General features: G+C 40.4%; 3 protein-coding genes and 1 long non-coding RNA gene across 6 annotated transcripts; 3 read left to right on the plus strand and 1 right to left on the minus strand.

Moving 5' to 3' along the window:
• The first annotated feature begins 2,623 nt into the window (after window positions 1–2,623).
• Window positions 2,624–17,301, plus strand: LOC107797797 (uncharacterized). The gene is made up of 3 exons (XR_012710902.1): window positions 2,624–3,192; window positions 8,458–12,737; window positions 17,000–17,301. It is a non-coding gene; the product is annotated as an uncharacterized LOC107797797 (long non-coding RNA).
• Window positions 17,302–43,633: 26,332 nt separating this feature from the next.
• Window positions 43,634–57,412, plus strand: LOC107793740 (uncharacterized). 3 transcript variants are annotated; one of them, XM_075255817.1, is made up of 13 exons: window positions 43,671–43,963; window positions 49,453–49,659; window positions 49,745–49,820; window positions 49,910–50,770; window positions 51,975–52,268; window positions 52,355–52,617; window positions 52,699–52,962; window positions 53,029–53,276; window positions 54,119–54,324; window positions 54,405–54,497; window positions 55,312–55,410; window positions 55,495–55,855; window positions 57,173–57,412. In XM_075255817.1, exons 4-6 carry the CDS (start codon window positions 50,501–50,503, stop codon window positions 52,370–52,372), a joined length of 582 nt encoding a protein of 193 aa, XP_075111918.1. In that variant the 5' UTR covers window positions 43,671–43,963; window positions 49,453–49,659; window positions 49,745–49,820; window positions 49,910–50,500; the 3' UTR covers window positions 52,373–52,617; window positions 52,699–52,962; window positions 53,029–53,276; window positions 54,119–54,324; window positions 54,405–54,497; window positions 55,312–55,410; window positions 55,495–55,855; window positions 57,173–57,412. The 3 variants fall into 3 exon arrangements, with proteins under 3 accessions (XP_075111915.1, XP_075111918.1, XP_075111917.1); XM_075255814.1 differs by lacking the exons at window positions 49,453–49,659; window positions 49,745–49,820; window positions 49,910–50,770 and having other exon boundaries at window positions 43,634–43,963; XM_075255816.1 differs by lacking the exons at window positions 43,671–43,963; window positions 49,453–49,659; window positions 49,745–49,820; window positions 49,910–50,770 and having other exon boundaries at window positions 50,849–52,268.
• Window positions 45,190–46,185, minus strand: LOC107793741 (disease resistance protein RPV1-like). Its single transcript, XM_075255810.1, has one exon. It carries the CDS (start codon window positions 46,085–46,087, stop codon window positions 45,320–45,322), a length of 768 nt encoding a protein of 255 aa, XP_075111911.1. The 5' UTR covers window positions 46,088–46,185; the 3' UTR covers window positions 45,190–45,319.
• Window positions 47,073–48,164, plus strand: LOC142161601 (uncharacterized). Its single transcript, XM_075222812.1, has one exon. It carries the CDS (start codon window positions 47,073–47,075, stop codon window positions 48,162–48,164), a length of 1,092 nt encoding a protein of 363 aa, XP_075078913.1.
• Window positions 57,413–71,339: the final 13,927 nt, after the last annotated feature.

Genomic DNA, 71,339 nt, shown 5'->3' on the forward strand with positions numbered 1-71,339 from the left:
CCCGGGCGCGCCTCCGGTCCTAAAAAGTGTAGATTCGAGGAAGTTTGTGCAACGGCCGTTCCTAGAGGAAGCGACTTCAAAGCCTATTCTAGAGAATTTTAGAATGCCAAAACTCCCAAAATACAATGTGACCTCAGATCCCAACGAACACGTCACTGCCTATACGTGCGCGGTGAAAGGCAACAACATAAAAAGTGATGAGATCGAGTCCATCTGACTGAAGAAATTTGGAGAAACGCTCTCGAAGGGAGCCATGATGTGGTACCACAACCAAGCTCCCAACTCCATAGATTCATTTGCCATGCTAGCAGACTCCTTCATAAGGGCACACGCCGGTGCCATCAAGGTAGCAATAAGGAAGTCCGGTGTATTCAAGATTAAACAGAGGGAGAACGAAATGTTGCGAGAATTCGTGTCTTGTTTCTAAACAGAACGAATGGAACTACCCCCGGTCTCCGATGACTGGGCAGTGCAGGCCTGAATGAACGAAGCTCAGTGGCCTCAAGATAGATAAAAGAGAACCTAATCAAGTATCTCGCCGTAACCTGGTCGGACGTCCACAACCGATACCAGTCAAAGATCAAGGTCGAGGATGACCAGCTGGGATCCCCTTCGGGATCAGTATACCCAAGCAGACTCTTAGCGAAGGAGCCAAAATCAAATAAAGAGAGGTACCAGTCGTACCCTGATGATAGGAGAAACGCTCTGAAATGCAATCTGCCTCGCAACGACCGATTGGTAAATCGAGGACAGAACCCTCAAGGACCCCTCAATAGATGTGTCTTCAACGGGGACACAGGGCCAATGGGGGCACCCCGCCTATCGAAGTACAACTTCAACGTTGATGTATCAGACATCGTGTTCACCATTAGCAAAATCAGGGACGCCAAATGGCCCAGACCTGTACACTCGGATCCTTCTCAAAGGAACTACAACTTGATTTGCGAGTTTCACAACTCACACGGGCACCGAGCCGAGAATTGCAGGCAGCTCTGAGAGGAAGTGGCCTGACTGCTCGATAACAGGCACCTTCGGGAATTTCTCAGCAACTGGGCTAAAAACCAGTCCCGAGAAAGAGAAACAACCAAAAAGAATAATGCAGACGAGCCCCAACATGTCGTCCACACAAATTTTTGATGCTCGCCCTAGACGTATTCAAATAGAGGACCACATGGCAACCGCCAAACGAACGCCAAAACCCGAAAGCGCCATCGCCACCAAGGTATAATCACCTCTCCCTTTTTCTATCTTTTACTTCACAATAAATCTTGCGCAGGTCAGTGACCAAGGCAATCAGGACGCCGCTCCGGCTCGAGACCCTGAGGTTTCAAAGCGTTCATTGCACTCTTTTCCTTTGATCAATTTTTTATCCCAAAACGGGTTTTTGCCGGCAAGGTTTTTAACGAGACAACATCCACGCACTTCCTGAGAAGAATTCAATCAGCCTACCGAACTTTCTTTGCAATCAACCCCCTTCCGGGAAATGACAAACGAGGTTCTAATAAGAAATGATGTACCGAGTCAAACGGTCGAACGAACCGTGTTCGCATGAGCCGGGCTTACAGCAACCCAATGGCATGTATTCATGCCAAGCAATCAAAGAATATCCTTCACCAAAAGCGTCTTGTACTCCATAAGAAAGTTCAGCATGCTCACGGTAGGGGTCCCTCCACCGAATACGTCCCGAACTACTCGGAGACTTAGCGTCAACAATTTGGCACCCGCACGACCTCAGGGTCGGAACTCCGGGCTCATAAGGCCCCAACGAGACAACTCCGAACTCACGAGTAACGGTCTCCGGGCCTAAGCAAACTCAATGACTCAGAGACTGTCGTCAATCGCCGTACACTGGAAAACCCGAGGCCGTAAGACCCTGAACGGCAGACTCGATCTAGCCAGATCTATTCTACATAACAACAAAAACTGTAAGACCTCAACAGGCATGACAAACTGTAAGATCTCAACAGGCATGACAAACTGTAAGACCTCAACAAGCATGACAAACTGTAAGATCTCAACAGGCATGACAAACTGTAAGACCTCAACAGGCATGACAAACTGTAAGACCTTAACAGGCATGAAATTTTGTAAGACCTTACTACAGGCATAAAACTCAATCCCGGAGTTTAGGCTCTATGTGTAGACATATGATTTTTGACCCTCCCCAAGATTTTATATATTTTAGTGTGTAAATATTTAATTTAGGCCTAATATAGCTATTTCAACTCATTTTTACTCTTTCACTTTTATATTATTATAAGAAAACAAAAATTACAAAAAATAGGTTCATTAATGTTTTGTAGTCATTTTTAATCTTGAAAAAATACCAAAAAAAAAATAGTTTTGTTTTAATGGTCAGTCTTATTTTAATAATTATTTTTACTTAAGTAGAGCTAATTAATATTTTTGATAATACTTTTGGTTAATTAAGCTAATTTTAAACATAGCTAGTCATAAAAACCCATATTTTTAGCCCATTTCTTAAGCTCAATATCCAATACCCATTAAGCTAATCCTAGGGACCCTTCTAGATTCTTCTTTGAAATAAAAAATAAATAAAAGACCCTAAGAACTTAACACAAAAAGACCTAGGGACTAATTGACAAACTACCCAAAAAAAAATAACCTAAACCTAGCCCTATACACTAAAGAGAGTAGCGTCATTTTCATGGGAGGAGATGGACAGCTCTAAAAAAGGGAACGGCGACCTTCATCAAAACAGGGGCAGCACCCCAATTTCCCATTTCCAAAAGAAAAATCCCTTTACCTGTACTAAAAAATAGCTACACCCTTAGGGATCGATGATCTCTTTTTCCATTCTGTGAAGGAAATTCAATTCGGAAATACCTTGGACATTCCTCTAACATTGTCACACTACTTTGGGTACTGAAGAGTGCAAAGGAAAAGTTCCTGCAAAGGTTTGTTCATATGTCTACTGATTTGGCTAGGCAAATTGGAATATGACTTGATGCATTCAGAATACAATTTATAGCAAAATAGCTAGGGAAAAGAGAAGGCGTGATGGAGTTTGAGTGAGGTCACTTTGGTTTCGAGTTTTCGGGTGTCGATTCGAGATTCCATCCGGGTTCGCGTTTGAGATTTCTGTCGATTTGAGTTCCGATTGTAACTGTGTTCTGTTTTGGTCCGTGTAATTGTTAGACGACTTCATCAATTGAAAATTCCAATTTTCAGGTTCAATTCTTTCCCTCTTACTTTATTAATGGCGTTGATTTCTTGTTTTAGGATATTTAAATACTAGTAATGAACTTTGATGTTGGTTTCCATTCGTGAAATATTATGTACTGCCGAGTTTCCTCCATGCCTTTGATTTAACGTATGAATCCATCCTTTTTTTTTGCTTGCTTTGTTTTGTTGAATGCCGAATTCGAACAAAGGCATGATATTTCCTTTACTTTTGGTTGTGGGTTCGAATATTCTGTTGGGTTTTAGTCTAAGATATATTGAATTGGTATTTGGTAGGATAATTTCCGAATCTGCTAATGTTTCTTTAGTTACTTTTAATTGTGTTAATTTTAACATGTTAAATGGTTTTCTACGGAATTTTTAATGCTATAACTTGTTTGTCTGTTTTAGTTAAATTAGTAGATGTCATTATCATGTTCTCATATTTCTTTTGTTAAAATCAAAAACAGTGAGGAAGAAGAGGATAAAGATTTGTTTAAATAAAAGCAGACATGTTCGTATGAAAAGTGAGGTTAGGTTTGATGATTTTGAATCTGGGCCAAAATGTCTGTTAGGCCCAACGTCAAATAAATACCAATTACCTCTATATCTTGGCCAATTAGTTTAACGATCTAAGCCACCTTTGCTACAATTGACTTTCATAGTCCTCTCCTGCTTCACAATAATCTCAACTTAGATTAGGAAATAAATCGCAAACATCGTAGCTTGCTTTAAACGCGCTATTTTAATAATATTACCTTCCTAAACTCGGTTGTGCATTTCATGTGACCCAAATCTAAATCTTAACACCGTTGAATAAAATGTGTTTCAGATTGCGGGAACATTTCATGTGGCGCGGTCCAAAGACATGTTTTAGATGGCGTTGAAATCTTCCCTAAAATAATTAAAGGCGGTTTAAAGTTAAACCATAGGCTAAAACATGTATTAAAATCATATAATAGGCCAATTGTAACAGTTGAGAGACCGTGCTAGAACCACGGAACCCGAGAATGCCTAACACTTTCTCCTGGGTTAACAGAATTCCTTACCCGGATTTCTGTATTCGCGGACTGTAAAACAGAGTCAATCTTTCCTCGATTAAGGATTTGAACCGGTGACTTGAGACATCATAAATTATCCCAAGTGGCGACTCTGAATTTTAAATAAAATAATCTCGTTTCGATTGTCACTTAAATTGGAAAAAACTTCCTTATATACCCTTCCCAGGGTAGCAAAAAGGAGGTGTGATAGCTCTGGCGACTCTGCTGGGGAACAGAACCCAGAACTTCTGGTTCAGGGTTCAAGAATTCGAGCTTAGAATAATTGTTGTAGTTGGCTTTATTTATTATCTGATTTTATTCACATGTTTGGGCCTAATGTGCTAAATGCTGCTTTTTACCGCTTTGACATTATCTGAACTGTATATAAACTACTACGAAACCATTCTCTTCTCATCTTCGGGGATGTGCACGCTGGCGTGACTCCATATTCTGTTAGTGTCATACCTTGAATAAGAAAGAGGCTCGGACAAGTTACTAAGCCAGATGGCCTTTTGGTTCCCGGTACGTAGCCCCCTTCTCGACTCGAGTTGTCCGCTCGAGTGCACAAGTCTAGAACAAAATACCCAGGTTTTGAAACTAGAATAACTCAGCCTCATGCCGGATCCCTAGTAGGAACGCTTGTTTGCATCATGGGCATTTGACTTTGGGGACTCAACATAGGGGTTGGGTCCGTCTAGGACAGGTGTACCCAAAATAACACACCATCTTGATGCATCCTATGTGCTACATGTTGCATTTCTCCAAGGGTAAAAGGGTCATTTGGCGGACCAATAATAGTTGAGGGCAAATGAAAAAAAAAAAGAGGGTGAAATGTGAAAATAAAGCAAGAAGGGCCTAGTTATATTTTTTGTTACATTTTTATTAAGAAAAAGACAAAAAAAAAACATGAAAAATTCAAAAAGATTTTGCACTTTTTCATCATTTTTCGAAAATCAAAAATCAAAAAGAGAAGGGAAAAGAAAATCCAAAAAAAAGATGTTAGCATGTTTCATCATTTTCAAGGAAAAGACAAAAAATATATTTTTTCTAAATTAATTGTTTTGTTTTCATTCTCGCCCGTATCCAATCTGCCCGAACTACGCATACCTGATTCTCGTCTGCTTGCTCCCCCAACATTCGTCTGCTTGCTCCCCCAACATGTATCTACGAACCCCTTGAGATGTTTGTAGGCATTTTGATTCACAGCGCCCGTGAAGTACCCACGCTGCTCAAGTAAGGTCAACATCATATTGGTTATCTGAAAGTTGCCCGCCTGGATTCTGGGTGGGACAATAGCACTTGCATAACCTTGGTTCGGAAGTACTCGGGAAGCCACTCTTGGAGGTGGCGGAGGAGGGTCTAGAATATTATCATTTGGATTAGCATTGGCATTGCGGCCTCTACGTTGTCCTTGAGGTACAGGAGGCACCTCATCTTGCTCAACATCATCTACCTCCTCCCCCGCAATCATGTTTCCAAGAGGGTCATTAGCATTGTTTAAAGCCATATTGGTACCTGAGCAGTGACAAAAACAAATAAGTAACAAAGAAGGAAAGAAGAACAATACACAAAACTAACTAAACAAATAGCCAAAACCGTTAGCTCCCCGGCAACGGCGCCAAAAAGTGATCACAGCCTACTCCACACTACTAAAAAGAAGGAAGAGAGGGTCGCAATAGCTTTTACCCAATTTGTGGGTCGGGATCGATTTCCACAGAGAGCTAGGAATGGAGTCGAGTATCTATTTAGGTTGGAATTGTGTATTTGTTCCAAATATCACTTCTAATCATTTTTGGGTTTTCTTTATATTCTACTATTATCAAACTACAAATTATAATTGCTACTAGATTAATTACGAGTAAATTGCTACAAGTTGTATCTAATAGTTTAAAAGGTACTAGGGCAGTGGCATCCTCCTAGGTGGCCAATTGACGGGTAATTGAACCTAAGGCACGATTGACATGATTGGGGAATATGCTATAACTGTTGCACAATTTACCCACGCTTACACCTCTCGGTAGAGAGAATGATTTTGCCCAATTGACTTTCTCAAGACCAATAGGGTAGGCAAATTTGCTCAAGCAACTAGGGTTCAAGTCGGGTATTACTCTCTCGAGGTTTAACCCTTTAATTGGGATTATTAATTCTCTTGAGTCCATCCCAATTCCTTGTTGGGTCAATTTCGGAGACTTAGGCTCTCTTTCTCAAGAAGAACCCAGGTCAACTTAGCACAAACTAGTGTTTGCAACGACTAATTCATAGATTAAACCATGAAATTGACCCAAATAATAAACACCCATAGTCAATCTAACCTTAAATCACAACACCCATCAATTACCCACACTAGGGTTGAGCCACAACCTAGCTAATGTGTCTAGCTACTCATGGTTGAAGAGAAAAGCAGAGAAATAGATGAAGATAAAAACATATTAATTAATTGCTAAGGTAAATACAAAGATTCAATGATAAAAACTGAGTAAAATGCCCAAAATGGCTAAGAAATCTTCTCAAGAGCGCAGCTAACGTCTGATAACATCTGATGCCCTAAAAATGGAAAAAGGTTTTATTTATACTAAGTTGGAAAAACTGGACAAAATTGCCCCTGTGGGGTTAGTGTGGACCGCACAAAATGGTGTGCGGCTGCACTAGGCTCTTGAACTTGCAATCTTGACTCTCTGAACCCAGGCTCCGTGAACCGCACAAAATGGACTGCAACCGGAGGAAAGCTTTAGGGAGTTTGGGCTCAGTTGGAGGGAGCAAGCTGCTCAAATCAGTACCCCGATTGGTGAAAAAGAAATGGTTGAGCTTTTCCTACAAGCCCAGGGGCCCACCTACTTCAGTCATTTGATCCCGGCCTTGGGTAAGCCTTTCAATGATGTGTTTAAAATGGGGGAGATGGTAGAAGTGGGAATCAAGTCAGGCAAAATCATGAGTTATTCGGCATTGAAAGATACTACGAAAGGCATTCAGAACATCCCAGTAAGTTTGGGTGGAAGAAAGAGAAATAGAAAAGATGATCCGATGGGCCTTCATGCTCAACACTTCCAGCCTCGACATCGTCCCTGTAGATATCCTTGTGCACCAGATAACCCTCCCCAATGCTACTTCTCTCCACAGAACTCCCAAGTCGTACATCACTTTCCCAGTACCCTGTCCACAATGCACCATCATATGCTCCATACCCACAAGGCCCGCGATGGCCCACACCACTTCCTCAAATGTCTTACCTGCCCCCACGAGCCTACCGAAACCCTCCTGGATCAGGTTTCCGGCCCAATCAAGCATTTAAGAACGAGAGGTTGCAGAAAAGGAAAACCTTCACTCCGTTGGGAGAGTCATATGCCAGTCTGTTCCAGAGGCTAAGAAAATTGGACATGTTGAAGCCGATTCAGATAAAAATGCCAAACCCTCTTCCAAAGAAGTTTGATTTTTCTCAAAGGTGTGCATATTGCTCAGATGCCCCGGGGCATGACATAGAGAAGTGTTGGCATCTGAAGAAAGCAATTCAGAAGCTTATTGATACAGGTGACATTGTCGTGCAAAATCCAAATGTAGTAGACACTAGCCAAGGGCTATCGCCTGTGCGTAATGAGACGCATATGGTGGGTATGATTTATTTTGAAAAAGAATATGATAATTCTTCTGAGATCCTTGGAGGTCCACGCGCTACGAAGCTTTCAACACTATCAGAGGTTGATCCTAAGAATGAGCAGGTATATGGAACCCAAAAGCAATTTGTTAAGAACAATGTGATGGAGACTTATGAAGGTCCTAGTATTGTTGATGCAGAAGTCAGTGGCTAAGATGCTGAGTTTGGTGATTGGAAAGACGCTCTTTTCTTGGTTAGCCAGGGAGGAGTTTTGGTGGTTTATTTTGTTGTCATTTCTATTGTCCGGGTTATTTCCAGGGTTGTAATCCGGATATTGTCGTATGACTCAAACTCTTCTATCCTTTTATTTTGCCTAGTTGTTTAGTTGTAGCAGCTCATTTAGTGTTGTCTAGGTTTGTTCTAGGTTTGTAACCCCAGTTTAGTTTGCTTGTTTTGTTGTTCAAATCCTTTCACCAGCTGTCTAATGCAATTTTTTATTTTCTGTAACTGCTAGTCACTTTTGTTTAGTTCTCTTTTCTTTTATAGTTCTTTTCCTGTTGACTCTAGTGACATGACATGCACGCATAATTCTCAGCCTGGTTTTAAAAGTCAATTTAGTCATAAATCAATGAAGTAATTTTGAAGATGTAGGGACATACGAGGGGAAATAAGCAAAGACATTTTGAGATCACTTCAAGCCCGAATTGTGTGAAACTGGGGCAGATAGAACCTAAAAAAACCCTATTGAAATGCATCCTGCCGCATCGGGTCGAAGCTAAAGGCAAGTTCGCCCCAAATTTGCAGGGGGCCGTTCGTGGTAATAAGAGTGAGAGTGTTGTCCAATGGTGCTTTGTATTTAACAGATGTAGAAGGCAAATGTGTAGAAATGACTATCAATTCTGATGCGGTCAAAAGATATTATGTATGATTTCTTTAGTTAAGTTGTATTTGTTTGTACTTAGCATGTTTTGAAGATTGGAATGACGAAAGCATTTTGTTCTGCTATCTAAACACTTTATCCTTTGTTACCCTTTTTGAGCCTTATTTTTTTCTTTTTCATACCCCTCTTTTGAATCAGTAGTGAAGTTCAGAAACGCAAGTAAAGGACAAAGAGAAAAAGAGAAAGAAAAGAATGAAAACGCAAGTAAAGGACAAAGAGAAAAAGAGAAAGAAAAGAATGAAAAGAAAAAGAAAAAAATAAAAAGAGAGGAAAAAACAACAAAAAGAAAAACAAAAAGAAGAAAAAAAGAGAAAGAAAAAGAAAAGAAAAATCACAACAAATAAAGTAATTCCTATGACATGAACTACGTTCGACCTGTTTCCTTTTAAGGATACGTAGGCAGCCTCACGGTTCGGTCCCGTCAAAATAAAAATCCAAAAGTCCCCACGCAAAGAAACTGGGGCAGAAGTTGTGGTTGTTGTGAGAAAATCTGGTTCCAAAAGTTGTAATTTTGAACCCGATTGAGTTTGTTTTGAGCCTTTTTATATCTTTTATTTCTAACCCCATCCAAAAGCCCACATTACGGTCCAGAAAAAGACCTTCCAATTAGTCTTCGAGAGATGCCAAGGCGAGCAAGTAGATGTGAATCATATCAGGGGCAATATTCCGGTCCAAACGAGAAAAATGAAAAATGAGAGAGTCTTATTGGTGAAAACCCTCACGGGCACCGTAAGGCGATGAAAGCTAAGAGAAATCAAAATGAGAGAGTCTTATTGGTGAAAACCTTCACGAGCACCTTGAGGCGACTGTAAGTTGAGAGAAAGAACAAAATGAGAGAGGCTTGATGGTGAAAACCTTCGGGCACTACAAGTCGAATAGGGATTGTGAATTAGATTGGATAATCAGAGCATTGAAGCCCAGTTTCACGGTTTGGGGGTATAACAGGAGTTGAACATCAGACTTGCTTGACAGAATATGCATAGGTGCATGTCATGGTTATTAGAGTTGGTATCCAGATCTGACAGGTTTCTACTTTGTAGTTTTCTTATTAGGAATCATCTCTTTCCATTGTCCTTTACTCTGTTCCTTTTGTCTTGTTTACTTCCTTTTCTTGAGTCTGTTTGGTCAGAACAGGTGAGAAATGACTTCAAAATTTGCCACCAGCTTTCCAATTGCACAAAACGGGATCTGGCTAGCACATCAAAGTGTCATAAGTCAAGAAAGAACACAAGTGCACTAAGTTGGTAACAATCAACATGCTTTGGGATCCATGTGAAATATAAAGGTTTGGTATATATCAATTCATGAACAATGCAACAGATGGAGGGTGTTAAGTGAACGGATCAAAGGTATTTTCTGTGATAAGATTGACAAAAAAAGTGGTTAGTCAATAAACAAGCAAGGTCTTCGAGTGAAAATCAAAGTTATCATGGGAAGTGAAGGAGCAATCGCCCTCAAAGTCAAGGCCACAAACCAACCACCATATTTTTAAACTGACAAGATTTTTCTTTGATTGAAACAGGGGCAGAAAATTTTGTTTGTTTCGGAGAAACCCTCCGTAAGGAAAGGCAAGCACTAGACAGGTTTGACCGTAAATTCTCAGGACCTTCCTGGAAAATGGGACCTAGTTTAAAATTCAAAAAAAATCATGAGTAGTAAAATCTAGCATAAATATACCCCAAGGAATATAAGATGGTTTCAAAGTTTGCATGTTTGAGATATGATTCAATTAGGAGATGTAGCAGGGTATATTTATGCTAGATTTCCATTAAGATTTCCATTAGATAACAAGATGTAGCGGAAGTAATACCTTTAGAAGATATAAGTTAGATTTAAAACTGTCATTTAACTAGGAGTTGTCAGGACCTTCCTGGATAATGGGATCTAGCTTTCAAATTCTTAGAATATTTAGTAACATTATTCAATTTAACCCTCACAGATGTGCCCAGCTACCAAACTGGGACAGAAAATTTTCTTTGTTTTGTCTATTTTGTTGAAATCAGGCGCCCACCTAGAGAGCACGAGAATACAGTTCAAGTTGAGCAGTCAGGCGCCCACCTGGAGAGCACGGGAATACAGTTCAAGTTCAGCAATCAGGCGCCCACCTGGAGAGCACGAGAATACAGTTCAAGTTCAGCAATCAGGCACCCACCTAGAGAGCACGGGGATATAGTTCAAGTTTAGCAATGAGGCGCCCACCTGGAGAGCACGGGAATACAGTTCAAGTTTAGAAATCAGGCGCCCACCTGGAGAGCACGAGAATACAGTTCAAGTTCAGCAATCAGGCGCCCACCTGGAGAGCACGGGAATACAGTTCAAGTTCAGCATTCAGGCGCCCACCTGGAGAGCACAGGAATACAATTCAAGTTCAGCAATCAGGCGCCCACCTGGAGAGTACGGGAATACAATTCAAGTTCAGCAATCAGGCGCCCACCTCGAGAGCACGAGAATACACTTCAAGTTCAGCAATCAGGCGCCCACTTGGAGAGCATGGGAATACAGTTCAAGTTTTGGCAATCAGGCGTCCACCTGGAGAAAAGGAAAGCATCTCAGATTATAACCATTCAAGACTCAAGATCAAGCTTCAGAAGACTTATAGATAGGAATCTTGTAACTCGTAGTTAACAGGCTTAGCTAGTCTTTTTCATCTTTTGATTTTTTGATGTAACATCAGGACCGCAGACCGGAACTTCGACGGAACGGCACCTCGACCGGCTCTCCACCTCGGCATACTCCATCATCTCACTCACCTCTGAACTAGACGTAGCCTGATTCCTTTATAGCCAAGGATATGTAGGCAGCTCAGATACCAGGGCTCGGTCACATTCCCCTTTCTCTTAGTTTTGGTCTCTCCAAATAAGGGTCGGGTCAAAAAAACCTGTCTAGTCGTTCTTTGCCTGAAAACTCTTCGCGTTCCCAGTCAAAGAGGGACAGCTGTAGACATGTGATTTTTGACCCTCCCCAAGATATATTTTAGTTTGTAAATATTTAATTTAGGCCTAATATAGCTATTTCAACTCATTTTTACTCTTTTACTTTTATTTTATTACAAGAAAACGAAAATTACAAAAAATAGATTCATTAATGTTTTGTAGTCATTTTTAATCTTTAAAAAATACCAAAAAAATAGTTTTGTTTTAATGGTCAGTCTTATTTTAATAATTATTTTTACTTAAGTAGAGCTAATTAATATTTTTGATAATACTTTTAGTTAATTAAGCTAATTTTAAACATAGCTAGTCATAAAGGCCCAAGTTTCTAGCCCATACCTTAAGCTCAATATCCAATACCCATTAAGCTAACCCTAGGGACCCTTCTAGACTCTTCTTTGGAATAAAAAATAAATAAAAAGACCCTAAAGACTTAACACAAAAAGACCTAGGGACTAATTGGCAAACTACACAAAAAATAACCTAAACCTAGCCCTATACACTAAAGATTTAGAGAGTAGCGTCATTTTCATGGGAGGAGATGGACAGCTCTAAAAAAGGGAACGACGGCCTTCATCAAAATAGGGGCAGCACCCCAATTTCCCATTTCCAAAAGAAAAATCCCTTTACGTATACTAAAAAGTAGCTACACCCTTAGGGATCGATGATCTCTTTTTCCATTCTGTGAAGGAAATTCAATTCGGAAATACCTTGGACATTCCTCTAACATTGTCACACTACTTTGGGTACTGAAGAGTGCAAAGGAAAAGTGCCTGCAAAGGTTTGTTCATATGTCTACTGATTTGGCTAGGCAAATTGGAATATGACTTGATGCATTCAAAATACAATTTATAGCAAAATAGCTAGGGAAAAGAGAAGGCGTGATGGAGTTTGAGTGAGGTCGCTTTGGTTTCGAGTTTTCGGGTGTCGATTCGAGATTCCATCCGGGTTCGCGTTTGAGTTTTCTGTCGATTTGAGTTCCGATTGTAACTGTGTTCTGTTTTGGTCCGTGTAATTGTTAGACGACTTCATCAATTGAAAATTCCAATTTTCAGGTTCAATTCTTTCCCTCTTACTTTATCTAATGGCAATGATTTCTTGTTTTAGGATATTTAAATACTAGTAATGAACTTTGATGTTGGTTTCCATTCGTGAAATATTATGTACAGCCGAGTTTCCTCCATGCCTTTGATTTAACGTATGAATCCATCCTTTTTTTTGCTTGCTTTGTTTTGTTGAATGCCGAATTCGAACAAAGGCATGATATTTCCTTTACTGTTGGTTGTGGGTTCGAATGTTCTGTTGGGTTTTAGTCTAAGATATATTGAATTGGTATTTGGTAGGATAATTTCCGAATCTGCTAATGTTTCTTTAGTTACTTTTAATTGTGTTAATTTTAACATGTTAAATGTTTTTCTACGGAATTTTTAATGCTATAACTTGTTTGTCTGTTTTAGTTAAATTAGTAGATGTCATTATCATGTTCTCATATTTCTTTTGTTAAAATCAAAAACAGTGAGGAAGAAGAGGATAAAGATTTGTTTAAATAAACGCAGACATGTTCGTATGAAAAGTGAGGTTAGGTTTGATGATTTTGAATCTGGGCCAAAATGTCTGTTAGGCCCAACGTCAAATAAATACCAATTACCTCTATATCTTGGCCAATTAGTTTAACGATCTAAGCCACCTTTGCTACAATTGACTTTCATAGTCCTCGTGCTTCACAATAATCTCAAATTAGATTAGCAAATAAATCACAAACATCGTAGCTTGCTTTAGGCGCGTTATTTTAATAATATTACCTTCCTAAACTCGGTTGTGCATTTCATGTGACCCAAATCCAAATCTTAACAACGTTGAATAAAATGTGTTTCAGATTGCGGGAACATTTCATGTGGTGCGGTCCAAAGACATGTTTTAGATGGCGTTAAAATCTTCCTTAAAATAATTAAAGGCGGTTTAAAGTTAAAATTGAACCATAGGCTAAAACATGTATTAAAATCATATAATAGGCCAATTGTAACAGTTGAGCGACCGTGCTAGAACCACGGAACCCAAGAATGCCTAACACCTTCTCCCGGGTTAACAGAATTCCTTAACTGAATTTCTGTGTTCGCGGACTGTAAAACAGAGTCAATCTTTCCTCGATTCGGGATTTAAACCGGTGACTTGGGACACCATAAATTATCTCAAGTGGCAACTCTGAATTTTAAATAAAATAATCCCGTTTCGATTGTCACTTAAATTGGAAAAAACTCCCTTATATACCCTTCCCGGGGTAGTAAAAAGGAGGTGTGACACTATGTTGCATTTGTAAGACTCCCGAAAGGGCATACCCTCGATATAGATGCCTAAACTATTACTCGAAATCAAAAACGGCTCCGACCAAATACATATGGCTACAGTCAAAACGGCTGCACCTGCCAAATTAAGGCGACTCGGGGACACTCGATCGTCGCTAACAAAATCGCAGGTCATTACTTCGAATCTACTTCGAAAAGAACCGATTAAAATAGCCTACCCTCAACAGGCAAACGAGATTCGACCATGTCAGTTCCAAATTACAAGGCTTCGAGCTACTCAACCTACGAGCTAAACCTTCCGAGGTGCTCGGACATTGCCGCTAACGACTTGAAATCGAGGTTCTTCCCGAACCGACGACGGGTCAGGAAAAATTATTTCAAAAAGACCTTAACGAGAGGAAAACAAAGCCTACAATATGCCCATGGGCAAAAGCGTAAGAGCCATTATTGCCAGCCAAACGAGCCTCAGGGCCGCACACTAAAAGGTCGCAACGACCAACAACATAAGAGCCACTATCGCCAGCATGAAAATTGAAAACTTGAGGATTAAAATGAGCTCGAGTCGTAACCCGATTCGGAGACCGGATCCAAAATAGTTAACTACACATGCCTAAGGGCACAACGTAAGTGCCATCGTCGCCAGGTCCACAAGCCTCAGTGCCACATACATAAAAGGTCGCTCCGACCCAAGGCGTAAGAGCCATTGTCGCCATCCTGTGCAGACGTAAAACTTGAGGGTGATTTGAGCTCGAGTCGGAGCCCGACTCAGAGACTAAACCCCAAAAATGGTTAAAGTGCATACGCCCAAGGGCAAAAAATAAAAGCCGTTGTCGCCGGCCTAATGAACATCAGGGCCATATTACAAGTTCGGATATTTCAACCGATCCAAAGGTCGAATCGACCCGATTGAGATCTTGATGAACAAGAGTACAAAAGATATAAATTGCGGGGTTCCCCCTCTTATTTTTCCATACTGGCGGTTGTGAGCACGTGATTTTTTTACCTATATGAATTACTCCCATAAATTCAAGATAAATAAATCTTTCCATTATTTGCAATTCTGTAGGTTTTTCATAGGATTTTTGTTAATTGCTTGCATTTGTCTACACATGTTTAATTTTATTTAATTCATAAAAATACAAAAAAAATATTGCATCTGCATTTAGGATTTGGTTTTTGCATTTTTTAATTAGTAAATTAGTGTTTTACAAAAGTGGAAAAATCACAAAAAAATAACTTATTTTTTGCATCTTTAATTTTAGTTTTGAATTTTGGCAATTTTCTTTTAATTTGGCATTTAATTAGTTGTGGTAATTATTATTTAGAGTTAATTAATTTAATTTAGTAGGATAATCTAGTTTTGAGATTTAATTTAGGTTTTTATTTTTATTTTTATTTGGAAAAAGGAATAAAAAAGAATTTGAAAATAAAAAGAAAAGGAAGAAGAATTGAGAAGATTCGGATTTTGGGCCAAAATTTAAAATCCCTCGAGCCTAAATTAATTCCACCCCTCAATTTGTCCAAAACCCGTTCGAAACAAGCCCAAAACCCGTCCCTTACCCGGTCCAGTCCCGTTGTAACCCCAAAACGACCTCGTTTCATGCCTGTTTGATCACAGCCGTTGGATTTCTATCATCCAATGGCTCGGAACTGCTCTGTCATTTACCATATAATGGTCGGAATTAGGGTCAAACCCCCTAACTCATCTTCCCCACTCTCATCTCACCCTCTCCAGAAGCTGAACCAAACATCAACCCTAGCGCCGCCCTAGCTTCCTCCGGTGGCGCCGCCGCCTCCAATAAGCCCCAAAATAACACCAAGGAAACCCCATGGCTCCCTTTTCCTCAATCCCTAACTCTTTTCCCTCAAATCCCTTTGAAACTCGTCGAATCTTGAATCAAAAATCTGAAACCTAAAATTCCAAAGTCCTACGATCGGCAAGCTTAGTGAGGATTGAGGCCGAAATTGACCTTGTTCATGTGTTTTCGTTTGAGAACACATGATTAAGACCCATTTCGGTCAAAATCGATGGCTCGAGGTTTAACTTCAAGATTTGGCCAGTCCGGTTTTAGGTATTTTCATTCTTTTTGTTGTTTCTTTTCTTGCATTTTTCTTCTTCCTTTTCATCTCTTTTCTACCTCCTTTTTTCTTTTTCTGCGTTATGTGTTCATTTTTAATTTTGTCCGTTGCATAATTAGATTAATAACCAAACATAGTTTATTTTGTTTTGGGTTTATTATTTAAAACTAATTAGTTCATTTCCTTTTTCTTTTGGGTTTTGGTTTTCATCTTAAAGGTTTCTCGTTTTTCCCTTAGCTCGTTAAATTGGGATTTTGGATTAGGGCTCGATTTGAATTCTGAAATTAGAAAGCCTAAAAAGGGATTTGACCTGGGTTATACAGACCCATAACAATTTGATTTGGGTCAACTTGACCCATACTTGTCTGGTCTCTGAAGTAAAAATGGGGCTCATAAGGGGTATATTAGGAAATTTAATAGGGGAATCTCTTGTAACTGACTAAGGGAAGCTTCATAGAAGCTGGCTTTGGGACTTTACTGAAAATACTAATTTTAAGCTAGGGATTGAATAGCAAAACTGAAAATATCAAAGGGTTTAAAGTGCAAATAAGAATCCCTTTTATGCTGCCCTACGACTTGCCTATAAAGGCATCTTTTCTTCTTTTACAAGTCAGATTGGAGAGATAAAAAAACAATAAAAAAAACGGCTAGATCTTTTCAAGCTCTGAAAACATTGAAATTTTTGCTGAAATTTGGTTTCTAGCTTCTGGTTCTTGCTTCCTTTCTGGTTCCTTAGAGTTTTCTAAAAGATCAAAAATCAATTGGCTGGATTTCTTTGGGTTTGGTATTACTGGTTAAAATGGTTTGAGCTTGGGAATTTTAAAAGGTTTAGTTTAAGTCGATGGGCTCCTACACTGTTACATTGCTAATTTCTACTACTGTTGTTTCCTCTTGATCTCCAGCTTGATATTCTGATTTTGTCTTGCTATATTCAGGTATTTTCCCAACCATTGTCAACGAGTGTTTAGGAACATGTACTTCGAGTTGAAGCCTGATTGAATACAAGTCATTCTGAGTTTCATTTCATCTGTTTTTCCTATGTCTCTGATGTTCTGTAATAGACCTAGTATTATATATGCTAGTTTAGTTGTCTTATGTCGTTTAGTATGCTGTAGGAATGAATCTGTGCTCCTTAAGAATTTGGGGTGTTGATTTTTCTGGATTCAAGTCAATGATGTTAATTTCCTAGATGTTGTTACTGTTGATAATGAGAAAGAGTTGAGTGAGTTAAGTTCAAGTTTGTTTGTGAGTTTAACTTAAGACTTAATTCAAGCATGAATGTTTGCGCAATTGGAGTCCAACATGTATTCTCAGTAGCTTTTGAAATTGCTTTGTGTCTCAATTACGTGTAGCGATGAGGCTTATCGGGTTTATCATTGGGTGTAAATGGTATTTTGTTGTTGGAATAGACTCGATATTGAGTCTTGACCCTTAGCTTTGGTTTCTTCCAAGTTTTGGGTTCATTAAACCTCAGATTCTAAGGTCATTCACAAGGGAGGACGTATGTCTTTGCTACTTGGGCTTGTTTCTTGAGCCCAGTAGTTTGTTTGTTTGTTGCTGGATTTTCTCATAGCAAATTTGACCCGAAAATGCATGCAAGATAAAATTGGAGTTTCAACTAGTTAATTTGTGTTGATTAGTTAAAATTCAGAAATAATCTGATTAGTTCGATTTCTTTGTTCTCGTATAGTCCTAATTGTTTGGCTTTTAATTGATTGTGCACAAATGTTCGTTTCTGAGAACTGGGCCTAATGCTGGCCCAGTTATTGAAAGATTAATTTCGAACTTGAGGCCTGCCTAGTTTATTCCGTGATTCCTCAAAGGATTTGGGCCATTCTTTGGGTTTTAGACCATGAGGCCACTTGAAACAGCATTGCACGACCTCGTCTTGTATGAGCCTACCTCTTAATTTCCGTCTGAATGCTGTTGTTGGCCCAAACCATTTCCTTCAAATAATCAGCCTTATCCCTATTTAAAGAAATTTCCCTTTATTTAGTTCAAACTTCAGTTTAGAAATGAATTTTCAATGCTCTTAGTGTTTAATTTAGATTTCGCTAGTAGTTGGGGTGAGCCATATTATATAACGCAAATAGTTTATGGCCCTTTGAAATCTAAGTTTAGAAATACTTTCGATAGAATAATTTAAGGTGCGCCGTGCCAAATTAAATCTCAAAATGCATGGCCCTCATTTAATTAATATTTGAATCCTTAGAAATCGAGGCGAGCCATTTAGTTGAATTTTCCATGACCTTCGCAAAGTTGAAAAATGCGTAGTTGCTTTAGGCGCGCTATTTTAAAAAATTACTTTCGTAAACTCGGGTGTGCATTTCATGTATCCCAAATCCAAATCTCAACAACGTTAGATAAAATGTGTCGCGGACCGCGGGTGCATTTCATGTGGCGTGGTCCAAGGCGTGTTTTAAATAGCGTTGAATCTTCTTAAAAATGATTAAAAGCGGTTAATAAAATCAATCATAGGCTAAAATGTGTTTTAAAATCAGATAAATAGGCCAATAATAACAGTTGAGCGACCGTGCTAGAACCACGGAACTCGGGAATGCCTCACACTTTCTCCCGGGTTAACAAAATTCCTTACCCGGATTTCTGTGTTCGCGGACTGTAAAACAGAGTCAATATTTCCTCGATTTGGGATTTAAATCGGTGACTTGGGACACTATAAATTATCCCAAGTGGCGACTCTGAACGTAAAAAATAATCCCATATCGAATAATGTCACTTTAATTGGAAAAACTCCCTTATATACCCTTCGGGGTGTAAAAAAGGAGGTGTGACAGCTCTGGCGACTCTATTGAGGATCGAACCCAGAATCTCTGGTTCAGGGTTCAAGAATTCGAGCTTAGAATAACTGTTATATTTAGCTTTATTTATTATCTGGTTTTATTCACATGTTTGAGCCTAATGTGCTAAATGTTGCTTTTTACTGCTTTGATATTGTTGAACTGTATATAAATTGTTATGAAGCCCTCCTCTCTCTGAGTCTTCTAAATCATCTGGGAAGTGTGCACTTCGTGTGACTTCTCTTCTGTTAGAGTCATATCCCAATTTTAGAACGAGGTTCGGACAAGTTGCAAAGTCGGTGAAGCTTCTGTATTCCCGGTACGCTGCCCCCCCCGGCTCGAGCTGTCCGCTCGGGTAAGCCAGGTCTAGAACAAACACCCAGGTTTTTAAACCTAGTATAACATAGTCTCATGCCAGATCCCTAGTAGGAACGCTTGTTTGCATCATGTGCAATTTTGACTTTGGGGACTCAACACAGGGGTTGAGTCCGTCTAGGACAGGTGCACCTGAAATCAAAAGACTATCTTGATGCATTTTGCTTGCTACTTGCGCATTTATTTGATTCGGATTGCATGTTGACCGGCTTCTAGAATAAGGGAAAAATTGATAAAAAACAAATTGAGGAGAGAGAGAGAGGAAAATACTTGTTTGTGAAAAACCTGGTGTCCAAAATACCCCAAAACTCTGCCAAAATTTTCAAAAAAAAGAAAAAAAAATATTTTTTTAAGGTTAGTGTTTTCGTTGCGTCAAAATGGGCCGAACTACACAAGTTTGATTCTCATCGGATGTGGGATACGTAGGCAACCCACATCGGGCCTAACTACTTTTGCAAAAATAACCAAAAAATATATATGAAGTTTCATTGTTTTGTCATAAGTAATTAGGTGGTGCCGTTCTTATCCCAAATAGCCAAAAATGCCCCAAAAAGCGCCGGAAGGCCGTTTTTGCAAAAATAGCCACTTAGGTTTTTTTTAAAAAAAAATTGGTCGACTAATGATCACAACCTACTCCACACTACTAAAAAGTAGGAAGAGAGGGTCGCAATAGCTTTTACCCGATTTGTGGGTCGGGATCGATTTCCACAGAGAGCTAGGAATGGAGTCGAGTATCTATTTAGGTTGGAATTGCGTATTTGTTCCAAATATCACTTCTAATCATTTTTGGGTTTTCTTTATATTCTACTATTATCAAACTACAAATTATAATTGCTACTAGATTAACTGCGAGTAAATTGCTACAAGTTGTATCTAATAGTTTAAAAGGCACTAGGGTAGTGGCATCCTCCTAGGTGACCAATTGACGGGTAATTGAACCTAAGGCACGATTGACATGATTGGGGAATATGCTATAACCGTTGTACAATTTTACCCACTCTCACACCTCTCGGTAGAGAGAGTGATTTTGCCCAATTGACTTTCTCAAGACCAATAGGATAGGCAAATTTGCTCAAGCAACTGGGGTTCAAGTCGGGTATTACTCTCTCGAGGTTTAACCCTTTAATTGGGACTATCAATTATCTTGAGTACATCCCAATTCCTTGTTGGGTCAATTTCGGAGACTTAGGCTCTCTTTCTCAAGAAGAACCCAAGTCAACTTAGCACAAACTAGTGTTTGCAACCACTAATTCATAGATTAAACCATGAAATTGACCCAAATAACAAACACCAATAGTCAATCTAACCTTAAATCACAACACCCATCAATTACCCACACTAGGGTTGAGCCACAACCTAGCTAATGTGTCTAGCTACTCATGGTTGAAGAGAAAAGCAGAGAAATAGATGAAGATAAAAACATATTAATTAATTGCTAAGGTAAATACAAAGATTCAATGATAAAAACTAAGTAAAAATGTCCAAAATGGCTAAGAAAAGTCTTCTCACGAGCGCAGCTAACGTCTGATAACATCTGATGCCCTAAAAATGGAAAAATATTCTATTTATACTAAGCTGGAAAAACTGGACAAAATTGCCCCTGCGGGGTTAGTGCGGACCGCACAAAATGGTGTGCGGCCGCACTAGGCTCTTGAACTTGCAATCTTAACTCTCTGAACCCAGGCTCCGCGGACCGCACAAAATGGACTGTGGCCGCGGAAGCTTCTAGCACGGTCCGCACAAACTCGATCGCGGACCGCACAAAGTGTAGTGTGGTCACATTGCTTCGAAGCCTGAAATGCTGAGTCTCTGAACCTTTCTAGTGCGGACCGCACAAAGTGTAGTGCGGCCGCACTAGGCTTGTTTTTCCTGAGTTTGTCTTGTCTTTGGTACTTGTGATGATCTTTGACATCTTGTCACTTTGTTGATCTAACCTGCAATCAAGCACAACTTATAAGCCTTTTGGGACTATTTTATATGAATTTATAATCAAAGCGCAAGCAAGAAGGAGCATAAAATGCGTTAAAATCCCTAGTTATCAACTCCCTCAAACTTAAGCTTTTGCTTGTCCTCAAGCAAACAAAATAAGACCCACCCCTTAAGGGAAAATCCAAGAAATTTGCAACTATCCTAAATCAACCTAAACTAGCATCAATTGTGACTAACAATTGCCCTCAATACAAATGAATCATTAACAACATTCAACCTTTGAAAAACCATGGATCAAGTGCGATACAAGAGCATCAAGAGTTGACTCAACACATCAAAGAACTAACTCAATTACTTTGGTCATTGTGGAACCCAAACTCACACATCCTCAACTCTCCCTAAGCAAACCTCACCTTTTTAGAATATTAGCATACAAACTGAGGTTAATGGAAATTCACTCATCTCTCTCAAGAAAAAAAAGTCACAAGTCTGGCTCTAAGTACCATATGCTTGCCCCTTATGTGAGTATCCACTAATGTAAGCTTCATTCAACTCAAGATCATATAGGGCTTTTGTGGAGTCATTGTGAAGGCTTTTGGTTCAGGGTAGGAAATGTTTTGGTCTAAGTGGGTTCCATCTTCCCTTAAGCACTTCTTTTGATTCATTTGGCAAATATTCTCTTGACTCTTTGAGTCATTTCACTTCTTTTCTAAGGGGTTAGAGAGACACATTGTCACTCTTTCTTATGCTTTTCAAACCTTTTATCGTTTTTCAACTTTTCCACACCTTTCATTATTTGCTTTTCTTGAATCCCTCTTTATTCCTTTTCACATTAATCATTCTTTTTGTCTTTTGCTTTTCTTTCCTTTTCATTGCCTTTTCTTTTCTTTGTTTTTTTGTGCCTTTTTACCACTTTGTTTCCATCCTCGTCTCTCCCCCAAACTTATACTTTTGTCATGTGCTAAAGGAAAGATTGGGCGCTAAGAGAGGGTATCTTTTAGAACGGGTATATGCTTGTATCATGGTTCTTGAAAGATGAAAGTCTAAGGCTCAAGAGGGTTAACTAGGGATCATATCATTGGTAGGCTATGGATTTGTTCAAACTATCATTTGGATCAAGGAGAGCCTATAATCATGCCTCAAGTCAAAATTCACTTATGATTTCGCCTCAACAAACATTCAGGGCAAGTTCTAGACCAATGGCTCGGGACTTGGAGTTGCAATTTAATTACTCACCACACAATCTAAGGGATTGCTAAAGACATAGAGTTTGGGGGCCCACAATGACCTTAGATACGATTTGAGCACACAATGGTTCCAAAAAACCACTTGATGATTATCGGTCAACACAAGAGTCTCAAGTTCACGACTTTCACCATCCTAAACACAACAGTTTGTCTTTGACCATGGGATCAAAGGCAAATGTGCTAGGCCTAAGTGAAGCTTTGCTTGAGGTACCCTTAACTACAAACTACTAAAACAAAAAGAAAAACGGACTCAAACCCTTAAGAAGGTTGTCATGCCATCTATCATTGGGAAGAGCCACCCGGTTAACGCAACACTCCACCTTTGGAAAGAACCATGGCATTAAGAAAACCAAAGGCTTATTGAAAACGTCCAAAACAAAACAAAAAGCTACGAACATAAATAAGAAGCTAAAAACAAAAAAAATTGCGAAAAATAAAATGAATATATACAATAGGGGATTTGAATATACAATAGGGGATGAATATATACAATGTGATGTAACTTTATATACAGACCCAAAAAAAGATAAAAAGTGCGATAAAAGTAACTAAATATCAAATTATATACAGACCAAATGTGAAAAATCAAGAAAACATAAAAACAATTATCAATATATACAGTCATCCAAAAAAATGTAGGGCTCACCCCCTCAAATGAAAGCTGGCATTGTCCCCAATGCAAACTAGTCTAACTAAGCACCAAAAATATAGAGAAAAAGGATATAGAAGACTTACTAAGCCGTGTCTGTCTGCATAGGATCATGGGTGGTCCCTGGGTCCTCTATGTGCTCGGGAACCTCAAACTGGTTCCTGGTGGTCTGCTCTGTTTCTACTGGGACCGGGGCTTGGACCTCGACAAGCTGTGGAACTGGTACATCCGGTGGCTGACTGGAGGAAGTCTCTGGTGGGTCCGCCAACTGGATGATGGCATCATCTGCTCTAGGAATCATCCTCCTATTCGGAGGCCTCTAGGTCTGCTCCGGCTATGGATGAGCTTCTGGTACTGGATCATCAAGTAATAGGTCCAAAGGCAGCTGGTCTACCTTCAGTCTATCAACATCTGCCCGAAGCTCCATCATGGACTCCTTGGAGGCCCGTGTCTTCCTAAGATTCTTGTGCTCCCGAGCAAGCTCCTTGAGAGCCTTGCTGTGTGAATCAACTGCCTTGGCCAATGCATCCTGAGTGGTGAGGATTTTCTTCTGGTTCTCAAGTATCTCCTTCAAAGCATCCACTGTCAACTCTGGGACCTATGCTGGCTGAGGTGTCGACTAAGCCTCTCTACAGTAGTAGTCAATGTGGACAACTTGGATGAGGCAGTCTGCATCCAGTTGTTTATACTCAACAGGACCTGGCTCAGCTGGTGGGTAATAATGGGATGGGTCCGGGTAGATGGGATCTCCGGGCCTGCTAATGTGGAAGGGCTAGGAGGAATGGCTAAAGATGTAGAAGGTCCAGGGGGTAAGTCAGCAAAAGAAGAGGTAGGCTCAGCAGGGACCTCTACCACAACTGGCTCTTCAGACTGGCCAGTTGGGGCAAAAGCAGGGGCTTTGTAGTTCTTGTCCTTGGGGTTGTCATTCCCCTTCAAGCTATACCAGGAAAATGGGGCTGTCGCCTTGACCTTGATGTCATATGTCCTCGGCTCCACCTCTAGATCTGTGAAGTACTCAGTGAGGTAGCTGGGGAAAGGGTAGTTCCGGTCATGCTCTGCTCCCACAATGGTGATAACTATGGATATCACATTCCCCACGTTGATGGGGTACCCTGCCATAATGGAAGCAACCAAAACAGCCTGGTGGAAAGGAAGGGTCTGGTCATGAGTGGTCAGGTCCAACCGACTGCAAACAAAGGTCTCCCAACCCCTCACCTCAAAGTTTAGGGTCCTCCGCAATATTTTGACCCCAACCGTCAACCAATCAGGAACGGTACCTGGGATTGCCAGGTACTGAGCTAACCATGGATGGACCTCCTCGCCCATCTCCATCTTCGCGATATATAGAGTCTCATCCTCCTCATCGAAGCCCAGATATTCATTAATCGACTTCCCATCAAATAACACCTTGAGGTTCTGAACCTTGGTCACTTTGGAGCCCTTTTTGATGTGGGCTACATTGCAATAAAACTCCTTGACCAAGTGTTCATTGGCATCCACACAAGCATCTAGGAAGTGCTCCCAGCCCACTCGAGTCCTGAACTGTCTCTGCACATCGGGGTTGTGGGGTAGTAGGTCTCTATCTATGAAGCTCCTCTACGGAATCAATTTTCTCACCGGCCACCACTGCCGAAACTTATGGTACGCCACCTCGCTCACAAACCTATCCTCCCAGACATTAGGTTTTCTTGTTCTGGCAATACCTCCCACCTGAGGCTCACCACCTTCAGCTACTCCCTCATCTCCCTGTATATCATCTTCACCTTCTCCTGCACCCTCCCTGGATAATGAAGTTGTGGAAGAGGTGGAGTATTCCCCACTACCTTCACCTGAGCCCTCAAACGACCCCGAAGAAATATTCACTGATGCTTGGGCATCGGGGGAAGAGGGAGGAGTGTCTCTATGTCTGGCCCTCTCTGGATACGGGATATATTCTGGGACTGAGTCCGAAGAGATCTCCCGAGAGGGCTCGTACTCACTTCCCGATATGTCAATGGCTCTGTCAGCCACTTTTATGGCCTTCCTTATGTTCTTGATGTTTTGCTTAGCTTGGGGAGTGAGTTTGACCATTTTCTGTTTTCCACCCCGGGAAGATTCACCTCTGTCGGGTTGTTTTGATCCCTTGCCTCTTTGTTTTACCATTGTCTGCAATCATCATTCAATATATTTGTTAGTATCAATCAAGGCAGTTCAAGTTATTGCAGAACAGAATCAAAGTGTTGCAGACTGTCCTCAGAAGCTGCCCAGTATGGACCGCACAAAATGGAGTACGGCCGCACAAGGACCAGTGCGGTCCGCAGAAAATAGTAGGGCGGTCTACACAGGGGTGGGGTTCAGAATATCCACCCTCTGAATCTTGACAGTGCGACCCACACAAAATGGTACTACGGCCGTACTGGGCCAGTGCGGACCGCACAAAATGTAGTGCGGCCGCACTGCCCAAGGGTTATCTTTCAGAAGTTCATCAGTGCGGTCCACACAAAGTGGTACTGCGGACCGCACTGGGGCACCGCAGACCGCAAAAAAATGACCGTAGTCTGCACAAAGTGTAGTGCGACCGCACTGGCAACTTCAGAGACTGAACAATTTCTTCATTATGTCTTGCATTACATCAACACAATCCCTGCAACATCTCACAACCAGTTAGCCCAAAAATCAATCCTATACTACAAAGAAAATCAAAGAAAATAACAAGAAGAAAAACACATGGGTTGCCTCCCAAGAAGCGCTTGATTTAACGTCGCGGCATGACGCATGTTACCACAACATCATTTGCGATGAAGAAGCGCCACCACGTGGCTGTCATCAAACTTTCCAAGATAATGCTTGACCCGGTTCCCATTAACTCTAAAGACTTTTCCATTTTTGTTTTTCAAATCAAGAGCACCAAAAGGGGTCACAAACACAACGTCAAATAGTCCACTCCATTTGGATTTGAGCTTTCCCGGAAACAGACGTAACCGAGAGTTGAATAAGAGAACCAAATCACCAACTTTGAACTCCTTTCCACGAGCATATTTATCATGAAGGTACTTCATCTTGTCCTTATACAAGGGACGAACTGGAGTAGGTATGGAATCTAAATTCATCAAGTTCATTGAGTTGTTCAACACGAAAATTAGCTACAACATCCCATTCCAAATTCAACTTCCTCAAAGCCCACATAGCCTTGTGCTCTAACTCAACCGGAAGATGGAAAGCTTTCCCAAACACCAACCTATACGGAGACATACCAATCGGTGTCTTGTAAGCCATCCGATAAGCCCATAGAGCGTCATCCAACTTTTTCGACCAATCGGTCCTATTAGCATTGACCGTCTTTTACAATATACTTTTTATTTCCCTGTTGGAGACTTCCACTTGACCACTTGCTTGGGGATGATAGGGGGTAGAAACCTTGTGATTGAAACTGTACTTGAAAAGCAATGTGTCGAAAGCTTTATTGCAAAAATGAGACCCCCCATCACTAATAATCGCGCGAGGAGTGCCAAACCTTGTGAAAATGCTCTTTTTAAGAAATGCAACAACACTCCAGGCTTCATTGTTGGACAGAGCCACGACTTCAACCCACTTTGAGACATAATCAACCGCCACAAGAATGTAAGTATTCCCACAAGAGCTAACAAATGGACCCATGAAATCGATGCCCCAAACATCAAAGATATCCACTTCAAAAATGGTATTGATAGGTATCTCATCCCTTTTTGAAATTCCACCCACTCTTTGGCAATCGTCACACCTCTTCACAAAATCACCCGCATCTTTGAACAAGGTTGGCCAATAGAATCCACAACTAAGAACTTTCGAGGCGGTCCTCACCCCACCATGATGGCCACCATAGGGTGAAGAATGGCAAGCCTCTAAGATACTCAATTGTTCTTCCTCCGGGACACATCTACGAATCACACCATCCGTGTAAATCTTGAACAAATATGGCTCATCCCAATAAAAGTCCAAACTATCCCGCCTGAGCTTCTTCCTTTGGTTTGAAGAGAACTCATACGGGATTATTCCGCTCACATGGTAATTGGCAACATCGGCAAACTATGGCATATCATTCATTGACACCGGAAGGAGTTGTTCATCGGGAAATGAATCATTGATCTCAAGGCCATCACAAGGCCTCCCCTCCTCCTCTAAACGGGACAAGTGGTCCGCCACGTGGTTCTCACTACCTTTCCGGTCCACAATTTCTAGAACAAACTCTTGAAGTAGTAACACCCATCGCATCAATCTTTCCTTGGAGTCTTTCTTTGTCATCAAGTACCTAAGAGCAGCATGATCGGCGTGCACTATGACCTTGGCCCCCATACGATACGACCAAAACTTTTCCATTTCAAATACTATAGCCAACAACTTTTTTTGGTAACCGTGTAGTTCCTTTGAGCCTCATTCATGGTCTTGCTTGCGTAGTACACCGGATGAAACATCTTGTTAACCCTTTGACCCAAAACAACCCCAACCGCAACATAACTTGCATCACACATGAGCTCAAAAGGTAAGATCCAATTTGGTGCGGTAATGATCGGGGTAGTGGTCAACTTAAGCTTGAGAAGCTCGAATTCTTGCATACATCCCTCATCAAACACAAACTTTACATCCTTTTCTAGCAACTTGCACAAGGGGTTTACCACTTTTGAAAAATCTTTTATAAACCTCCGGTAAAAACCCGCGTGCCCAAGAAGACTCCTTACCCCTCTGACAGAAGTAGGGGGAGGAAGCCTTGAAATCACCTCTATCTTGGCTTTGTCAACTTCAATCCCTCGCTTTGAAATTTTGTGACCCAATACTATACCCTCTTCAACCATGAAATGACATTTTTCTCAATTGAGTACGAGGTTTGTGTCTTCACATCGGGCCAATACTCAATCCAAATTTCTCAAACATTCTTCAAAGGAATCACCAACCATACTGAAATCATCCATGAAGACCTTCAATATATCTTCCACCATGTTGGTGAAAATAGTCATCATGCATCTTTGGAATGTTGCCGGAGCATTACACAATCCGAACGGCATCCGAGAGAAAGCGAAGGTTCCATATGGACAAGTAAAGGTGGTCTTCTCTTGGTCCTCTGGGGTAATTAAGATTTGATTATACCCTGAGTACCCATCCAAAAAGCAATAAAAAGCACGCCCCGCGAGACGATCAAGCATTTGGTCAAGGAATGGCAATGGGAAATGGTCCTTTCGGGTCACCTTGTTTAGCTTTTGGTAGTCCATGCAAACCCTCCATACGGTAACTGTCTGAGTGGTAATAAGTTCATTGTTGTCATTTGTTACCACAGTCATACCACCCTTTTTCGGTACACATTGCACCGAAAAAGTCCATGAGCTATCGGAAATGAGGTACATAACACCAGCATCCAACAACTTGATTACTTCTTTCTTCACCACTTCTTGCATTGCCTCGTTCAATCTTCTTTGATACTCCAAGGAAGGCTTTGCATCATCCTCCAAAATAATTTTGTGCATACAGAATGCGGGGTTTATTCCCCGAATGTCAACCAAAGTCCATCCAATTGCCCTTTTCTGTTTTTGAAGCACCGCTAAAGTGGCCTCAACCTGCATGTTAGTTAGGCAAGAAGAAAGAATAACTGGTAAAGTAGAATTTGAGCCTAAGAATTCATACCTGAGGTGTGGAGAAGTGGTTTCAACTCTAACACTGGTGGCTCCTCAATTGATGGTTTTATTGGTGGAGTTTTCCGGTTTTCAAGATCCAAAGACAATTTTCTAGGCTCATAAGAATAACATCCCATTCCATGTAAACCATTCACGCACTCCACTCGGCTTGCATCCTCATTGACATCAAGATTTAACAATACAGCTTCCAATGGGTCCTCCACATTGATCATTGCACTGGTATCATCAATTATCACTGCTGTGACGAGGTCAACAAAAGAGCACACCTCGGTACTGTTGGGTTGCTTCATAGATTTGCACACATGAAAGATGACTTTTTTATCTCCCACTCGGAAAGTGAGCTCACCCGCTTCAACATCAACCAATTCCTTCCCCGTTGCAAGGAAAAGCCTTCCCAAGATGATAGGAACCTCATAGTCCACCTCACAATCCAGAATCACAAAGTCGGCCGGCAATATAAATTTGTCCACTTGGACAAGCACGTCATCAATAATGCCCAAAGGTCGCTTCATCGATCGATCTGCCATTTGAAGTCTCATTGAGGTTGGCCTAGGTTGACCGATACCCAAAATTTTGAAAACCGAGTAGGGCATCAAATTGATACTAGCTCTCAAGTCACATAGAGCCTTGGCAAAATCCGCACTCCCAATGGTGCAAGGAATGGTGAAAGAACCGGGATCTTCAAGCTTCGGGGCCATTGAATGCACCATAACACTAACTTGGTGGGTCATCTTTATAGTTTCACAATCCATATAACGCTTCTTTGTAACCAAGTCTTTCATGAATTTTGCATAACCCGGCATTTGTTCAAGTGCGCACATTAATAGATAAGCTCTTCATCATGTCAATGAACTTTTTAAACTGATTATCATTCTTCTGCTTCGCGAGCCTTTGAGGATAAGGTGGAGGTGGCCTTGGCAAAGGAGCATTGGCACAACCGGCTCTGGCATGTCAATTATGTGTTCCCTAGATGGGTTCACATCATTTTGAGTTTCTACCTCGACTTCTTGAATATCAATCCTCACTTTATTGTTCACATTTTCATCAACCACATCTTTAACTACCAAAGGGACTTCGTCATCTTAGGGACTTCGTCATATTGCAACTCAACATCATCATCCATGACTTACTTTTGCTTAGAGGCATTCACATCACCGCCTCTCCCATTTCTTGTTGTGACTGCCATAACATGATTGTTCCCACCCTTTGGGTTCACTACCGTATCACTTGGTAGAGCACCCTTCGGGCGCGTATTCAATGACTGAGAGATTTGGCCTAATTGCACCTCCAAGTTTCGGATAGAGGTGTTGTGAGAAGCTAACTATGCATCAGAATCCGCATTCCTCTTCATCATCTGCTCAAACATCATTTCAATTCTACCCATATCATTACCAGAAGAACTAGGACCTTGAGAAGGGAAATGGGGTGGATTGTTCGGTTGTTGGTACATTGGGGGTCTTTGAAAGCCTTGCCACCGGTTGCCTTGGTTTCCATTGTTGTTCCACCCGCCTTGATTGTTATTGTTGCCCCAATTGTTGTTATTTCCATTCCAATTGCCTTGGTTGTTGTTTTGATTACCACAATTGTTGTTTTGGTTGTTGTTGTTCCAATTACCACAACCTTGTTGTTGATTGCCCCAATTTTCTTGGGGTCGCCATTGTTGGTTTGAAGAGTTGTCTCTATTGCCTTGATAGTTGTTGACATATTGTACCTCTTCACTTTGATCATCATAACCATCATTTTGAAACCCATCACATGTATCATCATATTGCTCAGAATTCCCTTGATTTTGTTGCCTCCTTTGCCTTCTCTTGTTTACAAGCATACTAACACCCTCCATGGCATTCACTTGGCGAGGATTCTGAACTTGTTGCAACTGCGCCTTAGCCAATTGGTTCATAGTAGTAGTGAGCTCAGCTATCGCTTGCCCGTGTTCATGTAATTCCTTGTGCAAATGGATAACCGTAGGGTCACCTTGAGGCACATTTGCTCTACTCTGCCATGCTGAAGAAGTGTCCGCCATTTCATCAATAACATGCCTCATCATAAGAAAGCTTCATAAAATTGCCCCGGCCAATTGGTTCACAATGCATTGATTTGTAGTATTTATGCCCCGGTAGAAGGTTTGTTGGATCATGGCCTCGGTCATATCATTATTTGGGCACTCCTTCACCATTGTCCTATACCGCTCCCAAATCTCATGCAAAGGTTCCATTGTCTATTGCTTGAAGGCTAATATTTCATCTCGAAGTGTTGTCATATGACTAGAAGAGAAGAATTTGGCAATAAACTTATCCGCCAACTCATCCCAAGTTGTGATGGAATGGTTGGGGAGTCTCTCGAACCAGTCTAATGCCTTCCCCCGAAGTGAGAACAGGAAAAGTCTCAATCTCAGTGCATCCTCGGATACATTCGTCTGCTTGCTCCCCCAACATGTATCTACGAACCCCTTGAGATGTTTGTAGGCATTTTGATTCATAGCGCCCGTGAAGTACCCACGCTGCTCAAGTAAGGTCAACATCATATTGGTTATCTGAAAGTTGCCCGCCTGGATTCTGGGTGGGACAATAGCACTTGCATAACCTTGGTTCGGAAGTAATCGGGAAGCCACTCTTGGAGGTGGCGGAGGAGGGTCTAGAATATTATCATTTGGATTAGCATTGGCATTGCGGCCTCTACGTTGTCCTTGAGGTACAGAAGGCACCTCATCTTGCTCAACATCATCTACCTCCTCCCCCGCAATCATGTTTCCAAGAGGGTCATTAGCATTGTTTAAAGCCATATTGGTACCTGAGCAGTGACAAAAACAAGTAAGTAACAAAGAAGGAAAGAAGAACAATACACAAAACTAACTAAACAAATAGCCAAAACCGTTAGCTCCCCGGCAACGGCGCCAAAAAGTGATCACAGCCTACTCCACACTACTAAAAAGAAGGAAGAGAGGGTCGCAATAGCTTTTACCCAATTTGTGGTTCGGGATCGATTTCCACAGAGAGCTAGGAATGGAGTCAAGTATCTATTTAGGTTGGAATTGTGTATTTGTTCCAAATATCACTTCTAATCATTTTTGGGTTTTCTTTATATTCTACTATTATCAAACTACAAATTATAATTGCTACTAGATTAATTACGAGTAAATTGCTACAAGTTGTATCTAATAGTTTAAAAGGTACTAGGGCAGTGGCATCCTCCTAGGTGGCCAATTGACGGGTAATTGAACCTAAGGCACGATTGACATGATTGGGGAATATGCTATAACTGTTGCACAATTTACTCACGCTTACACCTCTCGGTAGAGAGAATGATTTTGCCCAATTGACTTTCTCAAGACCAATAGGGTAGGCAAATTTGCTCAAGCAACTAGGGTTCAAGTCGGGTATTACTCTCTCGAGGTTTAACCCTTTAATTGGGATTATTAATTCTCTTGAGTCCATCCCAATTCCTTGTTGGGTCAATTTCGGAGACTTAGGCTCTCTTTCTCAAGAAGAACCCAGGTCAACTTAGCACAAACTAGTGTTTGCAACGACTAATTCATAGATTAAACCATGAAATTGACCCAAATAATAAACACCCATAGTCAATCTAACCTTAAATCACAACACCCATCAATTACCCACACTAGGGTTGAGCCACAACCCTAGCTAATGGGTCTAGCTACTCATGCTTGAAGAGAAAAATAGAGAAATAGATGAAGACAAAAATATATTAATTAATTGCTAAGGTAAATACAAAGATTCAATGATAAAAACTGAGTAAAATGCCCAAAATGGCTAAGAAATCTTCTCACGAGCGCAGCTAACGTCTGATAACATTTGATGCCCTAAAAATGGAAAAAGGTTTTATTTATACTAAGTTGGAAAAACTGGACAAAATTGCCCCTGTGGGGTTAGTGTGGACCGCACAAAATGGTGTGCGGCTGCACTAGGCTCTTGAACTTGCAATCTTGACTCTCTGAACCCAGGCTCCGTGAACCGCACAAAATGGACTGCAACCGCGGAGGCTTATAGCGCGGTCCGCACAAACTTGACCGCGGACCGCACATGCTTGAATCTCTGCACTTGGCATCTCTCTGAACCTTGTCTCTGCGGACTGCACAGAATGGGAGTGCGGCCGCAGAAGTCCACCGCGGACCGCACAAAGTGTAGTGCGGCCGCATTGCTTCGAAGCCTGAAATGCTGAGTCTCTGAAAATCTCTAGTGCGGATCGCACAAAGTGTAGTGCGTCCGCACTAGGCTTGTTTTTCTTGAGTTTGTCTTGTCTTTGGTACTTGTGCAAGTTTCACTCCTTTTGAGTTGATCTTTGACATCTTGTCACTTTGTTGATCAAACCTGCAATCAAGAACAACTTATGAGCCTTTTGGGACTATTTTGTATGAATTTATAATCAAAGCGAAAGCAAGAAGGAGCATAAAATGCGTCAAAATCCCTAGTTATCAACTAACAAAAATAGCCCTAAAAATTGTTCTTCTTATCATTATCTTGAGGTGCTAAAGGGATGTATTCGCAAGAATGTTTTGTTTTAAAATTTTGTGAAAATGAATGTTTCTCTGGAGTCAAAGTAAATCACAGTCTTTTACAATCACCTTAAATAAATGTGCAGGACGAGAACAATTCAAAATGAACCTCTCTCAATCCGCGAGGAAATCCCGTTAGAGCTACATATGTGGTGGCATAATTTGGGGGAGGACAGCAGAAAAATTGTGACAAAAGCTTTGGGTGGTCTTGTTGGGCTTCTGAAGATTAAGTCGAGGAAGGATATAATTGAGGCGTTGATACCATTTTGGGACCCAGCACATAATGTGTTCTACTTTGCTGATTTTGAGATAACTCTTACGCTTGAGGAGATAGCGGGCTGCGCTAGTTTTAATGGGAGTCTTAGAAATCAATATCTGGTGGCACCTAGAACAGTAACTCCGCACAAATATTTGGACCTGTTAAGCATTAGTCGGGAAGTTTAAGACGAAAATTTGGCCAAAGGATTTTGTAGCTTCTACTTCCTGTACCGACGTTACGGGAATCCCCGAGGTTTTGAGACACCAAATACCTGTCTTATTCACGCGAGAAACAAAGATAAGTGGGAAGCTCGGCGAGGATTAGCTTTTATAGTGGCGTTCCTGGGTGTTTTGGTTTGTCCCAGAAAAGATGAGAACATAGCGATGGGGTAGCCGACTTCATGACTAAGACTAAGAAGGCAAACGACACTATTGTGCCAATGATCTTGGCGGAAATTTACCGAGCCCTAACCGTTTGCTGAGAAGGGGGAAAGTTTTTTGAAGGATGCAATATACTTTTACAAAATGGATGGAGGAACACATTTGCCACCGTTTGGGATACATGAATTGTGGCATGACCGGTCTTGAATGCATTGAAAAACATGAAAAACGGGTGGAGGGTTATGAGTTCTCGGACGGTACGTAAGCATGCTATGCACACTTGAGCTCCTTGACTGCAAACAAGATTGAATGGACATTCGGGTGGATCTCGGTCAGTGAAGTCATTTATATGTCGGCAGAGGTGTGTTTTCTTCTACTGATGGGCCTCCGGAGCATCCAGCTTATGCCCCGCATAGAGTTCTACGTCAGTTAGGTAGATACTAGACCATCCCACATGATGAGGACTTGAGTCGACAGGTCATTGAGTTGGAACCAAGAGCCGCTTTTCCAAAAGAAAGGGTGCGTCAGATTTGGCATCAATGTAGGTTCTTAGAGCCAAAGACCCAGGTAAGAGATCTATCCAGAGGCGAGTTGGAGCCTAGTTACACAGCTTGGTACGGTAAAAGGACCAAACCCATCTGGAGCCCGAACGGCCCGCAAAAAGGCCCCATGTCCAACAATTCATCGATGAAGCGCAGGTGCAATAGGATTGGTTGGCCAAAGAAAATGAGTATAGGGCTACCATAAGCAAGCTATAAAATCAAGTCAAGGATCTTCAATTTGAGAATGGTTTGCAATCCGACGCGGATGAGGGTGAGAAAAAAAGCTGGCCAAAGAAAATGACGCCCTTCGAGCCCAAATTCGGGAAATGAAAATAGCAGCCAAAAACCCCGCTAGAAGTGCAAAAGATGGAAAGCTTATAGATAACCTTAGACGGAAGGTGAATGAGTATGGTTTTGATCTGAACAAGACAGAGGGTGAATTATTAAGGTCTCGAACAAAATTGGCTAAAAATGCGGAGGAACGCGCGCGCTTGGTTAAACAGTTAAAAGCAAAATATGACAGTGAGGTTGTGGGGTTGAAGAAAAAGATCACCGTCCTTGAGAACAAAATGATCAAGCAGGCAAAAGATTTCAAAGCAGAAAGAGAACATTGTTATACAGCGCTGTCACAATTAGAAAAAGATCTGCAACAACTTCAAGAACAAACCATACAGTTGAACAAATTTTAGAAGCTAGGGCCCAGCAGATTCGGCGTTTGTTGCAAGAAAAGGGCGTCATAAGAGAAAGGGTCAGAAGGATTGCCGACTACATCACAATGAAATGCAGTAAGTGTGAGGACATGACCAGATCCATGTTCTTCGCCACTGTAATGACCTTTGTCCGCCAAATAATAGAAGATTTCTATCATCTCCAAGGGGATTTGGCGCGTAGGTCTGTGGCGAGACCGATTGATTTCCCGCGGGCCCATGGAGCAGTTGAGTCATTGATGTATTCATGATTTTATTCGAGTCTGTATTTTCGTCTTTTTGTTGGAGTCTGTTAGTCTGTTTTCAAGTCTGTATTTTCATTTTTCTATTGGAGTCTGTTAGTTCCCCTTTTTCGAGTCTATTGGTTTTAATGATTAAAATTGGTAGGATGAGTCGTTGTAATCAAAACGTTTTTATTTTATGAAAATTTTGAAAATCCCCAAAATGTTTTGTTATTTATTTTTACACTTATCCCCCAGAACTACGTTTGGTCTGATTCATGCGGGGTCATGATACGTAGGCAATCTCCATAGGATTCGATCATAACAAAAAAGAAAAAAAAAAGAAAAAGGGAGGGAGAGAAAACAAGAAACTGTGGGAAGGAAACAATGGCAAAACAAGAGAGAAAATGAGAGAATAAAGAACAACGAGAAATCAAGCAAAGAAATGCAGGAGTGAAAAAGAGAGAAGTTGCAAAATGGACATTAAGGAAGCCGGGATGACACAAGCAACCGGTCAAATGCATAATAGAAATGGTTAACTGTTTAGGTGCATTGCATCCCCAATATGCGGTTGCCTATTTATTAAGCTCTAATCACTAACAAGTTTGTTGTTGAAAACTAGTACAGGCAGGTGGTTAGTTTGTTTGACATTCTAGCAATTCATCCGTACAACACCAAGTCCAAAACAAGTTGATCATAGCTAACCAAGAACTGGATGCAAATGTTATTGATCCGTCAAGAGAGGGGGAAGAGTCTGATGTTAATCTGAAAGAGGAGTTGTATAAGCTGAAACAACAGATGGTAGAGATGTACCAGGCATAGGTGAAGGGGCATCCACCACCATCCTACCTCGCCAACCCTGCTTTCGCCCCACCGTTGGCTCAATACCAGGAACCTCCCACTGTTGATTCATCTCCAGGTTTTCCCATTTACCACCACTACCAAGGCACCACTTCCCAAACACCACCGCTCCACCACCCAAACCAGTTCCATACCTTCCTCCACTAGCCACCCCTATTTTTGTGGCACCCCCACCCGCTACACTCCACCGATCCTCTAGTGAGCCTTTATTCCAGACCCAAGATAACCAATACTATCCCCCAGAGCCTACTTTCAAGGCTCCAGAACCTTACTGCTACACTCCTCGTTTCGACCTCCCTGCTGAGACTGAGAAACCACCTAAAAATCAAGAACAGGAGGAGATGTTCAAGAAGGTTAAAAGCTTGGAACAGTCATTTAGAAACATACAGGGATTGGGAGGCCAGGTGAGCATGGCTTACAAGGATCTGTGTCTATTTCCCGATATTTAACTGCCAGTGGGATTCAAGATGCCCAAATTTGATCTGTATGACGGGAAAGGAGACCTGGTGGCCCATTTAAGGGGATTCTGCAGTAAAATGAGAGGAACCAGTGGGAAAGAAGAGCTGTTGATGGCCTACTTTAGTCTGAGTCTAAGCGGTGCGGCGTTGGAGTGGTACACTCGTCAAGATCACAGCAGATGGTATACATAGGATGATTTGGCCCAAGCATTTGCTTATCATTTCTAATACAACTTTGAGATTGTTCCAAATCGTTTGTCTCTGACTAAGATTAAGAAGAAGCCTAGTGAAAGTTTCAGGGAGTATAGTTTTCGTTGGAGAGAACAAGCGGCAAGGGTTGACCCTCCGATGAAAGAGAGCGAAATGGTGTATTACTTTCTGCAGGCCCTGGAGCCCACTTACTACGGTCATCTGGTATTGGCCATAGGCAAGTCCTTCAATGAGGTAGTGAAGATGGGTGGCAGAAGAAGTTCTTAAGTCAAATAAAATCCTAAGTTACTCGGTTATTAAGGCAACTACCCAAGCCATTCAGAACGGTACTGGGGGAGTAATCAGAAAGAAGAAGAAAGAAGATGTAGCAACAATTGATTTAGGATCATGATTTGGACCCAGGGGCCCGTCACAACATTATACTCAGCCTCGACCCCACCACCAAACCTACACTCAAACCCCGTATAATCCATCCCAGCATTACTTCCCATTACCAGACCCTTATTTTTCCGTCCACCATGCATACACTCAACCTCCTGCCCACGCACAAAGGCATGCGCTAGCCCCACAAAACACCTACCCAACTCCACAAAATGCTTACCCACCCCCACGAGCCTACCGAAACCCTGCCGGCCCAGGTTTCCGACCCAATCAAGCATTTAAGAACGAGAGGTTGCAGCGGAAGAAAACCTTCACCCCATTGGGAGAGTCCTATAATAGTTTGTTCAACAGGCTGAGGCAATTGGATATTTTGAGGCCAATTGAGTCGAAATTGCCAAACCCTCCTCCAAAGAATCTTGATTACTTTGTAAGCTGCGAATATTGTTCTGGTACTCCGGGGCATGATACAGAGTAGTGCTGGCACTTGAAAAATGCTATCTAGGAGCTCACTGATACAAAACGAATTGAAGTCCAAACTCCAAAGGCATCCAACATCAACCAGAACCCATTGCCAACACATCAGGAAACAAACATGATCGAGATAGTACATAAGGGAGGGGAGCCCAAGAAGCCTTCACAGACGTCATGATGATTCGGTCCAGTGAGGTCAAGCCAGTTAAAAAATCAATAGTTGAAGGATCAGTGAACAAGGGGAGAAGGACAATCGGTGAACCATTTGTGGTAGCCGAGAAAAGAACCCCTAGTGATTTTGCAGCAAAACAAGACAAGTCAAAAGTGGTTATGCCAGGAGTGGCAAATAAGCCTGTAATAATTGTAGAGGGTGCCCATACGGATCCTGTCATCATCAAGCCTGTAACCCAGTTGCCGATAGTCAACAGCAAGGCTATGTCGTGGAACTATGAACGGGTGATAGTGACCTACAAGGGAAAGGAAGTGAAAGAAGAAGTCAATGAGGCCCATGGGTTAACTCGTTCGGGAAGATACTTTGCCCCGGAAGAGTTAAGAAAAGCTAAAACCTCCAAAGATAACCCAGTTCTCATAAAGAAAGCTGTAACTAAAGAAGAGGTGGAGGAGTTTCTGAGAACAATGAAGGTACAAGACTATTCCATCGTGGAACAGTTGAGAAAGACGCCTGCTCAGATTTCCCTGTTGTCATTGTTAATCCACTCAGACAAGCACCGTCGGGCCTTGATGAAAATTCTGAACGAGGCTCATGTTCCCGACAAGATTTCAGTAAACCATCTGGAAAAGATTGCCAACAAAATATTCGAGGTGAATAGGGTCACTTTCTCCGATGATGACTTGCCTGTGGAAGGTACCGAGCACAATAGAGCTCTCTATCTTACGGTGAAATGTGAAGATTCCGTGGTTACCAGGGTATTGGTTGACAATGGTTACAGTGCAAACATTTTCCCTCTCTCTACTCTAAACAAGTTGAAAGTTGATGATAAGAGCATTCACAAGAACAGTATCTGCATTTGGGGATTTGACAGTGGAGGGAAAGATTCAGTTGGTGATATAGTGATTAAGTTGACAATAAGACCGGTTGAATTCACCATGGAGTTCCAGGTGATGGACGTAGCCGTCTCCTACAATCTGTTGTTAGGTCGACCTTGGATTCATGCCGCCAAAGCAGTCCCGTCCACTCTGCACCAGATGGTCAAGTTCGAATGGGATAGACAAGAGATCGTCGTGCATAGCGAGGATAATTTGTGCGCTCACAGTGATGTCGTTGTCCCATTCATTGAGGTTGAAGATGACAAAGGGCCTTGGGTCTATCAGGTTTTTGAAACAGTGTCGGTCGAGAAAATTCCAGAAGGGAAATGCGTTCCAATTCCAAAGATAACTGTCGCATCAGTCATGGTGGTCTTTGAAATGCTGAAAAATGGCTTCGTACCTGGTAAGAGTTTGGGTGCATCTCTACAAGGTATCATACAGCTGGTGTCTCTCCCTAAAAACTTGAGTACATTTGGTCTGGGATTCAAACCCACAACTACAGACGTGAAAAGGGCTAGAAAGTTGAAACAGAGGGTGTGGGCACTTCCAAAGCCTATCCCATGTCTCTCCAGGTCATTTGTCAAGCCCGACGCCAGAAAACGCACAGTGACAGCAGTTCCCAGTTCTGTGTTTGACGTTGATGAAGAGTTAATTGAAAGGTTCGAGAGGTTGTTCGACGATGTGAACGTGGTGGAAGTTGGAGAAGGTTCTAGCAAAGCAGATGTGCAGTTTGTTAGGCCGAATGCAAAGCTTAACAATTGGAAGGCTACTCCTCTCCCTACCCGGAAGGAGTTTTGGTAGTTTGCTTTGATTTTCTTTCAGTTTATCTGGATTGTTCCAGGGTTGTAATTCAGATTCTATGTTCCGTCCATTTAGATGTATAAACCCTGCTATCTTTTAATTTCAATGAAATGCAATTTCCCTTTTTCATCATTCCTGATAGTTTTATTTTTGTTTTTCTTTTCTTCTCTGTATAGTTCTTTTTATGTTGGTTTCAATGATATGACATGCATGAGGAATCTTCGGCCCAGTATTAAAAGTCAATCTAATTCTGAAATAATAATTCATGAAATAGAGTGTGATGATAAATCAGAATATGATGAGGATGAGGCCTTTGAAGAGATTAGTAAAGAACTAAGTCATTTTGAGGAAAACCCCAAGCCTAACCTAAATGATACAGAAGCAATCAATTTAGGGGACCCAGATAATGTCAGGGAAACTAAGATAAGTGTCCATCTTGAACCGCAAATCAGGGAAGAGATAGTTAAAGCATTGTTTGAATACAAAGATATTTTCGCATGGTCATATGACGACATGTCGGGTCTAAGCACTGACTTGGTGGTTCACAAATTGCCCACTAACCCGGCATTTCCTCCCATCAAGCAGAAGTTGAGAAAGTTCAAAATCGACATGAGTGTGAAGATTAAAGAAGAGGTCACAAAGTAATTTGATGCAAAGGTCATTTGAGTCATGCAGTACCCCACTTGGTTAGTCAATGTTGTGCCTGTGCCAAAGAAGGATGGCAAGACCAGAGTGTGTGTTGATTACCATGATCTCAACAAGGCTAGTCCAAAAGACAATTTCCCACTTCCAAATATCCACATTCTGATTGGTAATTGTGCCAAGCATGAGATTGGGTCTTTTGTGGATTGCTATGCGAGCTATCATCAGATCTTAGTGGATGAGGAAGATGCGAAAAAGACAGCATTCATCACGCCATGGGGGACGTATTGCTACCGGGTCATGCCTTGTGGTTTGAAAAATGTTGGGGCAACTTACATGACGACAATGATGACTATATTGCATGACATGATACACAAGGAGATCGAGGTCTAGTAGATGATGTGATCATAAAGTCCAGGAAGCAGTCTGACCACATCAGAGATTTGAGGAAATTTTTTCAGAGGCTTCGCAGGTACAATCTTAAGCTTAACCCCGCCAAGTGCGCATTTGGTGTTCCATCTGGAAAACTGCTGGGATTCATAGTCAGCCATTGAGGTATTGAATTGGACTCGTCAAAGATCAAAGCTATCCAAGAATTGCCACCTCCAAGAAACAAGACTGAGGTGATGAGTCTATTAGGGAGGCTAAACTACATCAGCAGGTTTATTGCTCAACTCACGACAACTTGTGAGCCTATCTTTAAGTTGCTGAAAAAGGATGCTGCGGTCAAGTGGACTGATGAGTGTCAGGAAGCATTCGATAAGATAAAGGGGTACTTGTCAAACCCACCTGTGTTAGTCCCACCGGAACCAGGGAGACCTTTGATTCTTTACTTGACAGTCTTGGATAATTCATTTGGTTGTGTGTTGGGTCAGCATGACATCACCGGCAGGAAGGAGCAAGCCATCTATTATCTCAGCAAGAAGTTCACATCTTATAAGGTTAAGTACACTCACCTTGAAAGGACATGTTCCGCCCTAACTTGGGTAACACAGAAGTTGAAGCATTATCTGTCATCTTACACTACTTACCTCATTTCTCATTTGGATCCATTAAATTATATCTTTCAGAAGCCTATGCCCATAGGGAGGCTCGCAAAGTGGCAGATCTTGCTCACAGAATTTGACATCATCTATGTGACTCGGACTGCGATGAAAGCCCAAGCATTGGCCGAGAACCAGGTGGATGAAGAATATGAACCTTTGAAGACTTACTTCCCTGATGAAGAGGTGATGCACATTGACGAGTTGGAATAGGTTAAAAAGCCAGGTTGGAAACTTTTATTTGATGGGGCTGCTAAGATGAAGGGCGTTGGGATAGGAGCTGTACTTATTTCTGAAATAGGACATCACTACCCTGTTACGGCTCAGCTTCGTTTCTATTGTACCAACAACATGGATGAGTACGAGGCATGCATTTTGGGTTTGAGGTTAGCTGTAGACATGGGTGTCCAGGAAGTCTTAGTCTTGGGAGACTTGGACCTTCTAGTGCACCAGATTCAAGGAGAATGGGAAACACGGGATTTAAAGCTCATACCGTATCGACAATGTTTGCATGATCTTTGTCAACGGTTTCGGTCAGTAGAGTTCAGGCATATTCCAAGGATCCATAATGAGGTTGTCGATGCTTCGGCTACTTTGGCATCAATGTTGCACCATCCGGACAAAGCTTATGTCGACCCTCTACATATTCAAGTCCGTGATCAGCATGTCTACTGTAATATGGTCGAAGAAGAACTTGATAGTGAACCATGGTTTCATGATATCAGGGAGTATATCAGGATGGGGTGTATCCAGCACAAGCCACAGGTGATAAAAAGAGAACAATTCGTCGTTTGGCAAGTGGATTTTTCTTCAGTGGAGGAGTTCTGTACAAAAGAACTCCAGATCTTGGATTATTACGATGCATAGATGCTAGACAGGCCACGACCATTATGACTGAAGTACATTCTGGAGTTTGTGGACCGCATATGAGTGGGTATGTTCTGGCAAAGAAAATTTTTCGAGCGGGTTATTATTGGCTCACCATAGAGCGAGATTGTATCAGTTTTGTACGCAAGTGTCATCAATGTCAAGTGCATGGAGATTTGATTCATTCTCTGCCATCTGAATTGCACACAATGTCTGCATCATGGCCCTTTGTCGCTTGGGGCATGGATATCATTGGACCAATTGAGCCAGCAGCGTCCAATGGGCACAGGTTCATTCTGGTGGCCATTGATTATTTCACCAAGTGGGTTGAAGCTAAACTTTCAAGTCTGTGACCAAGAAAGCAGTGGTCAATTTTGTTCACTCAAATATCATTTGTCGGTTCGGGATCCCAAAGGTGATCATCACAGATAATGGTGCTAATCTCAACAGTCATTTGATAAAAGAGACGTGTCAATAGTTTAAGATTACGCATCGCAAATTCCACCCTATATCGCCCCAAGGCGAATGGAGCAGTCGAGGAAACCAACAAGAACATAAAGAAGATACTTCGGAAAATGGTAGAAGGTTCCAGGCAATGGCATAAGAAATTGCCCTTTGCGTTGTTGGGTTATCGCACTACTATTCGCACTTCAGTAGGTGCAACTCCTTATTTGTTGGTATATGGCACAAAAGCAGTGATACCTGCGGAAGTTGAAATCCTATCTCTCCGGATTGTTGCTGAAGCCGAGATTGATGATGATGAGTGGGTCAAGGCCCGTTTAGAGAAATTAAGTTTGATTTTTGAGAAAAGATTGGCAGCAGTGTGTCATGGCCAGTTGTATCAAAGGAGAATGGCAAGAGCATACAACAAGAAGGTGCATCCCCAGAAATTTGAAGCGGGTCAGCAAGTATTGAAACGTATCCTTCCACATCAGACTGAAGCAAAAGGCAAGTTCGCCCCAAATTGGCAAGGGTCGTTCATCGTAACGAGAGTGTTGTCCAATGGTGCTTTATATTTAACAGATATAGAAGGCAAATGTGTAGATATGGCTATCAATTCTGATGCAGTCAAAAGATATTATGCATGATTTCTTTAGTTTAAATTGTATTTGTTTATACTTGGCATGTTTTGAAGATTGGAATGACGAAGGCATTTTGTTTTGCTATCTAAACACATTATCCTTTGTTACCCCTTTGAGCTCTATTTATTTCCTTTTATACCCCTCTTTTGGAATTAGTAACAAAATTCAGAAACGTGAACGCACAAGCTAAGTAAAGGAAAAGAAAAAAAGATAAGAGAAAAAGAGAAGGAAACACTACAAGAAAAGAGATCTTTAACGACCATTTCTTCACGAAAGGAAATTAATCCAGTCGTTATATGTGTACTTATAGCGGCCAATATTTATTTTCGTCGTTAAAGTTATTTTTTATTGTAATTTTTACGAGGGAATAATTTGTGGTCCTTCAAATTGTGTCAGTCTCGTCGTCAAATCTTAATAAAAATGAAAAACAAGCGCTAATTTTTCCCTCCTTTATTTTCTCAACCAACTATCCGCACATTACCCCCAAATTATCAAAAAAACCCTACAATCTCTCGCCTAAAATGCTATCCCAAAACACGCACAACAACTTCAGCAAAGAAGAGGCAAAGAATCACGAACAAATAGGGCTCTCGCTGCAACTGGTCACTACTCGATCGGCGAAGAAGTTCTGAAATTAACATTATATATACAGAGCAGAGCAGAACTCAATAGATAATCACAAAAAAATTTGGGCTTGTGTACGTAGCTTATAATCTGTCTTCTCTGGTGAATCTGTGTCAACGCTAGTAGGATTCCATTCTCCTTCTCGTCGAGGTAAAGTCAAATTATAACTACCCTTTAATGTTGTTGTTTTATGTTTTGGACGTATTTTCAACTTGTTTTCATGGAGTTTTCGGCTGAAATGTTGGTGGCATTTTGGAGCTAGTTTTTCTGGGTTTTAGTTTTCATTTTACTATTGCATTTTGGGGTTGTTTTGGGATTATTTTGGAGCTAATGTTGAGCTGATTTTGTCCAGAAAAACAACTGGGTTTGGGATGAGTTTAATCGATAGGAAGAGAAAAGATGAACTTAGGTGTTGGGATTTTTTAGAGAGGGTAACAATGAGCTTGGATGATATTTGGATGATTTTTCCTTCTGCTTTTTCGTCTCTTTTTGTTGGCTTCTTTTCCGATCTCCTCCCTCTGTTCTCTCTCCGTCACTCTATCTATACTCCCCCTATTTTCGTCCGTCAAGTTAGAATGGTGAATCTGTGTCGCTAAACTTGTAGTAATAACTATTGTGAAATCGTGTCTTTTTTTTATCTCTCTGCTCTTCAAATATTAGATTTCTTCTTAGAATTATATGTATATTTTCCAGATTTATAGTTACATTGACGCCCTTTATGGCGAGGCTTCTTGTAGTACCTCTGCTATTTGTTTGCTTGCTTGAAGATTAAGATTTAAGAATCAAACATGCTTGTAGGAATTAAATTTGCCTCTTAATTTGTAACAATATGTGTTTAGATGTGGTGTTCCTTAGTTCTTCAAGTCCATAATCTTTCTCTTCTTTCTTGTTCCACCAGTGTTTTAATTGGTTAATGTAGTTGACGAGTGGGATTAGTTTAGTTTTGTTCTTTACAACTTCTTCATCTCGAAAGAGATGATCGTCTTTGCTAAGGAAATCTAGAAAATAACTATACAATAATTAAGATCTGCTAAGTCAGAGATGCCACTAACCTGTTTTGGTAAGATGCTTTATGCATGTTCTATGTGAATTTAAAGTCACATTATTCAGTCAACTAAAGTTAGAATATTTTAATTCGTTTATGCAGTAGACCTCTCGTTATATGAATTGGCTCAAAAGAACTTTCATGTTATCATAATCTATGAATTATAAACATATCAATATTGTTGAAGTACTGCAGAAAGTCACAGTATAAAATTCACTAAGTTGTTTCCATGATAAATCATCACCAACCTGTGGTGATTAATTAAAAGCTCTGAGCAGTACTTTTAACCAGGAGATTGAGGGGGAAGTCACATGTTTTAATTTGGTTTAGGTGAATAACCTACTTTAGTCTCTTCTTTGTCTGACTTTGCTCTCTCCCCATATCTTGAATCAATGAATCCACTTTCAGCTTATCCTTGTCCATTTCGATCAGATATCTATCTGAAAGAATCTCAAGTCCTACTACTGAGAAAAACCACATCCATCAAGTATTGTAACTGCACAATGTTTATCTTTTCCAACAAAGAAACTAACAATATCGAGGTACAGATTCTGTACATCATCATCTGGTAGTAAATCATAGCTGATTTTGAGTTTTTCTAGGATCTTATTGTCAAGGATTGCCTTTAGTTTCCTTAATGCACATTCCCACACCTCTATACTTCTGTCACAACGAGAAGAACCTAAAACTTTGAGAGCCAAAGGAATCCATTTACAATGAAGTATCACATTTTCTGAAAGGTTCTTGTGATCTTCTGAAAGTTGTTCTTTTCCAAAAGCATACCAACTGAAGAGTCGAATTGATTCTTGGGCATTCAATGGCATGAACTTATACATCTTACATCTGCAGACCTCACTAGCATCAAATAGGTGCCGATTTCTGGTTGTAATGATAAGTTTACTACCCAGATAAAACCATTTTCGCATCCCAAGTACAATATTTAACTGATCTCTATCGTCTACATCATCGAGAACAAGAAGAATTCTTCTGCATCGAGTGGCCTCTTGAATCTTGTTGACTCCTTCATCGACACTGTATATCTTCTCAACATTCTTCCCCAAAACACTTGAAACAAGCTTTCTTTGTATACTTACAAGACCATCATGTCTTTCTGAAGTTTTATTTACATCAGCAAGAAAGCTGCCGCCATCAAATTTGTCAAAGTTCATATTGTAAGTTGTCTTAGCTAGTTTAGTTTTACCTATACCTCCCATCCCATATATAGCCATAATATCAATACTAGTTGATCCATCTTTCAATCAGAGACTGAATGTCTCTAACTCGAGAATCTATTCCAACTGGATGGAGAGCAACACTTAAAACTGCGCGATTTAGTTTTCCTGCAACCACCTTCACAATCTCTTGAATAAACTTTGACTCACACCTAAAAATTGAATTGTATTTAATACCATCTAAAGTCATGAATAAAGCACATACTCTGCAATGGAACAATTTAAAATCCACTAATATAAAACTACCTATAAACATCAAGCTAGTAAAAGTTTACCCATCAGATTTATTCTATAAGACCATTCCTCCCAAATTAGCAACTTCTGTTAGAGCAGCCTTCTTTCCTTCACCTTATGCAACAATTCCAGTCTCCTTTCTTCGGTCCCGGATTTACATCTCTCTTTATATATTAAAGAATCTTGTTCAAAACTCCCTTTTTGTTTCCTGACTTCTGAGGGTTCCACATCATAAAACACAGGTAGAACAAAACGTCGAAAAGCTCTCTTACTCTCAAGTATAAACAAAAGTTCATCAAGGCACCTCTCTGAAAAGGTATACTCTTTAGTGAAGACAACAATGAGAATTCTTGATTCTTGAATTGTTTTCTGCAATTCTTTGCATCCCTTTTCATCTATCTCAAGTTCGTCAACCCTGAACGTGCGAATACCAACATTTGATAAAGCTGAAAAAAGATAATCTCCAAAGAACATGCCTATTTAGGTTGCCAAACTCAGAAATTCATGATAAGAAAATGGAGTCACTTTTTGTTTTGTTTTGATCAGTCACTGATAAACGATTGTTCTTTGAGAAGCAATTGTCTAGAACCATAGAAGAGATAAATAGCGAGCGTAAAACTTGTCAATTCATGATAAATATACAAGTTGAAGTGTTTTGCTTATTTTTTGGCTTGTTGAATAAATGTTTACTTCTGGCTAATACATTATTTTAATCATATATACATATATATTACACATGCAACAGATTATGGCACCTAATAAGAAGTGGATGGAACTTATCCATGACCGACTTAATAATGCTTACAAGCTTGGGGTGAACAATTTTTTGGATTTTGCTTTTACAAGATTAAGAGAAGCGCGTGTAATACGTTGTCCATGTATCAAATGTTGTAATACATCTTCGGGAACACGTGAGATGGTTAAGTCACATTTAATAGTACATGAAATAATTCAAAATTATACTTTTTGGTATCATCACGGGGAAAAGTTAGGTGAGCCACAATCAAATTCAGAAGATGTAGAAGATGATGACATTGAAGAAGCTTATGGTGAGGATGAAATACATGGGATTCTAAGAGATTTATACCCTAATTTTGATGCAGACAATACGAACATTGATGGTAATGATTTTCTTGAGGAGGAACAAAATCTTGAAGCAAAAAAATTCTATAGGCTTTTAAAGGATTTTGAGCAACCATTGTACCAAAATTCAAAAGTTTCTAAACTTTCTACTATGGTTAAATTGCTTCATATCAAAAGTATTGGGTGTTGGAGTCATGAGTCATTTACAATGTTCTTGAAGATGTTGAAAGAAGATCTATTGCCCACTGAATCAAACTTGCCAGATTCATATTATGAGGCAAAGAAGATAATTCGGGATCTTGGACTTTCTTACAAAAAGATTGATGCGTGTAAGAATAATTGCATGTTATATTGGAAGGATGACAAGTTTCTTGAATCTTGCAAAGTTTGTGGAGCATCTAGATGGAAAGAGGATAAACATAGCGGAGAAACTAAATTTAAGAGTGGGAAAAAGATAGCGCACAAGATTTTACGTTATTTTCCCTTAAAGCCAAGACTCCAAAGATTGTTTATGTCCTCAAAGATATCATCTTTAATGACATGGCATCAAGAAAAAAGAGTTGACAATGGAATGATGAGGCACCCAGCTGACTCAATGGCATGGAAAAAGTTTGATGAACTTCACCAGTCTTTCGCTGCTGAACCTCGTAATGTTCGACTTGGACTTGCTAGTGATGGTTTTCAACTATTTGGAAGTTCTAGAACCCCGTACAACATTTGGCCTGTTGTACTTATTCCTTATAATTTACCACCTTAGCTATGTATGAAGCAAGAGAATTTTATTTTGTCGATGCTTATTCCTGGTCCTGAAAGTCCGGGAGATGCAATTGATGTTTATCTTCAGCCTTTGATGGATGAATTAAAGGAATTATGGGAAACTGGAGTGGAGACCTTTGATGCATCAACCAAACAAAAATTTATATTGCATGCAGCTCTATTATGGACCATTAATGATTTTCCGGCCTATGCAAATTTATCTGGATGGAATACAAAAGGAAAATTAGCTTGCCCATGTTGCAACAAAGAAACATCCTCAATCAGGTTAGAAAATGGTATAAAGCAGTGTTATATGGGTCATAGACGCTTTCTTCCTCTTAATCACAAATGGAGAAATGATAAACAGTCATTTGATGGCACTAAGAAGCGAAGACTACCACCCAAAGTTTTATCGGGTGAGGATATACTTGATCAAGTGGCTGACTTAGATGGTTTACCACTAACAAAGGATCCAAAGAAGAAGCCTAAAATATCACATGAGAGTAGGGGTGATAATTGGAATAAGAAGAGTATTTTCTTTGATCTTCCCTATTGGAAAACTCTATTGTTACGATATAATTTAGATGTGATGCATATCGAGAAAAATGTATGTGACAATATTTTGGGGACAATCTTAAATGTCAAAGGAAAAACTAAAGATACCATAAAAGCTCGATTGGATTGCAAGCAATGAACATAAGGAAAGAATTGCATCCAATTAAAAATGGGGATAAATATGAGCTACCGACAGCATGTTATACGTTATCTCCTGAAGAGAAGAACATATTTTTCAGATTCCTAAAGAACTTAAAGGTTCCAGATGGATATTCATCAAATATATCTTAGTGTGTCACCACTAAAGATCGCAAAATTTCAGACCTAAAAAGTCATGATTGTCATGTTCTTCTACAACATTTACTTTCACTTGCTATACGTGGTATGCTTTGCAAATCTGTATGTGAACCTCTTATTGAGTTGTCTTTATTTTTCAACTTGCTTGGAGCAAAATGTTTAAGAATGGAAGAGTTAGAACAAATAGCAGCTCAAATTCCTATAACTCTATGCAAGTTAGAAAAGGTATTCCCTCCTTCATTTTTTGATGTGATGGTGCACTTGCCGATCCATTTAGCTAATGAGGCTATGATTGCTGGACCTATTCAATATAGATGGATGTATCCAGTGGAGAGATGGCTATACTTTTTGAAATCTTTAGTTGGTAATAGGGCTTGCCTAGAAGGTTCTATCCCGGAGAGATATTTGGCAACTGAATGTTTAACTTTATGTTCAAGGTATTTGCATACAATGGAAACAAAATTTAATCGCCTTGAGCGGAATTATGATGGTGGTATTATTGAATCTGATGGAGGTTTAACAGTTTTTTGTCAACCTGGAAAAGATTTAAGAGCTGGAAAAATAGACAAACTTAATCCAGATGAATTAGAGCAAGCACATATTTATATTTTGAAGAACTGTGATGAAATTCAACCATTTCTCGAGTAAGTATTGACTCGACATAATAATTTGATTATATTTTATCCATCACTTCAATTAAAATGACATGTTATTCTTAATTTTTTGTAGAGAGTTTTCACAAATTCCAGGTGATACCTCTCAAAAACATTCTGATAGGGAGTTCATTAGCTGGTTTTAAAAAAAGGTTAGTACTAGTTATGTACTATTGTTATTTTCTTAACCATAATATTTATATAGTATTTGCTAATTAAATTATATAATTGATTTTGATAGGTTGTTGAATTGTACAAATGTGATAACAGTAAGAAAATGGAAGATTTGCTCACTTTGTCACGTGGTCCCCTGCCATATATGAGACGTCTTAAAGGCTACGTTACTAATGGATATAGGTTTCATGTGGAAGAGTATGACAGGGGTTTGAGGACTCAAAACTACGGGGTGGTTGTAGTTGGTGAGACAGATGAAGAGAATAAAAATATTGATTATTATGGAGAACTTACTGAGATTCTTGAATTGCAATTTATTGGAGAAAAAAGAGTGATCTTGTTTAGATGTAAGTGGTTTGATGTGTATGACCAAGAAAAGGGAGTTAGAATGGATGAATATGGCTTTGTGAGTGTTAACCGTCAGCGATTATTGAAAACTAATGAGCCATTTGTATTAGCAAACCAAGCATTACAAGTATTTTATGTCGACGATCCTTCAAATAAAGGCTGGCATATTGCAAGAAAAGTTCTACCTCGTGATACTTTTGACATTTTGCAAGAAAAAGATGACGATTTGGAGAATTTGGATAATTCTACACAAATGAAAAGGAAAAGAACTGATGAGGGTTTTTGACCTTCAATAGTTCGTGCACATTGAATGGTCAAATTCTCTACTTGGGTATCCCATCCGAGGTTCGATGGGATAGCTTTTGTACAGACGGATTTTTTAACTTTAGTAGATTGTTGTATTGTGCAAGCTGGCCTTACATGTTTCATTCGAAACCGGAAAGCTAACTGCTTCAAGGGCGAGGTCAGAGTTCTTTACCCGGGTTTAATAGCGGAACTCAATCAGCCGGCAGAAAAGTTCATGGAAACATTGTTTGTCCATCTCTTAGCAAGTGGCAGGCCAAATGCATATAGACTGCCCGTTACGTGCTATTACCTCCTTCACCTTGATTTAGCTTGAAAAACTCTTTTTTCTCTTTTCTCTCTCCATCATCTCAGTTGCTACAGAATGAGTTCTTATTTTATCAGTAATACTTCCACATATCTATCATAGTTTTATAGTCAAAGAAGGATGCCTGTTTGGATAATACACTTTTTAGGATGCTCTAGCTGGACCCCTTTCTTACTATGACCTTCGGGGACCACCTGTTCGATGTCATTTTTCTCCTATCCATCATGGGATGCTTCCCAAAACTCGTTTGGCTTTATCTTTGGTTTTATTGTGCTTATTTTCGAGTTAGGTGGTTAAGAATGAATGTCAACTTCATAGGATCATTCTTTTAACTGCCATTATCGTTTCATACTCTCAAGTATGCTCATTAACTATTATCAATGTTAAAGCTGCTTCTAGAATTAATCTCTTATGTTGTACTGCTGCTGGAAAGTGGAAAAAAGAATTGAAAATACTTTAGTGGTCAATTGCTGAGCATAGGTCCTTCAAAAATCAAGTAGTGCAAGCATTTATACTAGTTTCTTAACTAGTCACCTACCGCATTATGCCTTCTTAGCTGTTATCACCTACCGTATTATGCCTTCTAACAACTGCCTAGAGAGTGTTATATGATAATCATCAAATGCAGATAAATACCTCAAGGTGATGTATGCTAAATCACTTGTACCAGATATCTCTATTCGCATTGAACTGTAGAAAGTACCACTGCTAGTGGCTAACTACTGAAGTAAAGATAACTTTCTATAATGTATAAATCTAATTGTATGCAGGTAGTTGTATTGGTTTAGATGTGTTTAAAAGGTAGTATAAAGAATACACTGCTTTAAAGCTGATTCACTGTTGTGGAGTGCAAATACAAACTTGTCTATACAGCTTCTCGGTTGCACTCTTTGGAAATCATATAATCATGGCTCTGTTTTACATTGGAACTGATTGCAAGTGAATAAGTTTCTGGAAGGACTTGGAGCAGCTGCCATATGCTTGGTCTCTATATGGTTTTACAAGTTTAGCCTTGTTGTATTTTGTTTGTGTTTTCTAATTCTAACACAAGTTAATTCTTTTATCAGTAATATTGGCAAGGGAAATTTTGTGTGGATAAATAACTTTATTACTCATCTTAATGATTTTTATCTTTCTCATGTAACAGTTAATCCATACTTTTATCTTATTTTAGGTTGACATGAATCCATCAAAATTTCAGAAGTCTGAAATGGGAGCAACTTCAAAGAATGTACATCATGCATATATTCAACCTGGTGCTTTAGCAAGGGGAAGAGGACACAACTTTGGATCTTTGGGCTCTGTAAAAACAAGTATTGGAAAGAGAACTCTGATTGTAGAAAATAAAAATCATAATTCAACAGCTTTTGAGCAGAATAAGCTTGCACATATTAATAATCTTGTGCCCCCTGGTTTTGTTTCGATGGAGATGATGCTCCCCTCGCTCAAGACCCTGAAGCGATACAAGGTCTCTTAAGTTATAATTTTTTGTTTTGTTTTATTTCTTATTGGACTGGTATTGATTTTATGTTTCACGTAAATCAAAATTTGCAGAAACAGGAGCAGCTTTGAAGAATATACATCATGCATACATTCAACCTGCGGCTTTAGCAAGGGGACGAGGGAAAAGCTTTCGATCTTTGGGCTCTGCAAAAATAAATGTTTTAAAAAAAATCTAATTTGCAAGATTAAAAATTACAACTCAAGGGCTTCTAAGCAGTATAAACTAGCACATAGTTGTAATAATCTCATGCCTCCTGGTTTTGATACGATGAAAGACGACATTCCCTTCACTCAAGAAGCTGAAATGATGCAAGGTCTCAAGTTTTAATTATTTATTTTGTGTTTGTTATAAGACTAGAAGTTATTTTATGCTTTACTCAAATCAAAATTTGCAGAAGTTGGAGCTATTTTGAAGAATGTACGAGACACTTACAGTCAACCTAGTGCTTTAGCAAGGGGATGTGGGCAAAACTTAAGATCTTCGGGCTCGGCAAAAGGAAGCGTTGGAAAGAGAAATATGGTTGGCGAAAGTAAAAATCACAACTCAACAGCTTCTGAGCAGAATAAGCTAGCGCATAATAGTACTAATCTTATGCCTCCTAGTTTCGATCCAATGGAAGATGATGTTTCCCTCGCTCAAGAAGATGAAATGATGCAAGGTCTCAAGTTTAATATATTTTTTGTTTGTTATAAGACTGGAATTTATTTTATGTTAAAATTTGCAGATTTATGTGAATCTGAAAAGCCAAAAAAGGTGAGAGGAAAGAACAAGAATAAAGATGTAGCAGGACTCAAATCCGGAGAAAAGTTTAGAGTTAACTTTTACAACAATCGGGTTGTAGGAAAGCATCAAGCCTCATTTTCGAGACACTTGGGTATATTAGTTCATGATCGTAATATGTGTCCGTTGCAAGTACATTCATGGAAGGACATCGGAGAAGATAAGCTGGAACACATGTGGCGAGCTGTTACAGTAAGTATTTAAACCATTATTAAAGCAATACTTTCTTGGTTGAATTGCTCTTTTCAGGAAAAAATTTCATGGGATATAATCTTAAAAATCACTCTTGAGAAAGAGAAGTTTAGCTGGCCATATTTAGCAACACATCTTCTCTTCCATAGTTAAAAATTTATTAATGAAGGCAATGTCTTGAGTGGCTTTCTTTATTTAGCAGCACATCTTCTGTGAATCTTTGTTTTTAAGCTGGTTTTTTGCATTTATAACTTGTCTTGAATCTCTGTTAGTGATCTCTGGCAATTACATTGTTATTAGTGTGAAATAGTTGATGCTTTACAAAGCTTCTTGACATTGAAGTGATCTCTGCCCAGTTTTGGCAACTTTCAATATTTGCAAGATTTAGACCTTTCTCAGAATCATCTAAGTGGTAACATACCAAATGGAGTTATGAGTTGTAGAGGGTAAATGCTAAAAGACTAAATATAGGAACATATGATACTATCAAAATCTTTGAGTTGACCCTGTGGATATGGTTATGCACTGCCTTAGTGCATTTTTGTTAATACAATTGTTACCATTCTCAAAAATCTTTGAGTTGGCTTGCATTTTATGTCATATTAAATGTCCTGCATTTTTGGTGTTGACCTGAACTAAAAAACAACTCACCAACCTACCATTAAAAAGTGTTTGTCTCAATAGTTCTCATGTTTTTTGGCGAGGTACCATGAGATTTAACCTACAATACATATTTAGTTTATATTATTAATTCATGGCAAAGTGGTTGCATTACTAATTTGCCTTTTGATAATTTTCAAGTCCTTTCCTTTCTTGATTGATGATTTTGCAAAATATTGTAGGACAAATTTGACAGTGATGACATGAATCATCAAAGAGATCATGTCTTAAACCATATGAAAAAGTTATGGACCAATTGGAGAGGATCATTGCCCAGGATGTAAAGTTTAAGCCATTGCATGAAGCTCTAAAAAATGTTCCGAAGGAGATAGACAAGAGTGATTGGGAATGGTTAGTCAAAGAACATTTTTTAAGTGAAAAATTTAAGGTAAGACTTCATAACTACTTTTTAACTTCTTATTATTGTAAGTAACAGTTCATGATTTCAGTGGTTTGTTCTTAATGTAGGAAACAAGTATTAGAAACTCGATCAATAGGTCTAAGTTGAGAATGCCTCATCGTACGGGTAGCAAGTCGATTAGAGAAATTATTTACGAACTGGTAAGAGCACAGCAATCCTATTCATATTCACTGAAGAGTGCTTTTTCCAGTTTAATTTTGCACCTTGAACTGCAAACTACCCTGTTTATTGGCTTTGATTTTACATGTTTGGTTTAGCAATGTTACAGAATTACTAATTCTAAAAAAAATGCAACAGAATAATATGGAAGTAAAGGACTTGACTGGTACTATATAACTTGGTGATTAATAGTGACTCTTCTACTGCAGTATAATAGTAATCACTTGCTACAGAATAATAGTGACTGATACTAAAATGCAACAGAACAATAGTGATTGTTCTGCTGCAGTAGATCACTTGCTGCTTACTTTAGTTTCAGTGCTCCGTAATTTCATAGATTAATGCATGTCATAATTGCTGGCTTTTGGTAGAGTCGGATTGAAGTAGCCTGCATCCATGTAGCTCCATATGATCCTGAATTTTCCTTAATGGCTATATTTACCTTATGTCTATTTCATCTCTTTTTTACACTAGATGCAACAAGGGAGGCATAAATTAGAGCTTTATAAGTTCATCAATCTCCTCTGTCTCTTATTTAATATGCAAAACACCTTTTTTAAAATATACAAAGTAGGCATAAATATACCAGATTTGATGTCTAGGAAATGTTGCATCTTATCCGTAACACCTGAGGATAGTAGCAATTACAATTAACTTGGTGATTAAAATTGTTACTAATAAGCCTTGCAGTCCAGCACTACTGAGGCAGGTTCTGATGCAACTTGCTCCAAACTAAGGGGGGATCTTCAGGCAGTGTTTAATGTCTTTGTTTGACTTGTTTATTTAAATGTGAAGGGAGGCAAAGACGGTAATCCACCGAACATGGCAACTATATTCTTTGAGACTCACAAGAAAGGCGACACGTTTGTAGAACCTGAAGCTAGTAAAAAATATGTATGTTTATTGATGAACTTTATTTTACATCCTTCATTTTATTTTTATGTATTTTGTTATTTCAAATTTTCTTGTATTTTATAGGCTGAAATACAAGAGCTGGTACAATTTGAGCCTATCTCTTACAAATATCGAGGTAATAGAAAGATGTTTCGGACCTCAAAATAAGAGTCATGTGGTTGGATTAGGGGGTGGTATAACCACTAAGGAGTTGAAAGGCGGTAGCTCCTCAAAGGCTACAATCCTGATTGAGCTAAATGCAACTCGAAAAGAAAAAGAATCACTACAAACTGAGCTGAATGCAACTAAAAAAGCAAAAGACTCTCTGGAAAAACGCATGGACGACTTTGAGTCTAAGTATGATCATCTTATAAGCTTATTGGTTGATCAACCTTCATCAACACCATCTACAAGTCAACAAAGTACAAGTTGAAGTATTTGACAGGTGCGTAAGCTTTCTACCAATTTTTAGATGATGAATATCCTTAAATGAATTTAGTGAAATCTTTTTTTGTTAGTTAAATAAAGTACTGAGCTAGAAAGAAGTGACATTCCTGACGTTGACAAGAAAAAGTTTGTCTTTTCTCATCTAATCCTTTACTATGTTTACTTGGGTTAAGCCCTTAAGTTTACAGTACTTAATTATTTTTTCATAAATGAGCTTTTGATTTCCTCTAATGCTGCCATAAAAATATATGTTCCTGACAGTTTTGAGGTTGTATCTTTTCTAGTTCTGGCTTTAAAGTATTATGGTTACTGTCATTTATATATTCCCTTTGATATATATGTGATTAATGTAAATTATTGATATGTCTTTGTATGGAATAGCATATTCAAGTATTTACTGTTGTTGTCAGCTTATTTGTTTGAGATATTAAAATGGAGTAGTATTACGATTAATCTGGCTGGAAAGAGCACTAGTTTGCTCTGCTAAGGAGATATATATAAGATTATAAATGCATGACTGATGCAATAGTTTGTTCTCTCTTTCTTTTTGGTTAAGTAGTGCTAAGCAACTCAAACAATGGTTTCTTACTGCTAGTGAGGTGGAAAGTGTTCTACTCTTTTCTTTTTCTTTTTCTTTTGGAGTTGTTTCTTCTTTGACTGAGTTGACACAGCTATTTCCCGTGTTCGTGCTCTTTTCAAACCAACAGACTTGGGAGTAGAAGCTGCATTAATAGATGTAATCCCAGTAGTCTTAGGATTAGCATGCACGATGTTCCCATCTTCGGTTCTTTTTGCACCAGCTTCATCCCTAAAACCTGGTAGTTTTCCAGCTAAGTCACCTAGTGTAGCAGTAGGTCGATCATTGTTCTGGTTTCTTTCTCTTGCTCAGCTGGAAACACCTGCATGTTAGGCTTCTCCTGACCACAATATTTTTGCTCAGCAGTAGCTCGATCACTTGATGCATTCAAAGGAAGAGTAGCTCCTAAAGATGAAACTACAATAGCTGATTCTTTTCCATGTTTTTCAACATGTCCTGCCACTGCTACTGCTGCATGATTCTTAGGAGGGAATAGTAATACTTTTTTATATGATATCATTTGCTCCCAATGTATTGGCTATTATACTGTTGGCGAGCGAGCATCAGTAATATGTTTCATGATACTCTTAATGTTAGATTTAGTTGTAAGAAGCACTAATTATTCATAGTATTTTGAAATGTTCTTCGCTTCGTGGTTTTACATTTTATTGTGTGGCAGCGACTTACCAATCTTAAATCTTGTTTTCTTACTCAACTAATATGAAGCTTTTTTAACAGATAAAGGGCCTGAAGTTTGAAGAATCATCCTTCAAGAGAGTTTCGAGCAAGTTGAAGCATGTGGAATTGTATTTTGTTTTATTAGGAGTTGTAGTCGTCATCTGTACAAACTACTATTTCGCTTTCTCTTTAGTTTTCTGTTTTCTTTAAGGAATTGAAACAAAAGGATCATGCAATTTGGATGTAATATATTATTTGATGTTTTAGTTCTTTATAATTAAAAAAGATGTTTTATGTCGATATTGAAATTCATTCTTTGTATGATTTTGAATGCGTGTAATATATTTATTAATTTAAATTTCACATTAGCTAAGGAAAATTTTGGGTTTTATGTCGTTGAAAGTACATACGATTAACGAATGGAATTCCGGTCGCCAAACACTAACAACGACTGAAAATTAGTTACTGCTAGTGAAGTGTTTAACGACTGGAACGACATTTAATGATGGGAAAATCCCCTCGCTAATGTTGGTATAACGACTAAATTCCTTTCCATTGTTAAAAGAGTTTTTACGATGGGATCAAAATCCCGTCGTTTACCTTTAACGACGGAGGCACTAACGACCGGCGATGACCAGTTTTTACCCCATCGTAATTGATTGATAACGACCGGATTTAAAGTTTTAACAACCGAATTTCCCATCGTTAAAGACCTATTTTCCTGTAGTGAAAAGAGAGAAAAGATAAGAGAAAAAGAGAAAGAAAAGAATGAAAAAGAGAAAAAAAAAAAAAGAAAGAGAAAAAGAAGAAGAAAAGAAAAGAAACAGAGACAAGAAAGAGAAAAATCACAACAACAAAGTAATACATATGACATGAACTACGTTCGACCTGATTCCTTTTAAGGATACGTAGGCAGCCTCACGGTTCGGTCCCATCAAAATAAAATTCAAAAAGTCCCCAAACAAAGAAATTGGGGCAGAAGTTGTGGTTGTTGTAAGAAATCTTATTCCAAAAGTTGTAATTTTTGAACCCAGTTGAGTTGTTTTGAGCCTTTTGATATCCTTTCCTTCTAACCCCATCCAAAAGCCCACATTACGGTCCAAAGAAAGACCTTCCGATCAGCCTTCGAGAGATTCCGAGTCGAGCAAGTAAAGATGATTCATATCAGGGGCAACACTCCGGTCTAAGCAAGAAAAATGAAAAAATGAGATAGTCTTATTGGTGAAAACCCTCACGAGCACCGTAAGGCGAAAGTTAGTTGAGAGATGAACAAATGAGAGAGGTTTATCGGTGAAAACCCTTCAAGGGACCGCAGGCCGAACAAGGTTAGTGATTGGTCAGAGAAATTGGGTTATGAAGATCTTGGGGCACAAGTATGACAACTGAAAGTTGATTGGCTGGATAGACTGTGCTGATTAATCTGAAATGCATGTCATGATCATTGGTACCGGCTGCTCCACTCAGATAAGTCTCTTTTCTTTTTCCCCTTCAAACAGTCATCCAGTTTTGGATTTTTCTTCCTTATTCCTAACTCTCAAAGTCATTGCATTTCATTTCTTTTGGGTTTATTTCTCTAAGATATTTCCAATGCCAGTTTTGTTTAAGCAAATAGGAAAGGATTTCAAAGCTCACTACCAACTTCCAAAATTGCACAAAGCACAGAGCAGTCAGAACATGCCAAAGAAAGTATGATGAAAAGTGGGACATAAAGTGTTAGTGAAAGTTCCATCGGGAGAATGGCTTAGTAATTTCGTGGGAGATGCAGAGGTTCCGATAGAAGGGTCAGAAATGTAAAACAACGGTTTGGGTATAGAGCACTCGGGTCATCCAGGGTCCTGCAATTGAGGATCAGTCAGAAAGTCAAACAATTCTGGGCCAGTTCAAGGCAACCAGTCAAAGCAAAGTATGGCAGCGGAGAGGCCACCTTCAGCAAGAATGCCACAAACTAACCACCATATTTTTAAACTGACAAGATTTTTCTTTGATTTGAAGGAGGGGCAAAAAATTTTGTTTGTTTCGGAGAAACCCTCCGTAAGGAAAAAGCAAGTACCAGACAGGTTTGGCCGTAAATTCTCAGGACCCTCCTGGATAATGGGACCTAGTTTTAAAATTCAAAACATTCATGAGTCGCAAGATCTAGCATAGGTCTTACCCCAAAGAAATATAAGTTGGCTTTGAAGTTTTCGTTCTTAGGATAGGATTCAATTCGAATTTCAGGACCCTCCTGAATAATGGGATCTAGCTTTAAGACTTCCATTAGATAACAAGACTTAGCGTAAGTTCTGCTGTAGGGAAATATAATTTAGCCTTAAAGTTGTCACTCTTAAGATAAGACTTGATTTTGATTCTCAGGACCCTCTTAGATAATGGGATGTAGTTTTAAAACTTTCTTAGATAACAAGGCTTAGCGGAAGTCATACCTTTAGAAGAGATAATTTAGCTTTGAATCTGTCATTTAACTAGGAGTTTTCAGGACCCTCCTGGATAATGGGATTTAGCTTTCAAATTCTTAGGGATATTTGGTAACATGATTCAATTAACACTTACGGATTCGCCCAGCTACCAAACTGGGGCAGAAAACTCTCTTTGTTTTGTCTATTTTGTTGAAATCAGGCACCCACCTGGAGAGCAAGGGAGAACAACACGAGTTTTAAGGATAGAAAGCAGTTCAGGGTCAAGCAACCAGGCACCCATTTGGGAAACAAGGAAAGATAATTCAAAGGAAAAGCAGTCACAAGAGGAAGTAATTCAAGTTCAGCAATCAGGAGCCCACCTGGAGAACAAAGGGAAGCAGCGAGGTTCAAAGGGAAGCAGCAATCAGGAGCCCACCTGAAGAATAAAGGGAAGCAGCAGTGTTCAAAGGAAGACAGCAATCAGAAGCCCACCTGAAGAACAAAGGGAAAGCAGCAAGGTTCAAAGGAGTTCAGCAATCAAGAGCCCACCTGAAGAACAAAGGGAAACATCTCAAGTTTCGAGGAAAAACAGCAACGTTCAAAAGAAGACAGCAATCAGGAGCCCACCTGAAGAACGAAGGGAAGCAACAATGTTCAAAGGAAGACAGCAATCAGGAGCCCACCTGGAGAACGAAGGGAAGCAGCGAGGTTCAAAGGAAGACAACAATCAGGAGCCTACCTAGAGAACAAAGGGAAGCAACAATATTCAAAAGAAGTTCGGCAATCAGGAGCTCACCTGGAGAACAAAGGGAGAATAAGGCAAGTTTCGGAGGAAAGGAAGATAATTCAAGTTCAGCAATCAGGAGCCCACCTGGAGAATAAAGGGAAGGAAACAGTGGTCAAAGGAAGATGGTTCAGGTTCAGCAATCAGACGCCCACCTGGAGAAAAGAGAAAGCATTTCAGATTACAATTCAAGTCGGCAACAAAGGAGTTTCACCTGGAGAGTACGAGTCAACAGAGCAACAGGGATCGCAAGATCAAGTTTGAAGATGTAGATAGGATTCTTGTAATGCATAGATCATAGTTTAGTCTAGTTTCTTTTATTTTTTTCTTGGTGTAATAAGGAGTTCAGTCAGCAGTAGCAGCAGCAACAGTGAAATCACAGCTTCATGGTAGTCCCAACTACCGAAACTTCCCGAACTACACTGACCTAATTCCTTTATAGCCAAGGATATGTAGTCAATCTCGGAAGCAGGGTGCGGTCAAATCTTTAAAAATGCCTCCCACGGAGTATTCAAACGGGCAAAAATCGCTCGTATCCGCTCACTTATCTTTGCACGAAAACTCTTCGTGTTTCCGAGCAAAGAAGAGCAGCTGTGAGCACGTGATTTTTGCCATATATGAATTACTCCCATAAATTCAAGATAAATAAATCTTTCCATTATTTGCAATTCTGTAGGTTTTTCATATGATTTTTGTTAATTGTTTGCATTTGTCTGCGCATGTTTAATTTTATTTAATTCATAAAAATACAAAAAATATATTGCATCTGCATTTAGGATTTGAATTTTGAATTTTTTAATTAGTAAATTAGTGTTTTACAAAAGTGGAGAAATCACAAAAAAATAACTTATTTTTGCATCTTTAATTTTAGTTTTAAATTTTGGTAGTTTTCTTTTAATTTAGCATTTAATTAGTTGTGGTAATTATTATTTAAAGTTAATTAATTTAATTTGGTAGGATAATCTAGTTTTGAGATTTAATTTAGGTTTTTATTTTTATTTGGAAAAAGGAATTAAAAAGAATTTGAAAATAAAAAGAAAAGAAAAGGAAGAAGAATTGAGAAGATTCGGATTTTTGGCCAAATTTTAAAATCCTTCTAGCCCAAATCAATTCCACCCCTCAATTTATCCAAAACCCGTTTGAAACAAGCCCAAAACCCATCCCTTACCCGGTCCAGTCACGTTGTAACCCCAAAACGACCCCGTTTCATGCCTGTTTGATCACAGCTATTGGATTTCTATCATCCAACGGCTCGGAACTGCTCTGTCATTTACCATATAATGGTCAAAATTAGGGTCAAACTCCCCTAACTCGTCTTCCCCACTCTCATCTCACCCTCTCCAGAAACTGAACCAAACATCAACCCTAGCGCCGCCCTAGCTTCCTCCGTGGCGGCGCCGCCTCCAATGAGCCACAAAATAACACCAGGGAAACCCCATGGCTCCCTCTTCCTCAATCCCTAACTCTTTTCCCTCAAATCCCTTTGAAACTCGTCGAATCTTGAATCAAAAATCTGAAAACTAAAATCCCAAAGTCCTAAGATCGGCAAGCTTAGTGAGGATTGAGGCCGAAATTGACCTTGCTCATGTGTTTTCGTTTGAGAACACATGATTAAGACCCATTTCGGTCAAAATCGAAGGCTCGAGGTTAAACTTCAAGATTTGGCCAGTCCGGTTTTAGGTATTTTCATTTTTTTGTTGTTTTTTTTCTTGCATTTTTCTTCTTTATTTTCATATCTTTTCTGTCTCCTCTTTTCTTTTTCTGTGTTATGTGTTCATTTTCAATTTTGTTCGTTGCATAATTAGATTAATAACCAAACATAATTTGTTTTGTTTTGGGTTTATTAATTAAAACTAATTAGTTCATTTCCCTTTTCTTTTGGGTTTTGGTTTTCATCTTAAAGGTTTCTGGTTTTTCCCTTAGCCCGTTAAATTGGGATTTTGGATTAGGGCTCAATTTGAATTTTGAAATCAGAAAGCCCAAAAGGGATTTTGACCTGGGTTATACAGACCCATAGCGATTTGATTTGGGTCAACTTGACCCATACTTGTCTGGTCTCTAAAGTAAAAACGGGGCTCATAAGGGGTATATTAGGAAATCTAATAGGGGAATCTCTTGTAACTGACTAAGGGAAGCTTCCTAGAAGCTGGCTTTGAGACTTTACTGAAAATACTGATTTTAAGCTAGGGATTGAATAGCAAAAATGAAAATACCAAAAGGTTTAAAGTGCAAATAAGAATCCCTTTTATGCTGCCCTAAGACTTGCCTATAAAGGCATCTTTTCTTCTTTCACAAGTCAGATTGGAGAGACAAAAAAATACTAAGAAAATAACAAAACGGCTAGATCTTTTCAAGCTCTGAAAACACTGAAATTTTTGCTGAAGTTTGGTTTCTAGCTTCTGGTTCTTGCTTCCTTTCTGGTTCCTTAGAGTTTTCTGAAAGATCAAAAATCAATTGGCTGGATTTCTTTGGGTTTGGTATTACTGGTTAAAATGGTTTGAGCTTGGGAATTTTAAAAGATTTAGTTTAAGTCACTGGGCTCCTACACTGTTACATTGCTGATTTCTACTACTGTTGTTTCCTCTTGATCTCCAGCTTGATATTCTGATTTTGTCTTGCTATATTCAAGTATTTTTCCAACCATTGTCAACGAGTGTTTAGGAACATGTACTTCGAGCTGAAGCCTGATTGAATACAAGTCATTCTGAGTTTTATTTCATTTGTTTTTCCTATGTTTCTGATGTTCTGTAATAGACCTAGTATTATATAAGCTAGTTTAGTTGTCTTATGTCGTTTAGTATGTTGTAGGAATGAATCTGTGCTCCTTAAGAATTTGGGGTGTTGATTTTTCTGGATTCAAGTCAATGATGTTAATTTCCTATATGTTGTTACTGTTGATAATGAGAAAGACTTGAGTGAGTTAAGTTCAAGTTTGTTTGTGAGTTTAACTTAAGACTTAATTCAAGCATGAATGTTTGCGCAATTGGAGTCCAGCATGTATTCTTAGTAGCTTTTGAAATTGCTTTGTGTCTCAATTATGTGTAGCGATGAGGCTTATCGGGTTTATCATTGGGTGCAAATGGTATTTTGTTGTTGGAATAGACTCGATATTGAGTCTTGACCTTAGCTTTGGTTTCTTCCAAGTTTTGGGTTCATTAAACCTCAGATTCTAAGGTCATTCACAAGGGAGGACGTATATCTTTGCTACTTGGGCTTGTTTCTTGAGCCCAGTAGTTTGTTTGTTTGTTGCTGGATTTTCTCATAGCAAATTTGACCCGAAAATGCATGCAAGATAAAATTGGAGTTTCAACTAGTTAATTTGTGTTGATTCGTTAAAATTCAGAAATAATTTGATTAGTTCAATTTCTTTGTTCTCGTATAGTCCTAATTGATTGGCTTTTAATTGATTGTGCACAAATGTTCGGTTTTGAGAACTGGGCCTAATACTGGCCTAGTTATTGAAAGATTAATTTCTAACTTGAGGCCTGCCCGGTTTATTCCGTGATTCCTCAAAGGATTTGGGCCATTCTTTAGGTTTTAGACCATGAGGCCACTTGAAACAGCATTGCACAGCCTCGTCCTGTCTGAGCCTACCTCTTAATTTCCGTCTGAATGCTGTTGTTGGCCCAAACCATTTTCTTCAAATAATCAGCCCTATCCCTATTTAAAGCAATTTCCCTTTATTTAGTTCAAACTTCAGTTTAGAAATGAATTTCCAATGCTCTTAGTGTTTAATTTAGATTCCGCTAGTAGTTGGGGTGAACCATATTATATAACGCAAATAGTTTATGGCCCTTAAAAAGTTAAGTTTAGAAATACTTTTGATAGAATAATTTGAGGTGCGCCATGCCAAATAAAATCTCAAAATGCATAGCCCTCATTTAATTAATATTTGAATCCTTAGAAATCGAGGCGAGCCATTTAGTTGAATTCCATGGCCCTCGCAAAGTTGAAAAATGCGTAGTTGCTTTAGGCGCGCTATTTTAAAAAATTACTTTCCTAAACTCGGGTGTGCATTTCATGTAAACCAAATCCAAATCTCAACAACGTTAGATAAAATGCGTCGCGGACCGCGGGTGCATTTCGTATGGCGTGGTCCAAGGCATGTTTTAAATAGCGTTGAATATTCTTAAAAAATGATTAAAAGCGGTTAATAAAATCTATCATAGGCTAAAACGTGTTTTAAAATCAGATAAATAAGCCAATAATAACAGTTGAGCGACCGTGCTAGAACCACAGAACTCGGGAATGCCTCACACCTTCTCCCGGGTTAACAGAATTCCTTACCCGGATTTCTGTGTTCGCGGACTGTAAAATAGAGTCAATATTTCCTCGATTCGGGATTTAAACCAGTGACTTAGGACACTATAAATTATCCCAAGTGGCGACTCTGAACGTAAAAAATAATTCCATATCGAATAATGTCACTTTAATTGAAAAAACTCCCTTATATACCCTTCGGGGTGTAAAAAAGGAGGTGTGATAGTGGTGAAGCACAATCTCAATCTACGACATATTATGAAAGCTATATACACAAAGAAGAAGGCAGGGAATAAACGTTCCCCTCTTCGACAACTACGGCCCGGTGGCCCCCTCCTCACCGTCTTCAGTATCAGACAGAAGGAAATTGGCATCATACTTCTCTCCTTTGGCTTGCTCGATCTCCCCCGAGAGATCAAAGCCCCCGGCATGAATCTCCTCGAGGATTTCCCTCCGGGATCTGCACCTCGCATACTCATTGCTATTGCTTGCACGATCAAGGGCCCTCCTCAGCTCAGCTTTAGCAATGGCAGCGCTCCTCGAATAGGCCACCACTTTCTATCCCGCCCTGGTATTACTCATCACAACCTCGGCTCAGGCATTCACCACCTCGATTTTTTCCTTCAAAATCTCGGACGAAAGCCTTGCGATCATTTTCGCCCAAGCAAAATCGTTCGCACGAACGGTCTGGATTTGTGCCTCAAGAGCAGAAACCCCGGCCTGAGCCCTCTCTTCGGCCGCAAAATGGGCACTCGCATGCGCCTGCAGCTCGATGAATTCACTTTTGACTCGGCCAACCTCTCCCCAGAGTTGTCCCAGCTCATCCGCCTTGTTATTCAACTGAAACATCAAAACATCAAGACGCCAAGATAGAAAGGGAGTGCAAGCTAGCATGAAATACAGGGTACCTATTTCTCCAGGAAAATCTCACGGATCCGGTTCCGGTCTACCTCACGTCGTAAGGAAACGAGCTCGCTTTCCTTTGTCGCACAAAGAAGCTTGAGGGATTTCTCCCTATCCAGAGCTTCCCGCAACGGAGCCTTGCAACGAAGCAGCTCGTATTTAAGCCTGTCGAAGGCCTATGAAAGAAAGCTATATAAAAAAAAAAAGAGGGGAAAAGGAAAAGTGCGGGGCTAGAACAACCTTACAGCAGTCAAAACTCACCATAAGGCCAAAACGCTGAGCCTCGCCGAAGGCCGAAGCAACGTCCAATGGCGTACCACTTCCAGAAGGTCGTCGATCGACCGAATCGCTTCTTCTTAACCGCTGAGAGGGAGTCGCCTCACTGCAAGCCCTTTCGCCCCCGGAACGTCTTTCCTTTTATCAACACTCCTTGATCCCGAGGCCAGCAATCTCTCTTCCTCCCCCGGGGGAAATGGCCTCACTTCAAAAGGACCCCCGGCACCTACGACAGTTAAATCAAATAAACCGGCAAGAAAAGCGCCATTTTTTAGGAGGCAGAGCGCCGGGCACCTACCATGATGCTTTACCTCCCATCTCCCTTTGGATAGATCTCGCCACCGGCGCCTATCATAAATTGAGAAAGCTGCCAGCTTACGAGACCACTCGGCTAAATTAGGGACTTCGCTAGGCGACCAATGAGTTGCTAAAAATAAAGAACAGAAAGATATCGTTACAGAGCCAACCTCCAATCGAAACGAAGACTATTCATCTGAGGCACTTACGTGTGAAATTTCATTTCTCAAGAAATGGCAAAAATTCTCCAGGAATGACGTCGGTCGTTCGGATCCGAATGAACCGACTCATCCATTCCTGATCCTCGTCCTCCTCACTGCCAACTATAGGAGCTCGGGTGGACCGACGCTGAAGAGCAATCAAGCCCCAGTAGCATAATGGCTGATACAACCTCACGAGATGGCTGAGGTTAAACTCTATCCCGGCCTTGTTGGCAAAATATCTCATCGCCTGCACTATTCTCCAAAGGGAGGGATGAACTTGCGCCAGGGTTACTTGATATCTCTGGCAGAAATCGAGCACGACCCAATCGGGGGAACTCGGCGCGAAAACATGAGTGTATACGCTCAAAAATCTCTCAACATATGTCATAGCGCTCTCCTCGGGGGAAGGTACTTGCAAAATCATGCCTTCCCACCATCCGCAATCTTTTCTGATCATCTCGAGGTTTTCCTCCCCCACTGATGAAATGATCCTCGACACATGCTCCTGATGGCCCGGAACATTGGGAGGTTTCCCCGACGTGACAGCTCTACTTGAAGCAGGGCAACCTAAGCCTCACTCACCTGATGTCGGAGGCAAACTGCTGGTGCCAAACGAATGCGTAACACAGGAGGGACTCCCCCCGACCGATGATCAGACGTTGACATAGCAACCATGGCTACGGCAAAGTACGGGGAGGGGGTGAAATAAGGATCTGAGCAAAATTTTCCGAAAATAGGGAAGTGGAAGAACTAGCACAAAGTGCCAGGATCTGCAGAAGAGACAACCTTTTCAAAACAGAAAATTCGCCATTTGAGAGACGGATGAACAAATATATAGGGGCAAAGCAACAACTGCCCACCTACCCAAGAGGGCCAATTAATTCTGGTCGCGTTAACGTCACCCTCTCTTAGGGAAATGTACTGTGGGAATCACATCGGCCCCCCTTTCTTCTTATCGGATCATACGAATATTGTTACCTAACATAACTCAGAAAACTATGGGATCTTGGGGAGCACCCCGATGTCATGAGCATCAGTCCGAGAGAAGCTGTCAATTTAACACCGGGACATGGCCAATTTCTGGGTCCCGGTTGATCCGAGAGTAGGCTCCGAAGGGCCAATGCCGAGAGGCAAAAGCTAAAACGCGAAAGCAAAGGGGGCAGGAAAAAAAAGAAGAGGGGAAGAAAAGGGCTGAAAGAATGAAAACCCCTTTTTGCATTGTCAAAAATAAAACATCTTTACACAGCCCATTCCCCCGGGGGCCGCATACAAGGGGAAAAGGAGGGGATATAAAATGACTCGGAGACTACTCCTCGTCGCTATTATCTTTGACCTCATCAGGGGCAACTAAAAGCGCCAGTTCTTCCTCCGCTTCACGGGCCTCCTTGAGATCAGCTGATAGGTCGATACCTCTGGCTCCGATTTCCTCCAGGGTCTCTGTCTTCGCCTCCGCCTTAGCATGCTTAATAGCTTGGGTTAGTTTCTGCCCAACTTCTATTGATATGTCTCGAGCTATTCTATGTGTCGTAGCCGCATCCTCCTGATAAGTGATAGCATTTCTTTCGACCTCGGACTTAACCGCGGCCAAAGCAGCAACCTCCATGCGAGCATCCTTGAGAAGATCCCGGGATGTCGTCAACTCCCCGGCCGCTATTTCATTTTGCTCCCTCAGCCCGGAGATCTCCGCATTCAGTTGATTAATCTGTGAGCCACTCTACTCGACCTACATAAGAAAGGTAAGCCAATATATATGGGAATACGGAATAAAATTCGAGCACGAGCAAGGCAAAATACCTGAGCAGCAAGATTGGCCTTCTCTCGGAGCATCATTTCCAAAGTTGTCCGAAGTTCTCCCAGTTCTTTCCCTCCCCGGGCAGGACGAGCCTCCGAATCCCATAGCTTCGAGGTCACTTCCTTACACTCCTTTTCGTGATAAGAAAGCTTCTTGCGGAGCCGAAGGATGGCATGATCGTACATCTCCTTGCACTACGGCATAGCAGAAAAGTTAGAAAGATGAAGAATGACGTTCGAGGGCGAAAGAAATGCACAAGAAATGGCTATCACCTATTGCATGAGCTTCTCCACCGCTTTGACGGCACCGGGAATATCAAGATCGGCACTATCACTAACACCATCAAAGATGTTGGCAATAGAGCTTCCCCCTTGGAGAGGAATCCCCGCTTTGGCGCTGATCATCCCTTGAGCATCCCGCAATTCCCCTGACGAGACTAGGAAGCACGAAAGGAAGTCATTCAGATCACCAACTTCTCCAAGTGGAAACCCACGTTCCTGAAAGGCTCCGATCCTTGACCCTTCAAGATCAACGGCAGCTGTCCCCCGGGGCGAAAATTGCATCGAATCCATCTGTGCAATTTGAAGCTACATCAACATCTTCTTCGAGGGTCCCCAGCTCACAGGGCCGCCTGGAGCCAATCGTTCCGAACTCAGCAGCCTCTGTCTGAGGCTCCTGCGAGGCTCTCGCACTCGACTTTGTTCTCCGCTCTAACGGGAATTCTTCATCATCCTCTCCCTCGGTGTCAGGATTCGCCTCTAAGGTTGAAGCAGTAGTTCCAGCAGCGGCTCGATGCTTGAGTGACCTGGTTTTCTTTGTCGTAGGATGGACAGCAGCTGCCCTGCTTTTCCTCTTCTTACTCGTGTCGGGATCCAAAGCCCCTACTTCGCCACTAGGGGGCGGCCTCATCTGCATATTCTCGCCAAGACCTTTACCAGCGCAGTAACCGCAAGACGATTTCACTAAGGGCTCAAAAAGAAACACGAAGTACAAGGCGTAGGTGGTAAAGGAACCTCACCATGATTCCTAGCCACCCAATGCTTATTGGCCAGGCCGGTCCAAGACGGAAAACGATATGGGAACTTCTCGTCCAACCGCTTGATCCATCCCGACAAATCTGGAACCGCCTCCGGGTACCAAGCAGCAACTGCAGGAAGCACAAAGAGATCATTATTTTGAAAGGAAGAATGGTTGAAAAGCGGCTAAGGGAAAAATTGCTTACGTCGGAAATTCCACCTCTCCGGAAAGGGCATCCTCTGGGCCGGGATGATGTCCGAGGTCTTTACCCGGATAAACCTGCTCATCCATCCTCGATCCTTTCCCTCGTCGATGCTCGAGAAAAAAAAATTGGACCGATGGCGGAGCCTGATTAAACCTCGATAAAATCAAGGACTGTACATCCTGATTAGATGATTGAGGGTAAAGATCTCACCCTCAACCCCTTCGGGGAAATGGCGAAGCAGCAACACTATCCTCCAAAAAGAAGGGTAAATCTGACCAAGCATCACCTGGTATCGGTCGCAGAAGTCAAGGATAACCGGGTCTATCTCCAGAGGAGAGGACTCGGTAGAATTATCGGGACCCAGGGTGAATGGGTAAGTGTACACGTGAAGGAAGACAGCCTTATGGTCCGTTATATTATCGTTGGGACCGGGAATCTCCACCCCCACTGCCTCGCTCCATCAGCAGTCCGTCCTCACCTTGTTAATATCGGTCACAACGCTAATGTATCGAGACACACGCTCGCACCGGCCCAGTGTAGATGAAGTGGCATCGACGCTAAAATCCCCTGACATATCGAGATCAGGTGGGGTACATTGTTCCAAAGAGGGAATCGCTCTAGTTTCCTCCTTAGGCGATCGGGATGATGATGTAGCGTCGTCCCACCGGGGAACCGTCCTAGAAGTCCTAGCCATGTCAATGGTAAGAATTCTTCTATTAAAAGATGAAAGAGTGTCAAAGACAAAAGATTCTGACTCGTGAGCTTGGAAATGGGGTGAAAGTGGGAAGTGTCAAGCAACCGATGCATTTATAGGAACCGCTTGGGGAGCGGAAAGGACGAGCCAATGGCAGTTCGTGGGGTTTCTCGATTATCGCATCTGACGGCGGCCTTGCACAGTTATCTGGAACATGGCATTTAATGCTCTTAAACGGTTGATGTCACGGCAATGATGGCCTCGAGACGACGGTTCAAAATTGTTTCCTATTACTTCGTTCTAGAAAACGCGGAGACTATCTGTGTACGGTGAAATCGGAGGGACCGATTTCTCGCCACTAAGGTGCGTTCGGGGAGTCATATTGGTATCTCGAGGCTGTAGGGTTACGGTTAATCTCCCTCCCCCGAGGTTCACTCACAACCCAACAAAGATTCCGAGGGTGGGGAACTCCCGAGGCAAGCAACTAGCATTAGCAGAGTCTAGTATCGTGCCTAGTCGTCCCATCCCCATGTCTTTACATTTAATGCATTATGTACTATATTGTATTCTCCCTCCTATATAAAGGGAATCCACACCACTTTGTAAAGGGTTGTTGTTGCTCCAACTATTCTACAAGATCAATAATATTTCTCTCTCTTTTTTCTCTCTAACCCATTTGCCCGAGGCTACTCTTTGCATATATTGCTTTCATATTTGTTCTTCATTTATTGTTTGGTATTGGACATAAAGAGCCTTCTTTAATTATATTCTAGTTGGTATCCCTTTCCCGGTTACCCCTGATAGCTCGAGCTCGAGCCGGATATCGACCCCGAGGCCATTCATCGACCATTCCGAAGCTCGGACAGTAAGCCCCTCGGTTTGATTACTGCCTCGTTTTAACTTGCATCTCATCGTTGAACTTCATACTCCTAGCATCAGCTGCTCTAACGACTAGCATAAAAATAGATCACGTATTTTTAGAGTCTCATTTACAAATTTGATTGTTGTTATCATTTTCACGGTAAACAAGTTTCTATGGAGCTTTAGATTTTTATAATTGCAGAAATACTTCACCTTCTTTTGGATAATCACTAATTAGAGTCCGTGTATTTGATAAATTCAATAAGGTCTGATTAGATATGTGGTGAAATGGAGAAACAAAATGGTGAACGTGGTGAAATTAAGAAGACGAGTGGGAGTTGCCAGGAAAGTTTTTTCCACATGTCATTTGTTAATTGGCCACATTACTGCGTTTGAGACTCACGCACCACCTTTCTATCGGGAATTGTCATTTAGGTGTTTAATAGACACATTTTCAAACAACATTAGATGTTAAATAGGTCATTCCTTAAAATAAGGGGTCTAAATGAAAAAAGAATGGCCAAGTTTACGGGGCCATATAT

This window comes from Nicotiana tabacum, chromosome 1, assembly GCF_000715075.1.
Source record: "Nicotiana tabacum cultivar K326 chromosome 1, ASM71507v2, whole genome shotgun sequence".
NCBI classification, from domain to species: Eukaryota; Viridiplantae; Streptophyta; class Magnoliopsida; order Solanales; family Solanaceae; genus Nicotiana; species Nicotiana tabacum.

Excerpts from the sequence above, each read along its gene's own strand:
- LOC107793741 (XM_075255810.1), bottom strand. The coding sequence starts at position 46,087 with ATGGCTATATATGGGATGGGAGGTATAGGTAAAACTAAACTAGCTAAG.
- LOC142161601 (XM_075222812.1), top strand. The coding sequence starts at position 47,073 with ATGGCACCTAATAAGAAGTGGATGGAACTTATCCATGACCGACTTAAT.
- LOC107793740 (XM_075255814.1), top strand. The coding sequence starts at position 52,551 with ATGCCTCCTGGTTTTGATACGATGAAAGACGACATTCCCTTCACTCAA. Across the intron at positions 52,618-52,698 it reads AGAAGCTGAAATGATGCAAG|AAGTTGGAGCTATTTTGAAG; the intron begins GTCTCAAGTTTT and ends CAAAATTTGCAG. Across the intron at positions 52,963-53,028 it reads AGAAGATGAAATGATGCAAG|ATTTATGTGAATCTGAAAAG; the intron begins GTCTCAAGTTTA and ends TAAAATTTGCAG.